The 72,089-nt window shown below is 43.1% G+C and overlaps 1 pseudogene; it reads right to left on the reverse strand.

Annotated features, from left to right (window-relative positions):
- Window positions 1-20,403: 20,403 nt before the first annotated feature.
- Window positions 20,404-50,959, reverse strand: LOC141100928 (pre-rRNA 2'-O-ribose RNA methyltransferase FTSJ3 pseudogene; annotated as a pseudogene).
- Window positions 50,960-72,089: the final 21,130 nt, after the last annotated feature.

A 72,089-nucleotide genomic window follows, 5' to 3' on the forward strand; every position in this document is an offset into this window, starting at 1 on the left:
TATAAACTTCTGCGAATCCCTTGGGGGTTTAAAGTGCTCACCACACATCTATGTAAGTTCCTTGGGGGGTCTAGTTTCCAAAATGGTGCCATTTGTGGGGGTTTCCACTGTATAGGCACATCAGGGGCTTTCCAAACGCGGCATGGCGTCCGATCCCAATTCCAGCCAAAAAAGTCAAATCGCGCTGCTTCCCTTCCGAACTCTGCCATGCGCCCAAATAGTGGTTTACCCCCACATTTTGGGTATCAGCGTACTCAGGACCAATTGCACAATAACTTTTGTGGTCATGTTACCCTTGGGAAAATATAAATTGGGGGTGAAAAGATCATTTTTGTGGAAAAAATGTGATTTTTTAATTTTACGGCTGTGCGTCATAAACTTCTGCGAAGCCCTGGAAGGTTCAAAGTTCTCACCACATATCTAGATAAGTTCTTTGGGGCGTCTAGTTTCCAAAATGGTGTCATTTGTGGGGGGTTCCACTATTTTGGCACATCAAGGGCTTTCCAAACACGACATGGCGTCCGATCTCAATTCCAGCCTTAAAAAGTCAAATGGTGCTGCTTCCCTTCCAAGCTCTGCCACGCACCCAAATAGTGGTTTACCCCCACATATGTTGCATCAGCATACTCAGGACAAATTGCTCAATAACTTTTGGGGTCATGTTACCCTTGTAAAAATAAAAATTAAGGAAGAAAAGATCATTTTTGCAGAAAAAATATGATTTTTTAATTGTACGGCTGTACGTTTTAAACTTCTGTGAAGCCCTTTGGGGTTCAAAGTTCTCACCACACTTCTAAATAAGTTCCTTGGGGGGTCTAGTTTCCAAAATGGTGTCATTTGTGGGGAGTTTCCACTGTTTTGGCACATCAGGGGCTTTCCAAACGCGACATGGCGTCCAATCTCAATTCCAGCCAAAAAAGTCAAATGGCGCTGCTTCCCTTCCGATCTCTGCCATGCGCCCAAATAGACATTTACCCCACATATGGGGTATCAGCGTCCTCAGGACAAATTGCACAATAACTTTTGTGGACCTGTTACCCTTTGGAATATAAATATTGGGGGTGAAAAGATCATTTTTGTGGAAAAAATATGATTTTTTAATTGTACGGCTGTACGTTATAAACTTCTGTGAAGCCCTTGGGGGTTCAAAGTTCTCACCACATATCTAGGTAAGTTCCTTGGGGGGTCTAGTTTCCAAAATGGGGTCACTTGTGGGGGGGTTCCACTGTTTAGGTACATCAGGAGCTCTCCAAACGTGACATGGTATCCGATCTGAATTCCAGCCAATTTTGCATTGAAAAAGTCAAACGGCGCTCCTTCCCTTCTGAGCTCTGCCATGTGCCAAAACACTTGTTACCCCCCACATATCAGGTATCAGCATACTCAGGACAAATTGCATAATAACTTTTGCATCCAATTTCTCCTGTTACCCTTGGTAAAATGAAAAAAAATTAGACCTGAAGTAATTTTTTTGTGAAAAAAAGTTAAATGTTCATTTTTTTAAACATTCAAAAAATTCCTATGATGCACCTGAAGGGTTAATAAACTTCTTGACTGTGGTTTTGAGCACCTTGAGGGGTGCAGTTTTTAGAATGGTATCCCTTTTGGGTATTTTCTATCATATAGACCCCTCAAAACGACTTCAAATGTGATGTGGTCCGCAAAAATAAAATGGTGTTGCGAAAATGAGAACTTGCTGGTCCCGAAGACAACACCGAAGTGCGCATTGGGGTGGGCCCATCCCGGGGGACTCCATCGCCACATGAGGTATTGCACTAAGCACGTCACTCTTCTTTACCTTACAACCCCTATGTGACTTATTATTCATTATTGCACTGAATCCACTGTGATCTTTTTATTTAATAATTGTTGCACAGTTACTATATAGTTTGCATTTGCACTTTATTCATTTTCATCAAGTTTTTTTATATATATTTATATTATTAAGCATTATTTTGCACTTTTATGCGCTGGCACCTTGTGTATGCCTCATGCAAGATACTTAATCTTGCTTATCTTTACATGCCTTAGTACTTACCTAATTTTTTCATTATATTTCCATGTCCCCTGTGTTGTGCCCCTTTTGGCCTTGATTTCCTGCCCCTTTTTTTATTTATTTATACTCACTTGAATAAAATTTGCTATTATTGGACATCATTTTGGTTTTTTCATTGTTTTTTTTTTCTACTGAAATGTATGTTTAGTAAATGCACTCAATACTTGGTTGGGGCTCCTTTTGTATCAATTACTGCATCAATGCGGCGTGGCATGATGGCGATCAGCTTGTGGCACTGCTGAGGTGTTATATAAGCCCAGGTTGCTTTAATAGCAGCCTTCAGCTCGTCTCCATTGTTGGGTCTAGTGTCTCTCATCTTCCTCTTAATGATACCCCATAGATTCTCTATAGAGTTAAGGTCAGGCGAGTTTGCTGGCCAATCAAGCACAGTGATAATGTTGTTTTTAAACCAGCTATTGGTACTTTTGGCAGTGTGGACAGGTGACAAGTCCTGCTGGAGAATGAAATTTAACATTGCCAAAAAACTTGCTGGCAGAGGGAAGCATGAAGTTCTCTAAAATTTCCTAGTAGATGGCAGCGCTGACATTGGTCTTGATAAAACACAGTGGACCTACACCAGCAGATGACATGGCTCCCCAAACCATCACTGATTGTGGAAACTTCACACTAGACCTCAAGCAGTATTTCCACTTTTTAAGTGTATTATTTAGGTGTATTGTTACTAGATACACTTTAGATTATACATAATAATAATAATTTTACCACCGATCAGAGGCAGTGTTTGCCACGCTGTCATGCACACAACAGCGTGGCAAGCACTGGATGTTCGGTCCCCCCATTCAAGTGATTGGGGTCCAAGTCAGGTTTGGGTTCTGGCACCCAAACCAAACTTTTTTTTAACTGTTCGGCTGAACCCGTCAGACCCAAACATCCAGGGGTTCGCACATCACTAATCAAGATTTGTATGGTATCATCATAATTTGATAAGTAAAATTCACTTTTACCATAGAGTGAGCACTAAAATACTGTCTTTTTTCACCGTTTCACCCCACTTGGAATTTATTTTCTGCCTTTTGGTAAATGATATGATGTAAAATCATTCAAAAATACAAATCATTCAGAAAAAAATAAGAATGTCGACAGATTTAAAAAAACAACTCTTAATAAGGAATGGGATAAAACATGCTAGCACCAGTCGACTGATTTTACAGGAGAAATTACCAGCCATCACACTGCCACTGCAGGGAAAGGGTAATGTTACATGGCAGCCATTCAGGTAAACGGTCATTCCTATCTTCATGCCGTTCAGTTTATGACCCGTGGATCTGCAGCAAAGGATTTAAAAATGCTTTTTAAATCATAAATCAGTGAATCCTGAAATCCTCCAGAAACGTGCAGAGGACCCTGATGGAGCTGTGAAAGGCGCTGCAGGGACCATGTTACATTTGAAGTGAATTTGAGGAGCCTGTATGACCGAAAATACCCCAAAGTAACCCACACTTTCAATGTGCTGTAAACATAGGATGAATTCTGCTCTGATGCTTTAGGACCGTTATTCATACAGATAAATTATTGATAAAGGCTTAATAGCCGAAACGTTGATTTTTTTTATCTGTGGATTCTTGATTACTTGTATCAATTTTTTGGTCCGTTTTTCATGAACTATGGATGTATAAATAAACATTTGATCATTGAAATTTTGTGTGCTGAGGTCTTCTATTTTATATTGTCATTTTTACCTCTGAGCACCAGATATTAACAGTGAGCACCCCGATTACCCCTAAAAAAAGTGTGTGTAGGTTACTATGCACAACCCTGCTGACAGGTTCCCTTTAAGACCCATATTTCCTGCCCTTCAGGAAGAGTTTACAACAATTTACTTATCCTAAGAGGCATGATTACAATGATTGATAACACCCCTATATACAGCTGATAACACGAGATCCATGTCACGATCTCCACTCTGTTCCTGTCTGATTTGTTACTTTGTGTAGGGGTTGTGCTGGGTCTGTGCTGCGTCATCTGTTCATCTGTGTTCACTTTCCTTGATTAGTCTTCTACTTAAGCATGCTAGCTCCTTCACTCTGTGTCAATAGTACACTTGTTGTTGTAAGTCTGACCACTCTGTGCTCTACGCCTGACCCAGCCTGACTTTATTCCCTTCCCGGGCTTAGACTATTTGCCTGTGACCTGACTTCTCTTGTGCCTGCTCCCTGTAAACTATATTGTCTTACTGGTTTTCCTGATCCCGGCTCGTGAATTGGATTTTGTCTCTGATTAACTTTGTACTGCTCAATTTCCAGGACCTGACCTCGGATCGTTTGACCTCCCTTTACTTATCCAGTAAGTAGTAATACATTACTATCTGTTATAGTAGTCTTTCTCTCGATTTTTGGGACTTAGTATTACTATAGTGACTCGTGTTACAATCCACCAATAACAATAGAGAATGTCATAGCTGATCCTGCTCCACTTCCCTTGGGATTGATCTTTGCACACACTTATTAGATGCATCAATAGAATCAAAGTCTGTTCATTGCAGCTAATGTACACATGAATTTCCTAAAAAAAAACAATAAGAAGTTAGATCCTAAAATAGTCCAAGGATACAGTGTGAAAATTGCTAGGTTTCTAATTTTTAATTAATAAAGACTGTGACCTGATAAAAGCATTGCCAAAAAAATACATTGAACTTAAAAGTTTGATTTAAACATGAGGTTATTTTATGGTGACACATTCCCTTCAAGTGGTTAAATCTGCATGTTTTCTACCAACTAAATTTTATTTCCACCAATCCTCCTTGGAAAGAAGTTGCAAAAATCCCAAAATGTTTCTTACATTTTTTCACTTTTTCACTATGAATCCCTCATGCATTGCACTCCTGTACTGTACAATATTGCACTCAGCTAATTTTATTTACAAACCCCATCTCTTGTACAATTTATTATTTGGGGGTGGTGCACTGTCATCAATGCACCAAGATAATTAACAATTGACACTGCTCACTTGCTTATTATCTATGAAGAATTTTGGTACTGCATGGATGACAGGATAAACCAGATGATATATTGAGTGTGATGTATTTTTTTAATGAATGGATAGATAATAGTCATAACATCTAGGTCAAGCACATAATCCCATATTCCCTGTAATGTTGATAATGCTGCTTTTGTGAAGCCCAACCGATATCCCACTAGAAAAATGCTGCAGAAACGGAAGGACCAGTAAATTGCTAAGACTACTGTTAAAAGCCTAAGGCTCTATTCACATTTGCAATTCTTAATTCAGATGTTCTGTTCATTCTTTACATCAGAAAACTATAATTAATGGAACTGCCAGATCCCCAGCATTAGCTGATCCACAGATCCAACTGAATCTAATAGTTTTTGTCTGTTTTTTCATCATTCTGTCCAGCAATGTGAAAGACAAATCTATTTTCTCCAGTGTTTTGTCCAGATCTGCTACGGAGGCTCTAACAAAGATATGAATAGAACTTTAATCTCAACACCAGTTGAGTTTTCAGTATCTGACAGCTGTATTAGTAACGGGGCTTACCTGCATCATCTCTTTGCATTGGACAATGGACATGGCAGGCTTTATAAATGGAGATGAGTTTTCTTAACCCCTTAGTGACAGAGCCAGTTTGCAGCTTAATGACCAGGCCAATTTTTACAATTCTGACCACTGTCCCTTTATGAGGTTATAACTCTGGAACACTTTAATGGATCCCGCTGATTCTGAGAATGTTTTTTCATGACATATTGTACTTCATGTTAGTGGTAAAATTTCTTCAATATGTCTTGTGTTTATTTATGAAAAAAATGGAAATATGGCGAAAATTTTGAAAATTTTGCAACTTTAAATTTTTATGCCCTTAAATCAGAGAGATGTGTCACACAAATTTCTTAATAAATAACATTTCCCACATGTCTACTTTACATCAGCACAATTTTGGGAACAAATTTTTTATTTTGTTAGGAAGTTATAAGGGTTAAAACTTGACTAGTGATTTCTCATTTTCACAACAAAATTTACAAAACCATTTTTGTTAGGGACCACATCATATTTAAAGTCATTTTGAGGGGTGTACATGACAGAAAATACCCAAAAATGACACCATACTAAAAACTAGACCCCTCAAGGTGCTCAAAACCACATTCAAGAAGTTTATTAACCCTTTACGTGCTTCACAGGAACTAAAGCAATGTGGAAAGAAAAAATTAACATTTAACTTTTTTTTGCCAAAAATTTACTTCAGAACCAATTTTTTTTTATTTTCACAAGTGTTAAAAGAGAAAATGAACCCCAAAATTTGTTGTGAAATTTCTCCTGAATATGCTGATACCCAAAATGTGGGGATAAACCACTTTTTCAGCATACAGCAGAGCTCGCAAGGGAGGGAGCGCCGTTTGACTTTTTCAACGCAGAATTGGCTGTAATTGAGATCGGATGCCATATTGCGTTCGGAGAGCCCCTAATGTTCCTAAACAGTGGAAACCCCCAACAAGTGACCCCATTTTGGAAACTAGACCCATTAAGGAACTTTTCTAGATGTGTGGTGAGCACTTTGAACCTTCAAGTGCTTCACAGAAGTTTATAACGTAGAACCGTGAAAATAAAAAATCATTTTTTTCCACAAAAATTATATTTTTGCCCTCAAATTTTTATTTTTACAAGGGTAACAGGAGAAATCATACCCTCACAGTTGTTGTGCGATTTGTCCTGAGTATGCTGATACCCCATATGTGGGGGTGAACCACTGTTTGGGCGCTCGGCAGAGCTCAGAAGGGAAGCAGTACCATTTGACTTTTTCAATGCAGAATTGGCTGGAATTGAGATTGGACACCATGTCGCTTTTGGAGAGCACCTGATGTGCCCAAACAGTGAAAAAAAAACACAAGTGACACTATTTTGGAAACTAGACCCCTTTAGGAACTTATCTAGATGTGTGGTGAGCACTTTGAACCCCCAAGTGCTTCACAGAAGTTTATAACGCAGAGCAGTGAAAATAAAATAATCACTTTTTTTTCTCAAAAATGATAATTTAGCCTGCTATGTTTTATTTTCTCAAGGGTAACAGGAGAAATTGGACCACAAACGTTCTTGTGCAAGTTGTCCTGAGTACGCTGATACCCCATTTGTGGGGGGGAACCACTGTTTGAGTGCATGGGAGAGCATGGAAGAGAAGGAGCGCCATTTTGGAATTCAGACTTTGATGGAATGGTCTGCGGGCGTCATGTTGCATTTGCAGAACCCCATTTTGGAAACTAGACCCCCCAAGGAACTTATCTAGATGTGTGGTGAGCACCTTGAACCCCCAAGCGCTTCACAGAAGTTTATAACGCAGAGCCGTGAAAATAAAAGTCTTTTTGTTTTCCACAAAAGTGATTTTTTTAGCCCCCAATTTTTTTTATTTTCCCAAGGGTAACAGGAGAAATTAGACCCCCAAAGTTAGTAAATAGTGGAAACCCCTCAATTCTTGCTCCAACCCTAATCCCAACACACCCCTAACCCTAAGCCCAACCCTAATCCCTAATCCTAATGCTAACCCTAATCCTAACTCGCCCTAACACTAATTCTAACCCTAACACTAATTCTAACCCTAACACTAATTCCAACCCTAACCCTAGCCCTAACCCTAGCCCTAACCCTAATTCCAACCCTAACCCTAATTCCAACCCTAGCTCTAGCCCTAACCCTAACCCTAGCCCTAACGGAAAAATGAAAAAAATATATTTTCTTTATTTCATTATGTTTTCCTAACTGAGGGGGTGATAAACGAGGGGGTTATTTATTATTTTTTTTATTTTGATCACTATGATAGTTTATCATAGTGATCAAAATGGATCTGCCAGCCGACAGATTCGCGGCGGGCGCACTACGCATGTGCCCGCCATTTTCTTCCGGATCCAAGATGGCGGCGGTGGGACAGGGGACCACTGGGAGGGAATCCAGGAGGTAAAGGGGGGGGATCGGGGACCCTATTTCTCTCTCCTCTGATGTGCGAGTAGAAGATATCCATAAGGGTTATCTGCATATGTAAAACCATTATTAAAATAAAAAATAAAATGTAAAAAACATATAAAAAATGAAATATTTGGAAACCGCGAGGCATTGGCGGTCCCCACGTGTATGCGCTCCATGCTGAGCACCCAGCCTGCCTCACTGAGCACTGATCTTGCAAATAAGTGCACCAGCTCCAGCACCCCGTTTCATTAGCGGGCACAAGCTGTCACTAACGCTCATCTACCTTGCAGTGCCTGTGTTACCATTAATTCTGCACTGACAAATCATTTTGACTGTGCCTATTGAATTTAGCCTGCATGCCTGCTGTCACCATTAGTTTTTGCATTGGAAAAATCATTTTGAGCGTGCCTGCTGAATTTAGCCTGCAGTAAGTTGAGCATCCGTCTGCCATCCTAGCATCTACATACTTCTTTTTTTCTGCTTAATTTTATTTTTTCTTATATTTTAACCACTATATTCTTGCATCAGAATTATCAAGTGCAAGTATACCAATTTTGCCGCCTCATCATATCAATCTTGTCACCTAGCAACGGCTGTATGTACAGCAAGGATTTTATATTGTTTTGACATACTCAAGTGAGTAATATAAGTTTAGTCTATTTTTTCTTTAAATATACAAACAGACTTATCTCTACTTAACCCTATATATTTTCTACTCAGCAGCTATTGCATCCAAATGGGATGCAATATACATCTGTGACAGTGTGAACAATCTCGGATACTGCCATACAGCTCTTACCACGCGATCCTTCACACAATATCAAGTGAGTAACGAGTCACCCGACTTTTTATTTCCCAGTATAGCGTGGTGTATTTCCTTATTTATTAGCTCCAGCTTCTTTTAAACTGGCACCTGCACAGAGCCTGTTATCCACCAGCTGCATCTGGGAATATTAGACCTTCTTCCTCTTTTTAAGTGGATTGGCGCCAGTGTGTTAACCATATACCAAATTATGTCTTAAAGGTAATCTGTCAGCAGGTTTTTGCTACCTCATCTAAGAGCATTCTTATGTCGGCAAATATAAGTTGAATTAAACTGTGTATCATTACTGGGTGCAGCCCTTTTCACACAATCGGAGCTTTTAGATTTGGTTGAAGCAGAGCTGAAAAGCTTATTCCTCCTCCCTCACCGGACTCTGTATGTGCAATGTTTATAGACAGTGAACGGCCTATCAAAGAAGGAGGAATGTGGGATTACGGCTCATGGGACCAGCTAGTCACATCAATGAAAAGATGCTGGTTCTAAAACAATCATTGTAAGCAGAGTTTGACAAAACAGGCATCCCTGAAATCGGCATTTATCCCCTACATCAAACGGTCTTCAGATTACATAGCAAAAGCCTGCTGACAGATTCCATTTAATAAATGTTATCTTTCTTTTTTCAATACCTTTCTTTTTATTTTAAGGTGTTATTACTGATGCTACATGTATGGGAACAACATATGGAGGGTTGATCTGCAGGTCCAATGCATGAGCAGCAGTGTCAGTGCCAAGGATACAAGGTTAGTGCAAACAACAAGAAATTAGATTGCAAATATAGGCACCACCAGTGCTGGATTCTATATGTCTGTACAAAGAAAAGTGTGGTGCATCTATAATCTGGACTATGCAATATGTGTGTGAGGTTTCTCTGCGCCTGCACACTGTCTAGAATGCTGTACATCACAGTGGTGGACCATGAGTACAGATACAGACAAAGCATGATGTGGTTTAATGTCATCAGTCTCCAACCCTGTACTCCATTGGTCTAAAGAGTTCACATGTAATAATTATGAAAACCAAAAGAAATTAGCTGTTATATATGATTCTATGCATGCAGCATGTAGACGCATGTTAACACTGGCCACTAAACAGAGAAAACTTAAGATAAAAATAAAAAAACATAAAAGCCATCCCACCACAAGACGGTGAACCTACTCGGTACAGTCCTTATCTCTAGTATTAAAAATCTTACCATGTGTCTAAAGACATAAATGTGACTAAGGGCAGAGAAGAACTGATGTTAACCAAGCACCCTATATTATGTTCATGCTTTATTTCTATTTATGTACTGCAGGGTATTTGCTTATCTTATTTTTATGTAATAATTATGGTTAATCAATATGTAAACAAAAACAAATACAGTTTTGAACAACTTTACTTTAATTATATAATAACAATAATTATCAACTAGGTTATATAATAGTGACATCACATACTGTGTGCTACAAACACAAACAAGTAAATAACCCCAAAACCACAATTGCCAAACGAAAGATTGGCATAGTTTTCTTATGAAGTCAAATTGGAGCCCCTTGCTGCCAAGTGTTCATCCTGGCACAGTTGTGTTGTTGGCATGGATGTTTGTGGAGGCTGGCCAAAAGAATATGGATAAGGGGCAGAGACACTTTCATCAAGGTAATATTGGCCTTGGTGGCCATTAAGTCACGGCTGGGTATAGCCATAATCCATAAGGAGTGGACAAGAGAAGGCATTATGTGGTGTGTGGAGGAGGAGGATACTGTTGCAAACTGGAGCCATAAGGTAGGTATTAGATTCCCATAAAGGTTGGGGAGTGCCAGAGGTAAGCGATAGAGTGAAAATTATGACACTGTTCCATGAAAAAAAAAATAGGGGCAGAGGCTCATTTGGTAGAATTGCCCACTCTACAAATGACACCAATGCACTCTTGAACCGTAGTTGGTTATTTCTGGGATTTTGCACACAAAGGTCCCCAAATTTCAGAGAAATTGGTCCAGAACATCCACAGGCTGAATGTTGCCAAATTTAGCACCCATTGGTTAATCTTTTGAACCACAGCAAACTGAGGGTCTGTGTTTTGGCATCTCTGGGTATTGCCTGTGTAAGGAGAAGACCCTGACCAGGATCCGGAACTGTCGGTGCTGTCACCCAGGTTTCACAGGGGAAAGCTAAGACCCTTGACCGATCTCAGCACCTAGGAGTAGGGGGCTTGGCTAAGATAAAAGGGCAACAGAGTGCAGAAAATCAGTTGGTTGCCATGGGAACGTGCAGTGCACAGGAGGGCAGTGTCAGGGCTTCTGCAAATAAACCAACTGCCAGAGAGGGCCAAAACAAGCAGAGGAAAAAAGCTGCTAACAGACTGCCGACAATGATGTACCTGGTCCCTGCTGACAGTGCTGACTGTGAGTGACAGGACGCCCAGTCAGGAGATCAGCACACACACACACCGATGGGAGAATTGGGACACCCACTGTGAGGGGTTTCCCTTTGTACCTGAGTCGAGATGCTCGTTGTCCTTGTATGCTGACAGGGGGAAAGACTGTGCTCTGTCCGGCTCGTCGTTTCCTGACACACCGATCACCAACCGGACAACGAGGAATTACTGTCACCACCAGGAGCCAAGACCTCATCTATTCCAGGACTACACCGGACCACGAGGAATCACCGCCGCTGCCAGGATCCAGGACGCCATCCTTTCCAGGACCATACTGCACCCCTTACACGCCACTGCTTTGGCGCCAACATCTGCATCCTGAACTAACTGCATTCTGAAGTCGTCTGATAAGTTTGCCAATCTTGAACTTCCTTCCCTATTCTTCACACCTGTTTCCCCTGAGTTACGTACTCTGTGCGCCTTTATACTGTTTTCCCTGTTTTTTCCTTGCGAGGAGTATACCTGTTAAATTAAACCCCAAGTTAACCCTTGCTCTGGGATGATGAGAATGCACTCTATGATACCCGCCCTACAGGCGGAGGTTGCCATGATGGCCCTGGAAGGGGAGGCGAGGGATTCAGTGATGTTATGGCCCCCCAGACAGCGGGATACAGTTGACACGATGTTACGTATACTGTAGGAAACACATGGGGACCCCACAGATGTAGGAGAGCTGCACATGCGACTGTTTATCTGGATTCAAAAAGAGGGGGAGACAGTGACACAGTTCATGAATGTATTGCAGGAAATACACACTGCCATATCCCGGAAATATGGTGTGGGGGTAGGGTCAATTGACGTGATGGTGCGTGATCAGTTAGTGACCGGGTTGAGAAATACACTGCAGAAACAGGTCCTGTGGGAGCACTTGCGTGTGAACCCACACATTACTTTTACAGAAGTTGGAAGTGAGGCGTGTGCATGAGCAAGAACAGGGGGTGACAGTTCCTGTGGTGAAGGTCCGGAGCGGAAAGGTGGCCGTGAATGCAGTGGCTGTGCCCAGATGGGTGTTAAATTTGCGAAGAGAAATCCAAGAGATTAGGGAAGACTTGACAGAAACTAAAAACAAGGTGACCATCGCTGAGCTCATCTGGGAGCAGAGCTTTCTCAGAACCGCAACGGGGCAGAAGAGTGCCTAGACAGAGAAACTTCCTACCTGCTTCTTCTGTGGAGAGCTGGGGCACATGGCCCGAATGTGCCCACAACGGGTGCGGCCTCTCCAGCGCCGACGAAGCCAGAACAGCCAGTAAGAAGAACCAGAAGTCCCACCAATTTAGTTTCAATGTGTCCGTTAATCTGGGCCGAAATAGATGGATGGGCCACACCCTGTCTGGTAGATACCGGCTCCCAAGCAAACACAATGCCCGAGAAGTATTTCAGAAACCATTTCCCTGAAGCAATGATGCCGGAGTGGGGACAGGTGATAAAGTTGTCAGCCGCCAATCAGCTCCCCTTCCCGGTCGCAGGGGTGGCATGGATGCAAATTAAAGTCTGCGGCAAAGACTTAGACTGCAGAGGTGTGGTACTGACTTCGGGTGACACTAAGCGTGGGTATACTGTTACCCTGGGGATAAATGTGCTTAAGGAGTTCGGAAGTTTGCTTATCAATGAGTCCCCAGATCTGTTTCTGAGACAATGAAGCCCTTAAACACCTCAAAGGAAAATATTTCAACAGTTAATTCAGACGGCTCAGGCGCGAGAAGTCTCCTGTGATGGAAAAGTGCTGAGCAGAGTGGTCATTCCAGCTGCAAACAGTCTTGAAATACCTCCAGGGCAGACTGTGCTCTGTCTCTGTCCAGGCCTGCACCCCTCTGGAAGGAGTGGAAGTACAACTGGAACCAGCTGCTATAGAGAACCTACCACCGGGACTCCTAATTGCCCGAACATTGGCTATCGTACAAGATGGGAAGGTGCCCGTGAGATGTGTAAATTTGAGAGGACACAGTAACACTTTTCCCCAGGTGTGAAATAGCACAAATAGTCGGCATGCCAGAGGAGCTGATACTATTACAGCCCGTACAGTTGACGGCAAAAAATGGAGACCCTTGGACTGTAGCAGTAGAAACTCATTCAATGTCGGAACCCCTACGGCAAAGAAAAGGGCAAATAATCTTGGAACAAATGCGGGCTGAACTAACAGAGCTCACACCTCAGCAGATACAGCAGGTGGAAGAAATACTCGGATGCTATCAAGACATATTTGCTCGTAATGAGGACGATTTTGGCTGTACCACTGCAATCGCTCACAAGATTCCAATGGGCAATGCTGCGCCCATAAGAGAATGCTACCGTTAAATTCCTCCACAGCTGTACAAGGAGGTGAAGGGAATGCTCTCACAAATGTTACAGAATGGTGTCATCCGGGTAAGTCAAAGCCCATGGGCTGCTCCTATAGTCCTAGTATGAAAAAAGTCAGCACTCTGAGATTTTGTGTAGACTATCGCAAGTTAAATGCCTGCACTGTACGGGATTCGTACCCGCTACCTGGGATTGAAGAGTCCTTATCCACCCTGGGACAAGCAAGATACTTCTCTACCCTTTATCTTGTCAGTGATTATTGGCAGGTGCCGATGTCCGTACACGACCGAGCGAAGACGGCCTTCATACTACCTATGGGCCTGTTTGAGTTTAATAGAATGCCGTTCAGGCTGGCCAACACTCCTGGAACTTTTCAGCGACTGATGGAGAGGTGTTTGGGTGACCTGAATTTCGAAGCCACTTTTATCTATCTAGATGATATAATTGTCTATGCCGCCACATTCGAAGAACACTTGCAGCATTTGGAGCAAGTACTGAGCCAACTCCAGAGACATGGACTGAAGATAAAACATCCAAGTGCATTTGTTCTGCACCCAAATCGAATACCTAGGACATGTGGTCTCTGCGGAAGGAGTACATCCGTCCGGTGAAAAAATTGCAGCAGTGCCAGATTGCCCCACCCCGAAGACTTTCAAGGATATCCGGGCTTTTCTGGGAATAACCAGGTACTATTGACAGTTCACGAAAGACTTCACTCACATTGTGAATCCATTATTAGAGCTACTAAGAGGAGTTCCGTCTGCAGCCAAAAACCAGGAAATCCAGAGGGGAGAACGGCAGGAGAAAGCATTTCAAGCCTTGAAAGTGGCTTTAACAGAAGCCCCGGTCCTGGCCTACGCTGACTTCTCTCGGCCCTTCATTCTACATACTGAAGGAAGCTTGCATGGACAAGGAGCTGCGCTGTCGCAGGTTCAGGATGGGAAGGAGCGAGCGATTGCTTATGCGAGTCGTTCTCTTCATGAATCTGAATGGAATCCGGACAACTAGTTCGTTCAAGTTGGAGCTGCTCTCGTTAGTGTGGGCCATGATAGAGAAGTTCACTAATACCTGTTGGGGTCTGAAGTTCTGGTGCGCACCGACAATAACCCACTGGCCCACCTGGAAAACACCAAGTTAGGTGCCCTGGAACAACAGTGAGTGGTAAGAAAGGCAAAAAACTCACACAGATGCATTGTCCAGCTTGAAACATGAGAAGCCTGGTCCTAGCCGAGAACTGGAGGCTGAAGAGGTCCCTGGGTTCCGGAGTCCTGCTAGGATGTTAGCAGCCACGCAGGAACAGATACAAGTGGAGCCCCAGGAAGATGTATTGGGACAGCCTCGGGATGAGTGGGCGCGGATTCAACAGGAAGATGGAGAGCTTGCAAAAATTCGACAGTGGGTGACCCACAAACATCTGCCTAGCAAGAATGAGAGGGAGGCCCTGTCTCCTGGGGCCTACAAATTATTGGACAATGGGAGAGATTACACCTAAAGAATGGACTGTTGTACATCGAGACACTCACGAGGGGAGCGTGGCTGATCGCGGCCGGGTGTCAGCTGTGACCGCTCCCGACACTTTAACTCCTGGCACACTGTGATCAAACATGATCGCAGCATTCCGGTGGCATAGGGAAGCATCGCGCAGGGAGAGGGCTCCCTGTGTTCTTCCCTGAGACCCTCAGAACAACGCGATGTGATTGCGTTTTTCTGAGGGCCTTCTCCCTGCAGGCCCCCAGATCCAAGATGGCCACGGGGTCCTTCTGGGTCCTGCAAGGAGGTGGCTTGTCAGTGCCTGCTGAGAGCAGGCGTCGGCAAGCCTCCTGCACTGCCTGTCAGATCGCTAATCTGACACAGTGCTGTGCAAAGTGTCAGATCAGCGATCTGACATTATATAGTGATGTCCCACCCTGGGACTAAGTACAAAAGTTAAAAAAAATTAACATGTGTAAAAATGTTTAAAAAATTCCTAAATAATGAAAAAATAAATATTGTTCCAAAAAATACATTTCTTTATGTAAATAAAAAAATAAAGTACACATATTTAGTATTGCCGCGTCCGTAATGACTCGCCCTATAAAACTGTCCCACTAGTTAACCACCGAATAAAAAGTGGAATAACACGCCATCAAAAAGACAGATATAAATAAACATGGTACCACTTAAAACGTCATCTTGTCCCGCAAAAAATGAGCTGCCATACAGCGTCATCAGCGAAAATATTAAAAAGTTATAGCTCACAGAATAAAGCGATGCAAAAATAATTATTTTTTATATAAAATTGTTTTGTTTTTATTGTATAAAAGCACCAAAACATAAAACATAAAAATATAAATGAGGTATCGCTTTAATTGTACTGACCCGAATAATAAAACTGCTTTATCAACTTTACCACACGTGGAACAGTATAAGCACCCCACCCTAAAATAAATTCATGAATTGCTGGTTTTTGTACATTCTGCCTCTCAAAAATTGTAATAAAAAGTGATCAAAAAAGTCATGTGCCTGAAAATGGGTATCAATAAAAAGTCAACTCGTCCCGCAAAAATCAAGACCTCACATGACTCTGTGGACCAAAATATGGAAAAATTATAGCTCTCAAAATTTAGTGATGCAAAAACTATTTTTGCAATAAAATGCGTCTTTTAGGGTGACAGCTGCCAAACATAAAAACCCGCTATAAATAGTAAATCATAACCTCCTTATTTAGGGAAAAATAATAAAATAAAAATAATGTATTTCCATTTTCTAATTAAGGTCTGGGTTATGGTTAGGGCTAAAATTAGGGTTAGGGTTGGGGCTAAAGTTAGGGTTAGGGGTGTGTTAGGGTTAGGTTTGTGGTTAGAGCTATGGTTAGGGTTGAGATTAGGGTTAGGAGCATGCTGGGGTTAGGGTTGGAGGTAGAATTGGGGGTTTCCACTGTTTAGACAAATCAAGGGCTCTCCAAATGTGACATGGCGTCCGATCTCAATTCCAGCCAATTTTGCGTTGAAAAAGTCAAACGGCACTCCTTCCCCTCAGAGCTCTGCCATGCGCCAAAACAGTGGTTTACCCCCCCATATGGGGTATCAGCGTACTCAGGACAAATTGCACAATAACGTTTGGGATTCAATTTCTCCTCATACCCTTGGGAAAATAAAAAAAAATTGACCTGAAGTAATTTTTTTGTGAAAAAAGTTAAATGTTCATTTTAAACATTTAGAAAATTCCTGTGAAGCACCTGAAGGGTTAATAAACTTCTTGAATGTGGTTTTGAGCACCTTGAGGGGGTCTAGTGTTTAGAATGGTGTCACATTTGGGCATTTTCTATCGTATAGGCACCTCAAAGTGACTTCAAATGTGATGTGGTCACTAAAAAAATGGTGTAAAAATGAGAAATCACTGGTTAACTTTTAACCCTTATAACTTCCTAACCACTTGGGTTCCAAAATTGTGCTGATGTAAAGTAAACATGTGGGAAATGTTACTTATTAAGTGAATATTCAAAGTTTGAAAATTGCGAAATTTTTGCCAAATTTCTGTTTTTTTCACAAATAAATGCAAGTAATATCAAAGAAATTTTACAACTATTATGAAGTACAATATGTCAAAAAGTAAACACTGAAAGAATCACCAGGATCCATGGAAGCGTTCCAGATTTATTACCTCATAAAGGGACAGTGGTCAGAATTGTAAAAATTGGCCCATCATTAACGTGCAAACCACCCCTGTGGGTTAAAGGCTTAAGGACACCAAGATGTGCAAGTGTATTTCTGCAGAGTGGCACCTTTTAGTTACAGTATGAAGAAATATTGTAATTTATGTTGATGATGTATTCTCCTTTCTTTTAATTTAATGCACTCATCCCTTTTCACTTTTTGGTCCATGTTGTTTCATTATTTTTACTCCAAAATTTGTCCTTTTACATTATATGCTACTTTTAATACGAGCAAAGGCATTGCATGTAGTTTACTTTTTTCAAGGCAGGGCTTCTTAGCTATTGCCCATAAATTTTAGGAAGGACTAAACTGGTTTATGGCGGCATGAATTTTAATTTTTTTATTGTTGTATCTTCCCTTATAGATTCCTGTCCACTAGCCTTTCCTATGCGGCACTGCATCTTGAATTCTTAATTGGCAAATCCACCATCTCAGGCATTGTCCGTTCTACTTGCTTGGAAATATGGTCCCGACTAAATCAATCGATCATGCCTGAGACAAAAATGGAAGACTGACTGCGTATATGCCAACTGTATTGGCGCACCGCATGGAAAGCACATCTGTGTGCATAAGCCTCCAAACTCAGGGACCCAAAATGTTATTATAAACAGTTTTTTTTCTGTAGTGGTATTGGCCTTGGTCGTCATTGCCTACAGGTTTATAATTGTAGATATTGAGGCCCATGGAAGAACTGGAAACTCCAGAGTCTACAATTCTTTCATTATGGGTTTGCGGCTGCGCAATAATGATCTGGACATCCCACCCCCACGTCAGCTACCAGGGTCCAATATGTGATGGTTACAGAGGAGGCCTTCCAACTAACACGCAACCTCATGAGGCCCTGTCCATGTCGAGCCTTGGACTACCAGCGCAGAATATTTAATTACCGCCTATCCTGTGCACGACTTGTAGAGTGTGCCTTTTTGATTCTTTGTGCCAAATGGTGGGTCTTGCAGTCATCAATTCAACTTGGTGAAGGAAATGTGAATGAGGCGATTAAAGCATGAGTGATACTTTACAACTTCACCAGAATCCATGATTGTTCCTCATATGATGGTGATGAAGTTGCATTTGCAAATATTGTCAGGCCTAATACACATGTAATTCATCCACGTTGTCAGCCCTCTGGACTAAAAGTGCGGGATGTGTTTACAATTTATTTTGCTTCACCAGTGAGATCTACTCCATGGCAAGACAATGCAGTTTCTATGTTGCGATTTTTTATTTTTTGATTGTTAAAAATAAAGTAACATTAAAGGGAACCTGTTACCCCCCCCAGGCATTTTTAAATAAAAGAGCCACCTTGTGCAATACTAATGCTGCAGTCTGTCAAGGTGGCTCTTTTATTTAGCGTCCCTTCCACCGCAGAAATAATTGTTTATAAAGTTGGTCAGACATACCAGAATTTTGACCGGGGGGCAGGTCTTTCCCCCTCTGACACCGACGCCTCGCATCCATCACTCACTTCCTCCTTATGTCTTTGCTCCGCCTCCTCTGTGGTCAATTTCAAATGCTGACGCCTGCCCTGTAATATATTTTCTTGGGCATGTGCAGTTAGTGCTGCCCGTTCTCTCACATCACTTCATGGCCTGGCTATCGCGCCTGCGTGGACGCGCTGCCAGAGATCCCACCCCGCAGTCGCTTATGATTCATTCACACTGCGGGGCTGGGAATCTTGGGCATGTGAAGTAGTTCTCTGCGGCTATCATGATGTGAGAGAACGGGCAGCGCTAACTGCTCATGCCCAAGAAAATATATCACAGGGCAGGCGCCAGCATTTGAAATTGAACACAGAGGAGGCGGCGCAAAGACATAAGGAGGAAATGAGTGATGGATGCGAGGCGTCGGTGTCAGATGGGGAAAGACCTGCCCCCCCGGTCAAAATTCTGGTATGTCTCACCAATTTTGTAAACGATTATTTCTGCGGTGGAAGGGACGCTAAATAAAAGAGCCACCTTGACAGAATGCGCATTAATGCTGCACAAGGTGGCTCTTTTACTTAAAAACGCCTGAGGGGGTGACAGGTTCCCTGCAATGTTTGCAGTGTGTGTTGTGTTTGCGTAATAATGTATGAAATAGGTAAAGCAACACATCACCTAGCACTTCATAACATCACCAAAGACTCATATTGAATTAACTTTTTAATTCAAAAAATATAATCTTTTTTCTGAAATAATATATTTTTGCCATATGGCATATTTGCCATATCAAAGTTGGCCTATATTAAATGTAAACAACAAGAAAAACACAAAAAAACCCTTAAATTATGATAGACTGGGGGAGGTGATGGCAGGAGGCCTGCTTGTGTGGTTTACCTTGTTTGTTGGGCAACCTCAATTTCACCATGTGTGATGCCAGATGCAGAGGCAGGATATTGAACCATGGCAGGCTCCTGTCGGGGATTATAGTAGTGGTAAGATGGGTAGGGAGGTTGGTACTCCTGGTTAGAGGTGTGCCCAATTGGTTCTTACCCCCCCCCAATATGGCCATGTCGACCATACCCATGCTGGGACCAGCCTCCAACAGTGGGTCTGATCAATTGGAGAAAAAAGGATTTAGTTCAGCTCACCCCTCATTGATGCTGCAGCAAGGTCCGAGCAAGGACACGTCTCCACTTGAACGTCTTGGAATACTACATAGAAAAAGGAAAGTCCAGCTCAAGGAGTAAAATCCAGAATTTTCTTTATTTCATCAAAATACAAGCATGGCTGCTATAGTCATCATTGCGGTTTTTACCCTGACATGGGATAGCCGCACAGAAAGTGCCCAGGAGGTTCTGTGCACGTTTCGAGTGGATGCGCTGCCAGAGATCCTACCCTGCAGTCGCTCAGAATAACCTGAGTCTAAGAGCGTATACCGCTCGAAACGCGTACAGAACCTCCTGGGCACATTCTGTGTGGCTATCACATGTCAGGGTAAAAACCGCAATGATGACTATAGCAGCCATGCTTGTATTTTAATGAAATAAAGAAAATTCTGGATTTTACTCCTTGAGCTGGACTTTCCTTTTTCTATGAAGTCTGATCAATTGGCCATATTGGACAGGTGCAGTATTTTCCAGAATTTGTAACTGTGTAGGCTGATGTTGGGATGGGGCGGGCTTTGGCTGAGATGTAGGCATCCGGGGAGGATGTGGCTCAGAAACTGAGCCTGCACTTCTGGTAGTCCTGGCATTTGAAGTTGTTTATTGCTAGATAACTGCCACCTTTCCAAAAAAGCAAATACCGGGTTGGGTAATGGGTGGTGTGCAGGCATCAATCAGGATCTGGATTGCCCCTCTGGCGCACAGCCTGACCTCACGGGGAATTGGACGGAGGTACCGTGCCAGACTGCGGGCACAAGCTTCCTCCCCATCATCATTTCCAGTCCTGACCAAATAGTCCAACACCCCACTGTCCACGTGCTTCCTGGTGCCTGTAGTTGGTAGCTCTCTTCTGCGCCGGCCACGGCGTCTGATGGCTGCAGCCTGTGAAGAGGTATCCAGAGGCACGGTTGGGCTGCTACTGTTGCCCTGGTCCTCCTCTGGATTTGCGTCCTGTGGAGCAGATGCCGGTGGTGGTGCTGGTGATGGTGGTTGGGTGCAGCTTGAAGGAGTAGAAGATGGACCAGCCACTTCTTTACCTTCCCCTACTGGATCAATAGTGACCTCGGAGTCAGATGCTGTCTCCCTCCCCGGAAGGTTTGACTCAGTGCTGTTTTTTAAAATAAAAAGAAAAAACCTATTAAGATTTAACCCTAAAAGCATGTATAAAATGTGGTGTCATGCATGCATTTACGGTCTAAGATCCAGAACTGGAGCAAGAAAATTGAGCCAGTCAAAGTAAATGTATTTTGTTTTTGTTTGTGCTGCTTCCCCACTCCTGGCCCGCTGCTGTCTCTCCCACCTGTACTGGTCCCTACACCGGCACCACCGTCTTGTGACATCAGACACTGCAACGTAACACAAAACAAGTTTTAACATTCAAACAATGTGTTTGTATTGCAAAACGTATTTTACATTGTAATGTGGCCTGCTACTTGGCAAGTGATAAGTGTAAAGTAGGCCACATATTATACAAAAAAATTCACATATGATGATTTTCTTTTAGTTTGGTAACACATGTGTTCCTTTTATTAAAAATACTTTTTAATGCTTGCACTTACTAATTTGCTGCTGGGCCTCAAAAGGTCTTTCCTCATAGTTGGGGAACATCTACCTGCAGATTTTCCTCCATGCTGCCTCCTTACGTGCCCAACCTGCATAGTGTGCGTCCCGTTGATCCCATAGTTTTGACCGCTCTTGCACCAGCACTATGAGCATCTCCACATTAATGTGTGTGGCCATGATGATACACTCCGTGCAGGTGTGTTCCTGGATTTTCCTAGAGGTTGCCAGGGAAATTTGCATACCAAAACTTCCTGACAATGCCTGATTCAATTTCCTGTCACCTGGAGAATGCTTGCATATTTCTCACAAGTCACACGCATGGTCCGTGTGTTATCTGTTTTTTTCTCGCACCCATAGACTTGCATTGGCAAGTCTCGGCCGATATGTGATGCAGGATATCAGGACTCTTCAGACCTACAGATGACCACCCATTCCTGCAAATACTTGTGGGGACAAATGACACAGCAAGAAACGACCTGGAAACTATCTGCAGTGTGTAACGCTGGTGTGTTTGTACTTTGCTTCCCCGGCGTTACTCTGCATGTCTGCATTAACCTTTTGCTCCTCTCCTCCTAACTAGCAGAGATACTGTTGCCTGTTACCGTTATGGATGCTGCTCAGGTCCCTGCCCCGCTGCGTAGACGTACATGCGTGCGTGGCTCCGCTGCTTTGCAAGACCACCCGCTGGTGCGGTCCCTGGCTGCTGCTGTGGAAAGCTATCCGTGGGTTAATAGGTCCTCTACATTGTGTATGGCTTACCACGTTTGTTCAGGCTTGCAGCTCTCGCCAGGTGTCTTCTGCAATGCTGATTTGTTTGGCCTTGCTTAGGGTGCGCGCGGCCACACCTCCCCTGCTTTTATGAGGAATGGGTGTGTGCTACAATTGCTGCTCCAGCCTATCACTGTGAGGCAGCTGCTATATAAAGTTCCCTCCCCCTTTGGGGCATCGCCAGAGCTTTGCATTGAGTTCCTGAACCTAGCGATGTGAGTATGTGTGTTCAGCTCCTGCTCTGATTGCGATCAGTTCTGGGGGAGCTGTTGTTCTTTGTCCCCGTGTGAGCTGTGTTTTGCCACCTGCCAGGAGGCAGAATATCCTGGCCCTCATTCCTGTCCGCCTTCCCAGGAGGCAGAATATCATGGCCCTCGTCCCTGTCCGCCTTCCCAGGAGGCAGAATATCCTGGCCCATGTCCGCCCTCCCAGGAGGCAGAATATCCTGGTCCCTGTGTTTGTGTGGAGTCTTGCCTTGCACCTGTGTCTTGTTTCCTGAATCCTGGATTTGTTCCTGCACCTGACCCTGTCTGAACTGTGTCCTGTGTGGGATGTTCCTGAGGTCCCTCCGTGTCTTGAACCCTGTGCCCAATGACTGTGACTCTTTGCTACCTGACTTGCTGTGATTTGACCTGGGTTCATCTTGGAAGTAGGAGTCCGGGGTGGTGTCTGCTGAGTTTCTGCCACTCTGTGCTCAGCTGGGGATTCAGTGCAATTCCCTGCCGGTTCCAGTCCAACCCGGCAGGGTTTGCACCGGACCGCTGGGGTTCCTTTCTAGGTCGCTGCCAGATGACCAGAGCCTGACCACGGCCTGATGTCCGGTGTCTGACGACCCCTTCCAGATGTGCTGTGCCTGATGTCCTCTGCCAGATGTTCGGATCCTATGCTTCCCTGCTCGATGTCCGGAGCCTGCCGATCGCTGCCAGTGGTCCAGAGCCTGATGACTGCAGCCTGATGTCCGGAGATGATGTCTGCCGCCTGATGTCTGGATCCTGTCGATCGCTGCCAGATGTCCGGAGTCCGATGCCAGTGTGCTGATGCTCTCTCTGAGATCCGAGTTCTGATGCCCTGCCTGTGTCCTGATGTCCAGTCCATGTTCCTGGTGTCCTGATGTCCGTGTTCCTGGTGTCCTGATGTCCGTGTTCCTGGTGTCCTGATGTCCTGCCTGTGTCCCGATGTTCCGCCAATTCCCTGAGGTCCACCCAGTGATGACGTCCTTCTGGGATCGGTGTTTGATGTTCTCCTGCTGAGCCTGGGCTACGCCTGAGGCCTGAGAGAGAGGCTGTCCTAGTATGCCCGTACCAGAGGATCCTGGACTGCATCAACCCGTGATGACTCCTGCCATCGTCTGACGTCTGTCCTGGGTATGTGTCTGATGTTCTCCTGCTGAGCCAGTGCTATGCCTGAGGCCTGAGAAAGAGGCCGTCCTGATATGCCTGTGCCAGATGACCCTGGACTGCATCAACCCGTGATGACCCCTGCCATCGTCTGAAGTCAGTCTGAGGTTGGTGTCTGATGTTCTCCTGCTGAGCCTTTGCTATGCCTGAGGCCTGAGGAAGAGGCCACCCTTCATCTGTTATCCTGAGACGTGTACCCTTCCCTGATGTGCGGAACCGGGAGCCTTGCATAACTATTTCGTTTCTGTACCATGTCTTGTTCAAGTAAACTTTGTCTATACCTGAAGTTGTGCGGTGTCGTTCTGCCTCCTCGTCCACATGCTCAGCTGCCACAGACCCCGGTCACTACTCTTCCCTAGTCTGGGTATGCCAGGGTCCCCCCTGTGGTCCAGTGGGTCCACATTCCGTTCCCACCTGGGATGCTCGCCCCACGTCGACGTGGAGGTGCCGGCTCGGCCGCGAACGCGGTCGCTAGTCATGACGCAGTGACTTTGAAAACTTAGGTAAGAAAGTGAAAGAACTCGGAGCGCAGGTGGTCTTCTCTTCCATCCTCCCAGTGGATGGCCATGGAACAAGGAGGTGGAATAAGATTCTGTAGGTGAACAACTGGCTACGTCGATGGTGCCGTCAGCAAGGATTTGGATTTCTGGATAATGGAGTGAATTACCTATACGATGGACTACTTGCTAGAGATGGGGTGCACCTTACAAAGACTGGAAAACATGCATTTGGGAGCCGCCTTGCTACACTCATCAGGAGAAGTTTAAACTAGAACAATGTGGGAAAGGAAGCAAAAGGCCAGAAAAAGCCATACACCTGACAAATGCTATTGAGAACTCTGCTATTAGAAGTGGGAGGAAAGAACAAAGACAGAATAATCTAAATAATAAAAATATTGGAGAAAGAGAGACCAATCACAAACTAAAATGTTTCTATACTAATGCACAGAGCATGGGCAACAAACAAGGAGAATTGGAACTATTAATGCAGGAAAAGAAATATGATGTCATTGGAATCACTGAAACTTGGTGGGACAATACACATGATTGGAATACAAGGCTAGAAGGATACAACTTATTTGCAAGAAACAGACTTGATAAACGAGGAGGAGGTGTCGCATTGTATGTTAGAAACGCGTATATTTGCACAGAGATTGAAGCTTCAGAGACTGGGAGTTCTGTGGAAAGTGTTTGGGTAAGAATACAAGGACAGAACAATGGAAAGGACACCATTGTAGGCATTTACTACAGGCCACCTGTGCAAGTTGAAGATATGGATGAACTCTTTATGCATCAAATGGCCAAGTTCTCCAAAAAATATGACCTAGTTGTCATGGGAGATTTCAACTATCCAGACATTTGTTGGGAATCTCTCTCAGGCAAAACTAACAGGTCAAGGAAATTCTTATCCTCTCTTGCTGACAACTTTATCTTCCAAAAGGTAGGGGAGAAAACAAGCAGAACTGCTACCTTGGAGCCAATCCTTATAAACAGGGAGGAAATGGTTGAGGAGGTAAAAGTGGCTGAGACCCTAGGAGGTAGCGACCATGCTATTTTAGAATTTTGGAGAACTAGAGGAGGAAGACCTGTGAAGACTCAGACGTCAAGGTTAGATTTCAGAAAGACATATTTTAAGGGACTCGGAAAGAGAATTGGAGGGATCCAATGACTGGATATCCTTAAGGACTAAAATGTCCAGGGATGATGGGAAATCTTGAAAAATGAAATTCTCAAAGCACAATTGATAACAATTCCGAAAAGAGGGAAGAATAGCAAGCAGTTAAGGAAACCAGGATGGATGTACACAGAACTTAAGCACATGCTAAAAAGGAAGAAAGAAATGTTTATAAAATGGAAAGAGGGAGGCATATCTAAAGAAGAATATAATGCTGTTTGCAGAACCTGAAGCTGAAAATGAATTGAGGCTTGCAAGAAACATCAAAAACAATAAAGGATTTTGGGGATATGTCAAAAGTAAAAGAAAAGTCAAAGATGTTATAGGATTTTTACAGGATGAAAATGATGAAATGGTAAGACAGGATGTTGAGAAGGCCAAACTTTTAAATTACTATTTTACATCTGTTTTCTCTCAGAAAGGAAATGTAACATCAACTATTCTTTACTGTCCTATTAAGGGAATAGAAGAGTCCAGGATATCTATAAACAGAAAGATAGTGAGGAAACACTTAGCTATCCTAAATGAATTCAAGTCTCCAGGTCCAGATGAATTACACCCCAGAGTACTGAAGGAGATAGCAGAAGAAATCTTTGAACCCCTCTCATTAATCTTTGAAAATTCTTGGAGAACAGGAGAAGTCCCAGATGACTGGAGAAGAGCAAATGTTGTTCCTATCTTCAAAAAGGGGAAGAAGGTGGACCCAGACAACTATAGGCCAGTGAGTATGACTTCTATACCAGGAAAGATCTTTGAACAAATTATTAAACAACATGTATGTAAGTACCTAGATAAGAATGAAGTGATTAAACAGTCAGCATGGGTTTGCAACTATTAAGTCATGTCAGACTAACTTAATTTCCTTCTATGACAGAATCACTGATTGGGTGGATCAGGGATATGCTGTAGATATAGTATATCTTGACTTCAGCAAAGCATTTGACAAAGTATATCACAAAATCCTTATTGAAAAAATGACTAAGTATGGAATGAACAAGGCAACTGTTAGGTGGATTCATAACTGGCTTAGTGATCGGACCCAAAGAGTGGTCGTAAATGGCTGCATATCCAGTTGGAAGAATGTCTCAAGTGGGGTACCACAGGGTTCTGTCCTGGGCCCTGTATTGTTCAACATCTTTATCAATGATTTAGATGAAGGAATTGAGGGTAAACTGATTAAATTTGCTGATTGACACAAAGCTAGGAGGGATAGCTAATACCAGAGAAGAGAGAGAGGATTGAAAAAGATATAAATAAACTGGAGAAGTGGGCAGCAACTAACAGAATGGTTTTTAATAGGGAAAAATGCAAAGTACTACATCTGGGCAATAAATATGAAAAAAGCATATACAGAATGGGAGGAATAGGGCTAAGCAACAGCACATGTGAAAAAGACATGGGTATACTAAGATCAAAGACTGAATATGAGTCAACAGTGTGATGCAGCAGCAAAAAAGGCAAATGCAATTCTTGGATGTATTAACAGAAGCATACAGTCTAGATCACGTGAAGTCATTATTGCCCTCTACTCCTCTTTGGTCAGACCTCATCTGGAATACTGTGTCCAGTTTTGGGCACCACATTTTAAAAAAGACATCAACAAACGGGAGCAAGTTCAGAAAAGAGTAACCAGAATGGTGACCAGTCTGCAAACTCTGTCTCATGAGGAAAGGTTGCAGGATTTGGGAATGTTTAGCCTGCAAAAGAGAAGACTGAGAGGAGAATTAATAGCTGTCTACAAATATCTAAAGGGCTGTCACATTGTAGAAGGATCCACTTTATTCTCATTTGCACAAGGAAAGACAAGAAGCAATGGGATGAAACTGAATGGGAAGAGACACAGATTAGATATTAGAAAAAACTTTTTGACAGAGTGATCAATGAGTGGAACAGGCTGCCACGAGAAGAGGTGAGTTCTCTTTCAATAGAAGTCTTCAAACAGAGGCTGGACAGACATCTGTCTGGGATGATTTAGCGAATCCTGCTTTGAGCAGGGGGTTGCACCAGATGGCCCAGGAGGTCCCTTCCAATTCTACAATTCTATGATTCTATGAAATCGCAGCATGCTGCGATTTCACTCACACGGATAATACTTCAGTGAAAAAAACGGTGATGGGAGATGCCCCATAGATTAACAGCAGTCTGAGTGCTATGAGATTTTATTTCACACATAGCACTCGTCCGTATTCCTCTCTAGTGTGACTCCAGCCTTAAATATATAAAATTTAATAGCTGTTACTCTTGCTCTGTAAACAGCACTCCTGAAGCTATATGCTACCTCTAATGGGTGTCCAGTCAACCTGTATCAATGATTGGTGGTCTCAGCTAGTTGTTCTTTTTTTTGTTGTTGTTGAGTTGGCAGTGACTGTACTGAGGTGTGTGTATATATATAAATATATATATATTCCATACCTTGGAATAAGAGGTGCACATACCACACAGTCACTGTGAGTTCTCCAAAAACTGGCCTAGAAGTGGAAGTGGCCGTGTCCATCCCTCATCATTCAATTGCGTAATTGTCCTGATGAGTTGAGGCAGTGGAGTTGCTTTCACTTGACAAACTGATAGCAGCAGTAGGATCTGTGTGACCCCCAGGCTGTTATCTGTAACATTCTTCATCCCAAAGTGATCAAAAAATTGCACATATCTCAAAATAGTACCAACAAATACGACAGCTTGTTACACAAACAAAACATTACAAAGTTCTATAAATTTAAAAAATATTATTGCCCTTGGAGCATGATGCAAAGTTTTTTTTGTTAAATGGTGATTTTTTTTTGTGTGTGCAAAAGTAGTCAAATGTAGAAAATTATAAAATTGGATATCACTGTAATTGTGTTGACCTGTACAATAAAATTATATCATTACATATCCTATATGATATGGACAATAAGAAAAAAGTGAAAACAACACAAGTTACTGTTTTTTCTAATCTAGCCTCAAACAAAATGAAATAAAAAGACACTGAGAAATCTTGTATAAATACAAAAAATGGTATCATTGAAATCAAAAGCTTGTCCTGCTAAAAAAAAGTCCTCATAAAACTTTGCTTATGGAAAAATAAAAAAGTTATGAGAATGTGGTAAACCCCCGAAAATGGTTTTTTTTATAATTTATCATTTTTTGCGCAAAATAAGTAAAAGAAAAAAGCCAGATAAATGTGGTATTGTAATTAAAGTTTAGATTTTTAGAATAAAGTTAATATGTAAATTATACTGATTACTGAACAATCATTAAGTAAAACAATTTTTTCCTAGAATTGCAGTTTATTTTTGTGCCATTCACCTCCAAATCCATCAGAAAATCATACAACTGAAAACAACAGCAAAAAAAGCCTTCACACAGCTCAGTTGATAGAAGATTGTAAAACGCATGGGTCTCTGAATATGGCTGCACAAACCAAATACATTTTGTATCAAAATAATTGTGCTTACCAGCAAAATAAAGTTCATTGCATTTGTGCAACATATGACTACTAGGCATGGGCGAACTTGAACGGTAAAGTTCGAGGTCCGTACCTAACATCTATCATTCGTGAACGGACCTCAAACTGTTCAGGTTCTGCTGATGTTTGACAGAGCGAGAAACACTGGCTAACTAACTTACCGATAAGAGCGCTGCGGTTCCCATGCGACAACATGTAAGCCAGTAACTTTGACGGGCGTTAAAAAAGTTACCGCTGGTCACAGGCGATGGCTGATGAGAGTACTACTCTCATCATTCTACACCCGTTTTCGCTGATAACAGCGAGAGCAGGTGTAAAATGATGAGTGTTCATCAGCTGGCCCATGTGCAATAAATAAATAAAATAAAAAAAATGGCGTGAGGTCCCATCTATTTTTGCTGGCATTACAAAGCTGACATCAACACCACAGATATTATTTCACTTGCCACAGCACCAGGGCAAGTGAAAAGAGCCAACCTAAGTGCTAGAATATCTATTATCCATGACCCCTTTCCAGTCTGATAATACCAGCCCCAAGCTGTCTGCTTTGGGTTGGCTGGTTTTCAAAAATGGGGGGTACCCATGATGTTTTTTTTTAATTATTTGGTTAAGTAATTTAAAAACAATGGAGTGGGAACACTTCTATTTTTGATCACCAGCCAAGATGATGCTGACAACTGAGGGCTGCAGCCCACAGCTGTCGGTTTTGCCTGCGCTGGTTAGCAAAAATAAAGTGGTTGCCGCACCATTTTTTATTTTATTTATTTATTGCACAGCCACCGACTGATAAATGGTAAGCCTGCGCTCATTGCTACCAGTGAGACTGGGCATATGTTGATGAGAGTAGGACTCTCATCAGCTGAAGCCTATGACCGACACTAACCTTTTTACCGCCAGACACAGTTGATAGCTCACATGCTGTCATCTTTATGACAGCATGGGAATAGCAGTGGTCTGACTGGTGGTAATGAACTTACCACTGATCAGTGCCAGTGTTTCTCGTTCTGTCAAACAGATTACAGAGAAGGAAACACTGGATGTTCGGGCCACCCATTCATTTGAATAGGGTGTGCAATTGAGTTCAGGTAAATTTAAAATAACAAAGTAACAGAGCTGCTATTTTTTCTCAATTTCTTACCATAAAGAATTAATAAAATTCTGGTAACAAATTATATGTACTCCAATATGCGGCTGCTCGCAAACAAATATTATTCATTAAAGAAAAAACCTTAGCCTTCACACAACTATGTCAGTGAATAAAAAAAGAAATGAAAAAATTGCTATGGCCTTATGGGTTTATCTTGTATATTACTGGTTAATTCTTGAATGTTTTCTGATAAAAATAACTTCTCAAAGAAATACATTTAAATACAATTAATATCATTAATTGACACTGATAATTAATTGATAACAATGAAAAATAGAAATAGTTAGTTTTAATCAAGTCTATATAGTCGCAATGTTGATCCAAAAGGATTATTTTCTATATTTTGTTTCTGAACCCAATTGTGGTAATCTAAAATAATTCCTACATTAACAAATGATTTTCAGTAATATAGTACAAATAATTTGCACTTTCAAGAAAGTAATATACACTTGCAAATCTTTCCTTTCCCCTGTCTTTATTAGTTTGCTTTTCTATTGGTAACCTATGTTTTCTATCTTATTTTACTTATATAAATAGTCAAGTTGTAATTTTACCAGAAGGGGCCCTCAGGATTGTCTTTTCTGGCACTGGTAGTTACACTCTTGAGAACTGAAGAAAATGCCAGAACAGTAACAATTGAAAGAAGCCAAGAATCAAACAGAATTGTATTGAGATCAAAGTACAGAGACAAAGTTAGCAAAGGAAAATTCTGAAAGTAGAGTCAGAACATTACACATTAGATATCAATTTCATTAATATTTTATATAATATGTATGTGTATTTATGTGTGTAGACAAAATTACTATTAATAAATAATAGTAATAGATAAGATTACTGTACTCGCTTTTATTATGTATACCCCTTTTCACATGTAAAGTGCCATGGAATAAATAGTGCTATGATAATAAATAATAATTATTATTATAGTATTATTATTTATTAAGATATAACACCATTTATATCATGGCGCTTTACATGTGAAAAGGGGCATACATAACAAAAATTAGTACAATAATCTTAAACAATAAAAGTCACGACTGGTACTGGAGGAGAGAGGTCCCTGCCTGTGAGGGCTCACACTCTACAAGGGATGGGTGAGAATACAATAGGTGAGGGTAGAGCTGGTCGTGCAGCGGTTTGGTGGATCGTGGTTACTGAAAGTCGTAGATTTGTCAGAAAAGGTAGGTCTTCAGGTTCCTTTTTAAGGTTGGCGAGTGTCTGATATGCTGGGGTGGAGAGTTCCAGAGTAGGGGGGACGCGCAGAAGAAATCTTGTATGTGATCGTGGGAAGAGGAGACGAGGGAAGTAGAGAAGAAGATCTTGTGAGGATCAGAGGTTGTGTGCAGCAGGCAAGTACTGGTAGACTAGGTCTCAAATGTATGAAGGAGACAGGTTGTGGATGGCTTTGTATTCCATTGTTAGGGTTTTGAACTGGAGTCTCTGGGTAATGGGTATTAGGAATCTGTGTCCTGCCATACATATGCAGAGATCCAGATCCTCACATTTGTCTCCAGAGGCTAAGATCTTTCAGCCAGCTTCTGAGCATGCTCCTGGAATGAGCCCCCATTGGAGTTCAGGAGTCAGGTGCTCAGGTCCTGCTCCTGATTCCATTGGTTCAGCTGAGGGCTCTGGAGATTTCCGGAAGGTCCCGGTCACTATAAAAGGTGCGCATGGCTGCTATGCCATGCGCTAGTATTTTCTTACTGCTGCTGTATGTGTGGTGACGGATGCTTGGACTGGTGACTGACTTATTATGAAACCCCTTCCCTCTGATAATACGATTGTGTGAGTGATTGGGCAGCCGCCAGTAGCAGCACTAGCGCCAGCACGCTCCAGCGTTACCTTCGCAGCAGCCAGCGTCCTGCATCGTGCCAGCAATATTGCGGTGTCTCCTCTGTGGCTCTGTTCACACCGCGCTGCGGTTGCAGTTCTCCCGCGTCTGCAGTTGCGACGCCTCCTGTCTTATCTAACGGTAGGTCTAGAGGGAGTAGTCCTGCTGCCTAAGGCTACTTCTGTGACTCTCAATACCCTGACTGTTTTGCTGTTAGTCTGTGTCCTTGAACAGACTCCGCATATTAGTTTATTCTTTTTCCTGCAGCTCTGTGAGCATAACAGAGCTCGCTTCAGTGCACTTAGGGTGCAGTTAACCCCGTGCACATTACCGCCACAGTGCTCTGCCTCTCTAGCAGCGGTTATATCACCTGCCACACAGTGGACCCCGAGTGGCCTTCATTTATTTTTTATTTGTGCCTTCCGCCACTCATAACATAATACTAGCGCCAGGGTCTGGCTAGAGATGGCAGATCAGCAGCAGCTGTTACAGCTTGTGCGTCAGCTCGAGGCTCGTCTTGCTACCCTGGAGAGGTCTCTCGCAGCTGCGCAGGCTACAGATGCTGCCGTCCAGGCACTCACAGATGCGGTAGGACATATGTCCATGTCCGTCCTTGCACCGACAGTCACCCGCCTCCCGTTGCCTGATAAATATGCTGGGGATGGCGCCTCCTGTAGGGGTTTTATCAGCCAGTGCTTGATACACCTGGAGCTGCTGGCTGCGCAATTCCCTACGGAGCGGGCTAAGGTGGCTTTTGTTATCTCCCTACTGTCGGGCAAGGCGCTGGAATGGGCTACGCCTCTGTGGGAGCGTGGTAAACCCGAGATTCGGTCCGCGGCTAACTTGCTAACTGCCATCAGGCAAGTTTTTCTCGGTCCTCGGGTCACGCATGATACGTCCCTGCAGTTACTTGCCCTTACTCAGGGGTCACTCTCGGTTAGCTAGTATGCTGTCCGTTTTCAGACACTGGCATCCGAGTTGGAATGGTCCAACAAGGCCCTAATCCCCATTTTCTGGCGAGGTCTAGCAGAGCATGTGAAGGATGCTCTCTCTACTAGAGAGATTCCCACTAGCTTGGAAGAGCTAATCTCAGTCTCCTCACGTATCGATCTCCGTTTTTCGGAGCACGGTATGGAGCGGGCTCACTCCAAGCGCAAATCCGTTTCGGCTTCCAAATTTTTTGTACCCCTTGAGCTAGACGAGCCAGAGGTTCTACCTCCTGAGCCCATGGAGGTGTCTCGCACCAACTTTAATACAGACTCTGACCAGGAATCCATCTGCGGTTGTCACCATGTCTGTGCGATTTCTCCGGAAGCCGGCTCCCCGCAAAGGTTGGAGTCTGAACCGGCTATCGAGACCTTTGTCCCTACTCATCTCAGGGCTCAGGTGCTCGCCTGGGCGCATGCGCCTAACACGCACCACCATCGGGGCTATATGCAGGTCTCAAAACTGTTGGCTGATGTGTATTGGTGGCCCCATAGAGCTCGGGACATAAAAAAAATTTATTCTGGCTTGCACCTTATGTGCTCAGCCTAACCCTCCTAGACAGAGGGTGGCGACATCTGCCGACATGCGGCAGCGCGCCTCTGTCACTCCCGCTCCTACTATCTCCCAAGTGTCCCTCTTGAAACCTGGTGACTTTGGTTCCTCTGATGCCCTTCAGGTGTCTCGGGTTACTGTAACCCCTACCTGGACACCAAGCTCGCCCTCGGACGAGTTTGAGCCCTATGCCACCGTAGGGCACAGGGTATTTGCCCGGAGGGCTCAGGGAGGAGGGGGGCCTTAGGAGGGGGGGTAATGTAAGGAATCTGTGCCCTGCCATACATATGCAGAGACCCAGATCCTCACTTTTGTCTCCAGAGGCTAAGTCCTTTCAGCCAGCTTCTGAGCATGCTCCTGAAATGAGCCCCCATTGGAGATCAGGAGTCAGGTGCTCAGGTCCTGCTCCTGATTCCATTGGTTCAGCTCAGGGCTCTGGAGATTTCCGGAAGGTCCCGGTCACTATAAAAGGTGCGCATGGCTGCTATGCCATGCTCTAGTATTTTCTTACTGCTGCTGTATGTGTGGTGACGGATGCTTGGACTGGTGATTGACTTATTATGAAACCCCTTCCCTCTTATAATATGATTGTGTGAGTGATTGGGCAGCTGCCAGTAGCAGCGCTAGTGCGCTCCAGCGTTACCTTCGCAACAGCCAGCGTCCTGCATCGCGCCAGCAATATTGCGGTGTCTCCTCTGTGGCTTTGTTCACACTGCGCTGCGGTTGCAGTTCTCCCGCGTCTGCAGTTGCGACGCTTCCTATCTTATCTAACGGTAGGTCTAGCGGGAGTAGTCCTGCTGCCTAAGGCTACTTCTGTGACTCTCAATACCGTGACTGTTTCGCTGTTAGTCTGTGTCCTTGAACAGACTCAGCGTATTAGTTTATACTTTATCCTGCAGCTCTGTGAGCATAACAGAGCTCGCTTCAGTGCACTTAGGGTGCAGTTAACCCCGTGCACATTACCGCCACAGTGCTCTGCCTCTCTAGCAGCGGTTATATCACCTGCCGCACGGTGGACCCCGATTGGCGAAGGCACTTCATTTATTTTTTATTTCGTGCCTTCCACCACTCGTAACAATGGGAAGCCAGTGAAGGGTTTGACAGAGGGGAGTGTATAGTACAAGTTATTTTTAATGGTTTCAACAGTCCAATTAATTATTTTCATAAATATTGATATGGTTATATATATATATATATATATATATATATATATATATATATCCTTCTGCTAACCTTTCCTGAAGGTCAGATCATTGTTGAAGCTTGTTCAAACTGTCCTAAGAGGGCAAATAACTGATTTTTATTACCTTAACACTTATGTTCTATACAAAGGAATGTAAATGACCTGGTCATTTGCATTCATCTTCTAACAAAAGGACCTTTGACATCCAAGGATGTGAGTTAGTTTATAGAGCTTTCCCAGGAGATGTTTGCCCTAATTGGAGGCAGTTTCAGCCTCCAGTACACATACTTTGCTGACATCAAAGAAGTTGATACACATAAAAGAGCACACAGACATACTGGGAGGGGGGGACACAGAGAGACATACTGAAATGAGAGAGAGATGGACACACAGATGGATGGACTTTTCTACCTGAATAATGTAATGTATAAATAATACTTGTTTCTGATTCATATGTTTTTATTGTTTATACTGTTTATTATTTAATCTTATCATTTATTAAGTAAATTCAACAAGTTTTATTCAACTCTTGTATGAGCATTTTCGTATTCATTACAATCCTTGGAATCCCTTACAAAACAGGGAGAGGTCGAGGAATAGTGAGGGGATAAGTGGATTAGTCGGGCAGATGAGTTTAGAGTTTAATTTATTAAACCAAGTAAAATATTCAGTGTAATTTTTTCATGTAAAATATTCAGTTATATTTAATTACCGTATATACTCAAGTATAAGCTGAGATTTTCAGCCCATCTTTTTGGGCTGAAAGTCCCCCTCTCGGCTTATACGCGAGTAATATACCTGGGGTCGGCAGGGGAGGTGGAGGGGGAGCAGGGGCATCAGATCATGTTGACCCCCCAGCATGGTCTCTGCAGCCCCCCTGCTTCTTCCACGGTCTCAGACACCTTCGTTCAGTGGTCACGTGGTACCGCTCATTAAAGTAATGAATATGCGCATATTCATGACTTTAATGAGCGGTACCACATGACCACTGAAGGAAGGAAGAGTTGCTGGAGAACAAGGGAGAAACGGGGCTGCAGACACCACACCAGGAAAGGGTAAGTATAAGCGATATTCACCTGTCCCTGGTCCACCGCTGCTGCTGCTCTGTCCTCTGCTTCCTCTGGCTGTGATGTTCAGGTCACAGGGCGCGGTGACATAGTTAGTACATGCCACGCCCTCTGCCTGAACAGTCACTGACAGAGGGACCCGGAAGACAGAGCGGTGCACAGCAATGGACCGGGGACATGTGAATATCACCAGTGCTGGGGTCCTGAGCCAGCGGTGACACCGGCACCTGTCCCCCATAGCGCGCCAGTGTTCCCGCCTGCTCGAGACACCGGCACCTTGCCCCCAGCGACAAGAGGTGAGTATGGCATTTTTTTTATTTGCAGCAGCAGGAGTATCTTATGGGGGCATAATGTATAGTAACATAGTTTTGAAGGCTGAAAGAAGACCTTATGTCCATCTAGTTCAGCCTATTTTTAGTGCAGCTGTTCTGCATTGTTGATCCTGGGGAAGGCAAAAAACCCAGAGTAGAAGCCAATTTTCTCCATAGGGAAAAAATTCCTTCCCCTAAGCTGGGTCAACCATCTACCTATAATATTATGTTATTCGAACCTTCTATACTGTTACTCACAAGAAAAGCATCCATTCCTTTCTTAAATTCATTCAGTGAGTTGGCCTTCACCACTTCCTCAGGAAGAGAATTCCAGAGCCTCACTGCTCTTACCGTGACGAACCCTCTTCTATGCTGGTGCAGAAATTGTCTTTCCTCCAAACAAAGAGAATGCCCCCTTGTTCTTGTCACAGTCCTTGGTACAAACAGTTCATTGGAGAGATCTCTGTATTGCCCTCTGATATACTTGTACATATATATTAGGTCTCCCCTGTCTTCTCTTTTCTAGAGTAAATAGACCTAATTTTGATAACCTTTCTGGGTATTGTAGTGAGCCAACTCCATTTATCATTTTAGTAGCCCGCCTTTGAACCTTTTCAAGTTCAGTAATGTCTTTCTTGAGCACCGGCGTCCAAAATTGCACACAATACTCCAAGTGTGGTCTGACGAGTGATTTGTACAGAGGGAGAATTATGTTTTCATCTTGTGTCCCCAGACCACTTCTAATGCATCCCATGACCCTATTTGCTTTGGTGGCAGCTGCCTGACACTGGGCACTCCAATTTAGCTTCTTATTGACTAAGATGCCTAAGTCTTTTTCCATGTCTGATTTCCCCAGCAGTTTCCCATTTAGTAAGTAATTGTAACATCTGTTTCTCCTTCCCATGTGCATAACCTTACACTTATCTGTGTTAAACCTCATTTGCCATTCTTCAGCCCAATTCTCCAATTTCCTCACATCTGTCTGTAGTTGCAAACTTTCCTCCTTTGTGTTAACTACCTTACATAGTTTTGTGTCATCTGCAAATACTGATATTTTACTGTGTAAGCCATCCACTAGATCATTAATAAATATATTAAATAGTAGAGCGCCCTTATGGGGCATAATGTATGGAGCATTTTATGGGGGCATAATCTATGGAGCATCATATGGGGCATATTATTCTATGGAGCATCTTATGGGGCCATCATAAACTGTATGGAGCATTATATGGGGCTCCTGATTCAATATTGATATTCAAAAACATTTAACCCTCTGATGTCTTATTTAATTTTACTTTTATTAGTATCTATTTTTATTTTTGAAATTTGCCAGTAGCTGTGACTTTTTCCACCCTAGGCTTATACGCAAGTCAATACATTTTCCCTGTTTTTTGTGGCAAATATTAGGGGGTCAGCTTATACTCGGGTTGGCTTACACACGAGTATATACGGTATCTAGTTTGAATTATTTTGCAGTTATTATTATTTATATTATTTCTTCTCAGTAGTAGTCTCTCAATTTAGTAGTAAGATTCCATCCAGTCTGAATAAAATCAGTCTACATGAAAGTGCTCCAACTATTGTGAAAAAATGTTTATTATGCTAATAGTTCTCTCCAGAACATTAAGCAAATATAAAGATAGTAGGAAATGTTTTAAGACATAATAAAATACAATATACTCACCTGTCCTACGCCTCACTGTTATTGGTGTTTTGTGTTCATCTCTGCTAATTTTCAGTTCTTCCTTCAATCCTTCTTGCACTGCTATTATGAATTTAACACACATTCACTCACAAGTAATGGATAAAGGGAAGACCTATTACAATGAGATGTTGCACCCACACCCAACTTGTCTCTACACCATAGCTCACAACTCAAAAACACCACCTCGGACCTGGATCCCTAAAAGGCCATCAAGGGGTTTCTGATACCTCCTGAGGAACCAGAAGAGAGGCTGCAACACACTGCCAATAAGAGAAGAGGAAAGTATGCAGAGAAATACAGAAAGCAGGATGAGAAAATTAAAACACATTCACATAGGATAAAGTAAGTTAAGGAGAGCCAGAAGTAAATAATAAAGTAAAACATCCCATAAATCTAAAGAAGTGAAAGCAAGAGGTACTGGGAAGGAAAGCAAACAGGTTCACTGCAGGAATTCAGCTCAGAATGTGATAGGGTTGAACCAACATGGCAAAATGGAAAACACCCAGAGAGGGGCAAACGAAAAGGGGGAACAAGGACAATTGGAACCATGATCACTTAGATAGTCTGAGAGTAAAAGGCAATATGTCAGTTGACAGGGCACCTGACCACGCAGCAACAGGTCAGAGGATCAAATCCAGAAACCTAGCCATGAAAACTGGCTCCAGATGGAAACACCAGAATAAACAAAGCTCATCCCAGAAGACCAGGGAGCTGTTGTGGCAGTGGAGATGGCTCATGGTCAGGGGAGGACTAGGACAAATTACTACTTTGTATTTTATTATTTTAACCCATATTTGGTCCTGGATTTGTGCAAATGAAATGTCAAAATGTTCAGATTTGCGTTGAATTGAATTATCTCTACTAGTATACTTTGCAGAAACTTCTTGATTTTATGTTTTCTTTCAACGTACAATTAGTTTAATAATGATAGTACGTGAAGGTATACCTGATAAGGAAATTAATTGAAAACCATACTAATTCACTGAAAGAGCTAATAACCCCACTAAATGTCCAAATCCCTCAAGATGCCATGTACAGTATGTGGCACAATTGACAACTGTAGGGTACACTGAGGAGAGTTGCAAAAGTTTTTAAAAAACATTTTACCTGCCACTATAGACAGAAAGAGGGACAGTTATTCTGGAGCCCTGATTCCTTATATCAGTCAGTTTATAGAAACACTGGTAACAATACTGTAAGGGTATGTTTCCACATTCAGTATTGGCAGCGCTTTGAAAGCAGCAGATGCCCGCTCCATCCAAAATGCTGCCGGGTTTTGTATGTGAGGTCATTCCGCATGTGTTCATTGAACCATGTGGAGTCACCGCATCCTATACATAGGACTGTGCAATTTATCTTGATGAGACTGAGGATCTCCGCAACATAAATAGACATGATGCAGTCTATAAAGACGCACCACATGTGCGTATATGCAGGTCTGCCACCTACGTCTTTGAAAGCATAGTGGAGATGGGAATTCATAAAATCCCATCCGCTATGCTGTAACATCTGGCCGCTACGGATTGGACGCTGCGACTGTACGCAGCATCCAGTCTGCAGCAAATACTGAACGTGGAAACCTACCCTTACTGTTCAAATAATCAGCTGAAGAAATAAATTAATAAAATAAATTTAGATGGCTAGGAAGGTACATAGATGATATTTGTCACAATTTTTCAATCCTTTACACAGCATAGATCTATTTTGTATTACATTTTTTTTTTTGAAGTGCAAGTTGAAATGGCAATCATACGGTCTATATGAAAGACAAAGTGTGAAAATCCTTTTTGAGGGTAAGGAAAAAAAAATTGAAAAGGAGCAAAGTATATACAGGATCTCACAAAATTATAATATAATCAAAAAGTTAATTTATTTCAGTTCTTCAATACAAAAAGTGAAACTCATTTATTATATAGAGTCAGTAGAAACAGAGTGATCTATTTCAAGTGCTTATTTCTGTTAATATTGATGATTATGACTTACTGCCAATGAAAACCCAAAGTCATTATCTCAGTAAATTAGAATACTTTATAATACCAGCTTGAAAAATTATTTCAAAATCTGAAATATTGGCCTACTGAAATGTATGTTCAGTAAATGCATACAATACTTGATTGGTGCTCCTTTTGCATCAATTACTGCATCAGTGTGGTGTGGCATGGCATGGAGGTGATCAGCCTGTGGCACTGCTGAGGTGTTATGGAAGTCTATGCTACTTTGATAGCAGTCTATAGCTTGTGTGCATTGTTGGGTATGGTGTCTCTCATCTTCCTCTTAACAATATCCCATAGATCCTCTATGGGGTTAAGGTCAGGAGAGTTTGCTGGCCAATCAAGCACAGTGATACTGTTGTTTTTAAACCAGTTATTGGTACTTTTGGCAGTGTGGACAGGTGCAAAGTCCTACTGGAGAATTAAATATCCATCTCCAAAAAGATTGTCAGCAGAGGAAAGTATGAAGTGCTCTAAAATTTCCTGGTAAATGGCTCTGCTGACTTTTGTCTTGATAAAACAAAGTTTACCTACACCAGCATATGACATGGTTCCCCAAACCATCACTGATTGTGGAAACTTCACACTAGACCTCAAGCAGCTTGGATTGTGTGCCTCTCCACTCTTCTTCCAGACTTTCATAGAATCATAGACCTTCATTTCCAAATGAAATGCAAACTTTACTTTCATCTGAAAGCAACACATTGGACCATTGAGCAACAGTCCAGTCATTTTTCTCCTTGGCCCAGGTAAGACGCTTCTGGCGTTGCTATTGGCCATGAGTGGCTTGACAGAAGAAATGCGACACTTGTAGCCCATGTCCTGGATATGTCAGTGTGTGGTGGCTCTTGAAGCAATGACTCCAGCAGCAGTCCACTCCTTGTGAATCTCCCCCAAATTTTTGAATGGCCTTTCCTTGACAAGCCTTTCAAAGCTGCGGTTATACCGGATGCTTGTGCACCGTTTTCTACCACACTTTTTTCCTTTCACTCAACTTTCCATTAATATGCTTGGATACAACACTCTGTGAACAGCTAGCTTCTTTAGCAATGACCTTGTGTGGCTTACCCACTTTGTGGAGTGTGTCAATAACTGCCTTCTGGACATCTGTCAAATCAGTCCCCATGATTGTGCAGCCTACTGAAACAGACTAAGGGATCTTTTTAAACACTTTGGAAGCCTTTGCAGGTGTGTTTTTGTTAATTATTCTAATTTACTGAGATAATGACTTTTGGGTTTTCATTGGCTGTAAGCCATAGTCATAAACATTAACAGAAATAAACACATGAAATAGATCACTTTGTTTGTAATGACTCTATATATATGAGTTTCATTTTTTGTTTATATATAGTTTAGATAAATAAATCGATGAAAAGCTGTCTATTTATCTGCCATGTACAGTAAAATCATAGCCTGACATGTTAGAATAGAATAGATAGAATAGATAAATACACATAGAATGGATAGATATAAATATTTCAGTGACATATATAATTAAAACAGTTTGTGTGCAGCTTGCTGTACATACATTTAATTAATAAATGACTAGCTTGGCCCGTGCAAAATTTTCTCACATTGGTCGTCGGGGGCGCAGGCAATTTCAGCAAAAGCAAGCTGGTCAAATGTAAATGTATTTCATGAGATAATGAACACAGACAGGTATTTATATATGTAATAGAAAAGAAAATCCAGCCAGCTCACCTGAAGCAGCTTGTGGAGTGTGAGAGCATGGGAACACGTAGTTCAGCGTGTATTCAATCAAGAGAAAAGAAGAAAAAAGAAAGAAAAAAAAGAAAAAAATCCCAGCTTCCAAAAGATCCATATTTTATTTATAAAAGTAGCAAAAAATCATGACAGAGTTCACATGAATGTTCCAAGAGCAACGCGTTTCGAACACTAGTCCTACTTTTTTTTTTCAAAAGCTGATGGTCAGACTGACTTAGAAGTGTTTTATACACAGCTTTAACCAATAACAGCAATATACACACGTGTTGCAAGAGATTAATTACAATTAACAAACCATGGTGAGATAAAATTGTGATCACACAAACAGCACACAATATAATATCAAAAGTAGAAAAAGCAGAAAAAAGAGGATTAATTTCACATATAAGTTGTACATTAATAATGATACATTATTTCTCTACGTGCCTTTAAATCGGCTGGAGCGCATGTTTCCAGACCCAACATCCAATATGCTTCATGTGTTAGTAGCAACTTTCTGATGTTTCCTCATCTTGGTTCTGTGGCAATTCGTTCTATACCAATAACTTTCAACGAAGCAACATTTCTCTGATGATAAAAACTAAAGTGCTTAGAAGCAGAGGACAAATTACGATTAGAACTACCCACAGAAATAATATCAGTTATGTGTTCTGAAATTCTGATTTTCAAATGTCGGGTGGTGCATCCTACATAGTAAAGATTACAAATAGTACAACTGATTAAATAAACTACATTCTTGGAACTGCAATTGATATATTGTAATATTTTATATTGTTTAGAATTATCACAGCTATAAAAACTATGGGCAACCGCAGAATGTGCACAGGCTCTACAACTCAAAGTACCACACTTATAGAAACCAAGATAATTCAACCAGGTTTTTTGTATCCTGTTTGAACTAAAAAGACTTAGATAGAGCAAATTACTGGTGGCAATTGCTTTTTTTGCCAAAATATGACAACCAGATGAAAGAATAGAAGATAAAATATCATCTTCATATAATATTGGAAGATGTTTCTTAATGATAGATTTTATGGATTGAAATTGAGAGCTATATTGTATAGATAATACCTTTTGCTCCACATTATTATTAAAGCGATTATTTTTGGAAATGAAAAAAATCGCATCTTTTTTTCTGTTAAACAATATCAACGGCTCTTTTTAGAGACCACTCCGGATAACCTCTCTTTTTCAGTTTATTACAACATTATTACATTTCATTTTTCAGTTATGAGAGATTATTACAATTTCTAGAAATTCTTGCTAATTTCCCAACAGGAATGGACTTGGTCGTGTGGTGAGGATGACTACTACTTGCATGCAAGATGCTAATATTCGACATGGGTTTAGAATAAGTAGAAGTTGAAATGAATGAGCCAACATGGCCACGCAACATCAGATCCAAAAAAAGACATTGAAAAAGAGTCAAATTTATGGGTGAATCGCAAATTAAATTCATTAGCATTTAAATAACCTACAAACTCTGGTATGGCAGACATATCCCCCATCCAAATTAGGAGTGTATCGTTTATATATCTGCCATACCACAATATAGAAGTTAAAAATGGACTGGTTGAGGAGTAAAGACATTTTTCCTCCCAATATGACATTACTAAGTTTGCCACAGAAGGAGAATGCTTACCACCCATCGATACTCCTCTGCATTGGAGATAGAAATTCTGATCAAAAGAAAAATAATTGGTTTAGTAAAAAATATAATACTTGCAAAGCATATTGAGAAAGATCAGCTGTATAGTTACTATATCTTTGCAGATGGTACTTCACAGCTGTAATAGACAAATTCTGAGGTATAGAAGTATACAATGCTGTTACATCACAACTTATTCAACAGAAATCATCACGCCATTTTCTATCAGAAAATTGATCAAGGACATCCTTAGTGTCTCTCAAAAAGCCTGGTGTACGTGTGCATAATGGTTGGAAAATAGAATCAAGCCATTGGCTGAGATGTTCTGTAACAGAACCTATACCAGATATGATAGGGCGCATTGGTGGCGGTGAAATATTCTTATGGACCTTCAGCAAGGCATGCATAATAGGTGTTATAGGATGATCAACTTTAAGATAATCAGATTGAGATATGGTTATAACACCAAGAGAAAAACACTCATCAATTAATTTAAATGTTTTTTTCTGAAATTGAACAGTGGGGTCATTTTTTAATTTTGTATATGTAGTGTTATCCTCCAACAAAAGATTAATTTGATTGCAATACTCAGAAGAATTCATCACCACCACCAAGCCTCCCTTATCTGCCATTTTTACAGTTAAATTTGGTATATTTTTAATTTCATTTAATGTTTTAAATTGACAGGGAGTCAAATTAACATTTTTGTTCTATGTTTGTCCAAGTTTTTTAACTCTCTCAATAACCATCTGAAAGCGATCCACACAGTCAACTCTGGAATTAACTGGATAAAATTCAGGATTTTTTTGTATGAAACCTGGTTGACTGTTGAACATCCTTAACAAAAATTGTATCTTCATAATTCAATTTCTGTAAATTTTTCAGAGCCATCTGTTCTGCAAAAGACAATTTACAATATTCATTATTAAAGACATCAGGTGTTTCCACACTTGCATCTTCCAATAATGAAAAAAAGTGTCTTTAGACTGTAAGGTTCCATATAAATTTATTAATGTCCAGAATGGTATTGAACAAATTGAAATGTCTGTCCAGTGCAAAATTTAGTCTTAGAGAAAGAACATGTAATTGATCTTCGGTCAATGTGCAACTAGAAAGGTTTAAAACATTAGAAAAACAGTCCACTTCTATATTTTCTTGCGATGGCGAGTTGCCATTCCTACGGTTGATGCTGTGTTTGCGGCCCGCGCGCTTGGGACTTTTTTGAAAAAATTGCTGCTTTTTTGGATGTCTATAGTATGAGCTGTCATCCATAGTAATATCATTAGGAATATCATGTGAACTACTATCAAGCGACTCGAGAAAGCGGCATTGTGCCAGCGAAATGCGTGTCAGGGTGGACATCTGGCCCTGGGATCACCGCTCTGTTGCCCCTATTACTCTGGTAAGCCTCATTCCTGATGTTTAGGGTGGAATTTTTCACCATGCCGCTTGCGGTATTGTTCATAATCATGGGTCCCTTGGCCTTGGCTTTTTACATTTAATGGTGGTGTGCATGCAGGGGTGTTTTTCCCTTTCCTGCTTGTACTGTCTTGGTGCACTATTGTTACTATGTTACTGTGTGATTTTACATATGTGTGTTTTTCTATTGAATAAAATTGACATACCATTTTAAAAATTAATACCACTTAGTACATGATGCCCATATTCTTAGGGTTAGGAGGAATAGTTAGTGCTGACTATTGGGTTGCCATACTGTTAGATCCATGGTACAAAAGTAAATTTTGCCAGGTGCTTCCGCCTGAAAAGGGATGCTCGCATGATGGAGTATCAAAATATGCTAGTAGACTATCTTTAGAGTGGATTTCCCCAAGACAGCTGTGAGGCACGCAGTGTGCATTGCAGTTCTAGACTTCCAACCCCAGGAACATCAAGGCGTCACCGCAAAAACATTAGTAGCAGCAGCAGCAGTGTAAGTGGCATAAATATATTCTGTGAGTTGCTTCACACATTTTTTAAACCAGCCTGTGCACCAGCAGAACAGAGCAAGACTGACACGTTGTGAGTATCTGGCGAGGATGGTGCAGGAGTATCTCAAGCTCAATATCAATGTCATCAAGGGGAATTTGGACTGTTTTGCATTTTGGTCTTCAAAAATGGATGCGTAGCCTTAGCTCTTCTGTCAATACTTGGAGGTTTGTTATTCCTTGCAGCCAGAGTTCTCTAAGAATGTGTATTCAATGCTGCTGGTGGTGCCCTGATGGATAAGGGTATCCGGGTGTTCCCTGATAGTGCAGACCGCCTAACTTTCATCAAAATGAACAAGTCATGGTTCTCCAATAACTTTTGCACTTCAGACGTAAAACTAGGCAGACTAGGCGATGGTGTCATTTCTAGTGTCATGCATTGATCTCACATAATTTTAGTCTGTGCCAACTTTGTCATGACTTCTGTGCATGTTGTTGCTATTGCTGCTGATGTTATAAGCAATTTTTTGAAATGTGGAGACTCCAAGTTGTGTCTTCATCTGGTGGGTTGCTTGTTGTGGAAGGGGTATCAGAAGCCCATTATACTGTTTCTGCGCTGTGGAAATTGATGTCACTTTATTATTGTGTGACAATAATTTTTGGAAATGTGAAGATTCCAAGTTGGGTTTCCATTTGTTGCGTTGCCTGCAGTGGAAGGTGTGTCAGTGACCTATTATACTATTTCTGCTCTGTGGAAATTGATGTCACTTTAGTGGTGTGTGACAATAATTTTTGAAAATTTGGAGCCTCAAAGTTAGGTCTCCATCTGGTGGGTTGTCTGTTGTGGAAGGGATGTCAGAGACCCATTGTACTGTTTCTGCCCTGTGAAAATTTATGTCACTTTAGTGGTGCTTGACAATAAATTTTTGAAATGTAGAGATTCCAAGTTAGGTTTTTATTTGGTGGTTTGCCTCTTGTGGAAGGAGTGTTAGAGGCAAAATATACTGTTTCTACTATGTGAAAATTGATGTCACTTTATTGGTGTGTGACAATAATTTTTGGAAATGTGGCGACTACAATTTGGGTATGTATTTGGCTAGTTGCCTCTGTGGAAATTAATGTAACTTTAGTGGTGTGTGACTGCAGTTGTGGTCACGTAAAAGAATGCTTCCTCCTACACATGGCAAAGCTAAGAGATTGAACTCCACCATGTCCAATATTTTGGCCATGGAAATGCTGCCTTTATGCGTGGTGGTTACAGATGGTTTCTGAAAGTTGATGGCCATCGCAGTAACCCTAGAATCAGTTTCCAAGTCGCAATTACTTCTCTAAGAAAGCTGTGTCTGCGCTACGCCAGCATGTCGCCAACAACATCAGCCGTTCCCTGAAAAAAATCTGTCTGCCAGGGTGCGTTTCACCACTGAAACCTGGATGAGCAAAATGTGGGGAAAGGCGGTCAAGGGGCTGCTCTACAAGTGTTTGAATCCCCTAGGTTTGTGGGACAAACCTCTGTATCTATGTATCTAACAGTTCCTCCACTGCTTCTGCCTCCTCCACCTCCTTTTGAGCCTCCACCTGTGCCCTCAACCTCTCCCTTAGTCAGACACGAGTTCCAACAGTGCAGATAGAATCTCCCCCACATCTGTACTGCACAACCATGGCTCATCGAAATCAGGCAGTTTTTAAATTAATATGCCTTGGAGATCACAGTCTCACAACTCAAGAGATGTGGAAAGGTATTCAGGCTGTGTTAGAGCAATAGCTGTCTCCTCTAAAGCTGGAGCCAGGGAAGGCAGTGTATGTGTATGATAGCCGAGCAAACCTGATGGCATCCCTACGCCATGGCAACCTCACACACGTGCCTTGCATGGCTCACATTCGCAACCTGGTGGTACAGCAATTTCTCTGCCACTTGCATCGCTGCAGAGGTCTTTCGGCCTACCGGTTAACCGTTCTATTAGCGATGTTCCGACAAGGTGGAATTCCACTCTGCACATGTTGCAGTGGCTGTGGCAGTAGCGACAAGTCCTGGTGCAGTATGTCATTTTGCATAGCCTTGGTCAAAACAGTGGTGCAAATCATGCTTGCGGAGTGGGCACATGTGAAGGACATCTGCACCCTTCTGCACAGTTTTGAAATGGCTGCTATGATGGTTAGCACTGACAATGCCATCATCAGCATCCCTATTTAGGTCATCTACATGCTGAAGCACACTTTGCATACTTTGTTGAAGAGGTGATGGTATTTGAAAGAAAAGGGGAGACACAAAAGCGAAAATATGGTCTTATCTCACAAAACAGATAAAGGAATCACCAAGAAAGTCGCTCATCTGGTGATACTGAATAAAGGCTTGCAAAGATTTTGGCTGCTGCAGGTCCACAGGACGGTCATGGATATATGAAGCAATATACTTGGTAGGAAATATGGATTAAATCCGCGCTGCCGTAATAATAAGGTTCCAGATGATAATAACATTTACAGTGGTTTATTTAGTACGTTTCAAAGCTCCAAAGTTGTATGTGGTAATTCCTGAAGAAGAGGCCATTGGAGCCTTGAAACACACTGAATAAACCACTTTAAAATTTTATTATCATCTGGAACCTTATTATTATGGCAGCGCGGATTTAATCCACATTTCCTACCGAGGAGGTGATGCTCCCAGAGGAAGAGTTGGAAGTCGAGGAAGATGCGGAAGGAATAACAATATCTTAAATTTCTGGACTGTTGTCTCACAGGTGGGGGCCATGGGAGGGTGTCTTACAGAGATCAAGGGGGTTCTTGGTACCAGACAAACTGCTAGTGAAGATGCAGGAGCCAAGGAACAAATTAAGTAGGATGTGGAGATGAACGCGCAAAAGTCAGGAGAGGATAATGATACACTCTTTGTTGTCCGTGGTTGGTGAGATTGGTCGGAGGGAGCATCCTTAAGTGTTACCCCGCCACCAACACAGCAAAGACTTAAACCTCATGGAAGTGCCCGACCCATGAGCGCCTTCTTGCTGCACTATCTTCAACACAATGCCTGTATTCTTAAGGTTAGTAATAGTGCTGACTACTGGGTTGCCACTCTGCTAGATCCACGGTACAAGAGTAAATTTAGCCAGATCCTTTCCCCCTGGAAAGGGATGCATGCATGCTGAAGTTTCAAAATATGCTTGCAGACAATCTTAAAAGTGATTTTCCCCAAGACAGCAGTGAAGCACAAAGTGTGCATCCCATTTGCAGTCTGTGCCATCTTTGTGGTGTCTTCTGTGCCTGCTGTTGATACTGCTGCTGATGTTGCAAACAATTTTTTGAAATGTGGAGACTCAAAGTTGGGTCTCCATCTGATGGGTTGCCTGTAGTAGACGGTATGTAGCAGGCCTAATATACTGTTTGTATCCTGTGAAACTTGATGCTACTTTAGTTTTGTGTGACAAATATTCTTTTGAAATGTGGAGATTCAAAGTTAGGTATCCATCTGGTGGGTTGCCTGTAGTAGAAGGTATGTCACAGGCCTATTATACTGTTTCTACTCTGTGGAAATTGATACCACTTTAGTGCTGTGTGACAATTATTTTTTGTAATGTGGAGACTCCAAGTTGGATTCCATCTCATGAGTTGCCTTGCCTGTGGTGGAAGGTGTGTCAGAGGCCAATTATACAGTTACTACTCTGTGGAAATTGATGCCACTTGAGTGTTGTGTGACAATTCTTTATTGAAATGTGGAGACTCAAAGTTGGGTTTCTATCTGGTGGGTTGCCTGTAGTGGAAGGTATGTCAGAGTCCTACTGTGTGTAAATTGGTCCCGTTTTAGTGGTGTTTGATAATAATTATTTGAAATGTGGAGACTACAAGTTGAGTCTTCATCTGTTGGGTTGCCTTTTTAAGTAGGACTCCCAGACAGGCATGACTGCAATCACTATCAGCCAACTACCTGTTTTACTTTCCTTACATTTTTGTACCAATAATACTGTATGAAACTGATGTTTGTGCCATCTTAGTGAGGCTGGAAAAAAAAGGTGTTGCATGAGGTATCTGGGCTCTCAGATAAGAAAGAAGGTTTACACCACTCCCTTAGGCACCATCTTTTAACTGAAACTTCAATTCAAAGCTCTAAATCCTTGTTCATGGCACATGGCTGACTTCTGCTTTGCCCTTAGGGTCAATTGATCAATCACCTACCTGTGTTACAATCCTTACATTTTTCTACCAATAGTAGTCTATAAAACTGATGTTTGTGTCACCTGATTGTGGTGGGGAAACTAAAAAATTGAGCTGTTGCATAATGTATCTGGGCTCCCAGCAAAGAAGGCTTACACCACTCCCTTAGCCTTCATGCCTTAATTGAAACTTCAATTCAAAGCTGCAAATGCTGTCCCAGACCCTGGTACCTCATGCATTGACTATGGCTCACTGCTTCTGTGCTATTATAATGGTTCTACTGTGGATCAATTGATCAAGTCAACAACCTGTGTTACTTTCCTTACATTTTTCTACCACTAGTACTGTATGACACTGATGTTTGTGCCATCTGAGTGTGGCTGTAAAATAAAATTGGAGGTGTTGCATGAGGTATCAGTTCTTCCTGGTAAGAAGACTTACACCAGTCTCTTATACACCGGGTCCTCATTAAAACTTTAATTCCAAGCTGTAAATGCTGGGCCACACCCTAATACCTATCTCATTGATGGCTCATAGCTGACTGCTGCTCTGTCATTTGCAATTTTCTACTGAGAGTCAATTGATGCCAGTTTTCATGCTACTCACGGTAGCAGAGAGCCCAGAGAAATTCTGACTCTGGGGGGCGCTATAATCTTATTTCTCAGCGTTGTTAAAAAGCGGCACTGTTGCTTAAGTAACCTTAACTACCACCGTTAAAAGGTGTATAATGTGGTCGATAAGGGGTTAAGGTGTGCATAAGTTTCGTTTTGTCTCCCATTGAATGTAATGGGGTTCGGGTACGTTCAGCAAATCGTTCAATTGAACTGAACCCAATCGAACCTTGAAAGGTTCGCTCATCTCTAATTTTTACCACAAAAATTTAGTTTTAGCAGAGATTTTACATTTTCTCAGGAGGAAATAGGTAAAAATGGCACCATAATTTGTCACAATATCTGATGATTGTGGTGATTTCCCATGTGTGGCTATACATTACTGGATAGCCACATGGCAAGAATTGAGAGGGAAATTTTTTGTAGAATAGATTGCGGACTCCATATACAGAACCCCTAAGTTACAAAAGGACAGAATTCCCCCTCAATTGATCCCATTTTGGAAATTACACCCCTCTGGGACTCTATCTACAGATATAGTAACAATTTTGACTCCATGAGTGTTTTCCAGAATCAAGCAGCAGTAGATGTTGCTATGTAAAAATTGCAAATCTGCCATTTTAGTGCCCATATATTGTAGTGCCCAAACATTATGCCTAGCTTTTGCTTCACGAGGCACACACCTGTAAATTAATTGGTCTCTCATTGCTACAGAAATGCAATACATGGTAAACAGGTCCTTCCTCATATCCTTCTGCCTTTGGCTTCTTATTCGATACTAGCTGAGATACTGTTTGCACAGTGCTTTCCACATTCTTGAATGCATATTTGGGATCAAAGAATCGACTGTCAATCTTATCAGGAGCCAAGTATCCTTGACACACAGCAAAGATCTCAGCACTCTCACTACGAGACGCTTGAGGTTTAGTTGAGCTAACTTTCTTGAAAAAGTTCTTCAGGATCCAAAGTAAGGACCGATAATCAGCAGAGTGAAAAACCTTTGTAATGAACCAGCCGCCTCTTGAAAGACTGTCACATGCAAGCCGCAGTGCCATCAAAGACAAGTGAACTTGTGAAAATGCATCGTGAACTCAGTTAGCACCGACATTAGGCGCTCCATCATTCAGAACAACATCTGCCTTCCACGTTTGAAGCTGCTTCTTCAAAGCCTGTCTGCAGGACTCGCTGGTTATATCGTCCTGTAATGTGACAACATTAGGGATTGGTTTAATTTGCACAAGATCAACCCCTATAATGAGGCTGGAGACTGGCATAAACTTTGAGGCAACCTGAAGCCACCCTCCAGGGGCAGCGCACAGGTCAATGAGTGCTCGAGCCTTCTGCAGGAACTGAAACTTTCTATTAAGCTGAATGAGCTTAAATGCTGAATGGGAGCGGTACCCTGTTTCCTTAGCCAGATGATAAAATTTATCCTTTCGGCTCTTTCCTATTTTTCCTTTTTTGCCCATTGTGGAAAATTTATTTTAATAGGAAAGCTCTGTCTCTCCTCACTTCTTTCATGTGGAGACACTCGCAGGCCACCAGCGCAGCTTCCGGCGCCTGAAGATGACGTCACGCCGCTTGCAGCACAGAATCATATGTGGATGCTAAATGTGGTTTGAGGGGGGCATTTGGATTTTGGAGTGCAGAATTTGCTAGATTTCTATAGCTCTCATAATACAGCAATCCAAAACCAATTATTTTTTCTATAAAATAGTTTACAGTGTAAGAGCGGCAAGGCCTAAAAAAAGATACAAATATGGTATCGCTGTAATCGTACTGACCCAAAGAAGAAAGCTGCTTTACCACTTTTACCACATGGTGAATGTTTTCTTAAAAAAAGGAAAATATTCCTGAATTGCTGGTTTTTGCTTACTTTGCCTTCAAAAAATTGGAATAGACAGTGATCAAAAACTTTGCGTGCCCAAAAGAGGTACCAATAAAAACATCAAATCATCCCGCTAAAAACAAGTCCTCACATGCGTTTTTTAGTGTGTTGTAGAAAGCAGTCAAACATAAAAAGATATAAATATGGCATAATTGTAATCGCATTGACACAAAGAAAAAAGCCATCTAATCACTTATACCACATCATGAAAGGGATAAAAAAACCTTTGATTTGTTCATTCTGCCTCCCAAAAATTGATCAGTCTCACATTTATCCTGTTCTCTACGTTGAGCGCTTACACCAGTGTATACATGAAAATCTCTGAAATACATGACTCAAACAGAACCCCGAGTGGAAGATTCCCAGTAATGAGACAGAAAGAGATACTGTGGATGCTGTCTGCCCTATGATACAGTACCTTGGGGAGCATACAGTTTTAATAAAATACTTATCTTTTTGCACACTTTTGTGTGATTAGTGTTAGATTGAAATTTAATATCATTTTGGGGCATTTTGTACTCATTGTTCATTGTAGGTTTGATTAGTATTGAGAGTTGCCTGGTTATTTGTGCTATTGGTAATGTGGTGATCAATTTTAGGTATGATACTTCTTGTCAAAAATGTCACAAAGTTGCATACAAATTTTGCCTGACTAGTTGTGCAAACTTTTTAGAAAGGGGACTGAGTTCGAGCAGGAAGGAGCATGGCCAAAAGCACTAGACAAGTTCATCATAATTTATCCTACAAATATGAGGTAAATTTTATCAAAATAATGTACATCAACTCATGGAGCAAGGCAGTTGAAAGGTAGTTTATTACAGAGTCGCATGCTTCTCAATAAATGTGTTGCATCCTTCTCAGAGGCAGACATATCATTGATACGACATGTGCAGCTGCGTAGGTGCCTGAGAAGAGGTAAAGTGACCCGTTTCTACCATCAAAGCAGCAAGTAGCTTTTGTCATAGACAGAACTATTTAACTGCAAAGAGCCCATATATTGTTTTTGCACAGGGACCCTTCTCTGTATGTATCTGCCACTGATCTTCCTATTCCATTAAGACTTGTGTACAAAACATCATTCTTAATGAATTGGGACCTTAGTCTTCATTTTTGAGCTGGTTTGATCCATATTTTAGTTTCCAGGTGAGAAGAATTTTTACATCTTAGTTCTTATTTTATAATGTTATGCTTACAGTTTGGAAGTTTTAATTTCACGTTGAATAAGCAGCCTTTTTCTGCACTATTAGTGAAGTAGATTGAAAGACTTCAGTTATGACACATGTTAAACTTTCAGCCCTATCTTAATGGATAGCTGTTTTAAGAGCCTATTTCCCCTTCACCTATGGCAATAGATGTATATGCATACACAGATTGATCCATCATCTAGTTCATGCTTTCAACAAAGAAGCTGTTGATCAATATTTCAGGTTTCTACATCCTGACAAGAATTGCCATGAAAGAAAAAGCTCTTTAATGATTTCTGTCTATGTAGTAGTGATACAATATGCAATAAGCATGCAATTTGAGAGTCATTTTGAAGGACATGCTTGAAGGCTTTTGATATTATCAGATATGTGAAGTGAATACTAACTACCTGCCACAGAACTAATGCTACAAATATAATACATAAATGCAGTTATAGAAAATTATTTGCATTCAACACATTACTGGAAGAGATATTTATTTTTATTTACTTTGTCCTAATAAGTCTATAAAGAGAAATTTGATTTTTTTAATTTCAAACATAGAACTATTTTTCGTTGTGTACTTATCCCATGAGATGAACCCTTACATGCCTTACTTGAAGATTTAATAGGGCATGTCACATAGATACATAGTTATACAGGTTGAAAAAAGAAATATTGTTAAGTCTATCAAGTTCAACCTCCCTCCCCAAGTTAAAGGGAGTTCGACACCCCCCAGCCTATCAGTGCACCAAACTCTTAGTCACACCAAGGGTGCATGAAATCTTCCTCATTTGCTTATGAATTAAAAGTTAGTTTCTCATGCACTGATCTAGAAACAGGTACAGTGCTAGTATGGTCATTATAGGGGCTAAGTCCCCTACAACACTGTATAACCAATTTAAAATGCATTTTGGGGGTAAGGGGGTAACGGATATGCTTTAAACATTCTATAATGCTAGATTATTTATTTCCCATAATGCCATTTATTATGAGAAAAGCATCTATTCCTTTTTTAAATGCTATTATTATATCTGCCATTCTGTTATTGCATATGCCTACCTCTTGCAGGGCATTCTGCATTCTGTTTACCCTAACTGTAAAGAACCCTTTTCTATTTAGCTGCCAGAATCTCCTTTCTTTTGCAATCTTCCTGGTATTTTGTGGATGTCAGTCGTGTGCCAGTCTTTTGTATTAACCACACATGCATTTATTCATATAAATGATGTTGCCTCTGAGACAAAGTGAAAATCTAAGTTTAAACTCCAAGAGGCTCTGTATACTAATACAACCCCTGGCAAAAATTACGGAATCACCAGCCTTGGAGGATGTTCATTCAGTTGTTTAATTTTGTAGAATAAAAGCAGATCACAGACAAGGCACAAATCTAAAGTCAATTCAAATAGCAACTTTCTGGCTTTAACCCCTTCACGACCCATGACGCCTACGTAGGCGTCATGAAAAGTCGTGCCCAAACGACCTTTGACACCTACATAGGCGTCATGCTATAAATAACCCCCCTGCGGGTCGGGTGACCGGGGTCACTGAAAGGTCACCTGACCCGCACACAAAGGACCCTTCAGAGTTAACACCTGAGGGTGTGGCTTAGCCCCCACGTGCCTACGATCGCTCTGATTGGCTGTTAAAAGTGAAACTGCCAATCAGAGCGATTGTAATATTTCACCAATGAAAATTGGTGAAATATTACAATCCAGCCATTGCCGATGCTAAAATAGCATCGGACATGGCTGGACACCGAGACCCGACCCCCCCCACACCGACTGTCGGCACCGATCGGCTGCCGCCACCGTCTGACGGCACCGATCGGCAGCCGCCGTCATAATCTGCCCCCCGCCTTCCCTCCGCCCCCCCAGCCCTCCGATCACCCCCTCTCACCCTCCTTTGTGCCTCCGACCTCCCGCTATCCGTCCCGGTGTCCCGCCGTCCAGCGTCACGGGCGCCGCTATCTTGGAAGATGGCGGGCGCATGCGCAGTGCACCGAATCGAATCTGCAAAGCTGCAGATTCATTCATTTATTTTGATCACTATGATAAACTTTCATAGTGATCAAAATAAAAAAGTAAATCACCGCCCCCCTTATCACCCCCATAGGTAGGGACAAATAATAAAATAAAAAAAATATTTATTTTTTATTTTTCCATTAGGGCTAGGGTGAGGGCTAGGGCTAGGGTTAGGGCTAGGGTTAGGGCTAGGGTTAGGGCTAGGGTTAGTGCTAGGGCTAGGGTTAGGGCTAGGGTTAGGGCTAGGGTTAGGGCTAGGGTTAGGGCTAGGGCTAGGGTTGGAATTAGGGTTAGGATTAGAAATAGGGTTAGGGTTGGACTAAGGGTTAGGGTTGGACTTAGGATTAGGGTTGGACTTAGGATTAGGGTTGGAATTAGGGTTAGGGTTGGAATTAGGGTTAGGGTTGGAATTGGGATTAGGGTTGGGTTGGGGTTGGGATTACGGTTAGGCTTGTGGTTAGGGTTAGAGTTGGGATTTCGTTAGGGGTGTGTTGGGATTAGTGTTGTGGTTAGGGTTATGATTAGGGTTGGGATTAGGGTTAGGGGTGTGTTGGGGTTAGGGTTGGAGATAGAATTGAGGGGTTTCCACTGTTTAGGCACATCACGGGGTCTCCAAACGCGACATGGAGCCACCATTTATTCCAGCCAATTTTGCGTTCAAAAAGTCAAACGGTGCTCCCTCCATTTCGAGCCCCGACATGTGCCCAAACAGTGGTGTACCCCCACTTATGGGGTATCAGGGTACTCAGGAAAAATTGCACAACAACTTTGGGGGTCTAATTTCTCCTGTTACCCTTGGGAAAATAAAAAAATGGGGGCTAAAATAATTATTTTTGTGGAAAAAAAAGAATTTTTATTTTCACGGTTCTGCGTTAAAAACTTCTGTGAAGCACTTGGGGGTTCAACGTGCTCACCACACATCTAGATAAGTTCCTTGGGGGGTCTAGTTTCCAAAATGGGGTCACTTGTGGGGGGTTTCCACTGTTTAGGTACATCAGGGGCTCTGAAAACGTAACATGACGCCCACAGACCATTCCATCAAGTCGGCATTTCAAAACGTCACTACTTCCATTCCGAGCCCCAAAGTGTCCCCGAACAGTGGTCCCCCCACATATGGGGTACCAGCCTACTCAGGACAAACTGGACAACAACTTTTGGGGTCCAATTTATCCTGTTACCCTTGTGAAAATAAAAAATAGTGGGCTAAAAATCATTTTTTGAGGAAAAAAAAATATTTTTTTATTTTCACAGCTCTGCGTTATAAACTTCTGTGAAGCACTTGGGGGTTCAAAGTGCACACCTCACATCTAGATTAGTTCCTTGGGTGATCTAGTTTCCAAAATGGGGTCACTTGTGGGGGGTTTGCACTGTTTAGGTATATCAGGGGCTCTGCAAACGTAACACGACGCCCACAGACCATTCCATCAAGTCTTCATTTCAAAGCGTCACTCCTTCCCTTCCGAGCCCCAAAGTGTGCCCAAACAGTGGTCCCCCCCACTTATGGGGTACCAGCATACTCAGGACACACTGGACAACAACTTTTGGGGTACAATTTATCCTGTTACCCTTGTGTAAATAAAAAATAGCAGGCTAAAAATTTATTTTTTGAGGAAAAATTTTTTTTTTATTTTAACGGCTCTGCGTTATAAACTTCTGTGTAGCACCTGGGGGTTCAAAGTGCTCACAATGCATCTAGATAAGTTCCTAAGGGGGTCTAGTTTCCAAAATGGGGTCATTTTTGGGGGAGCTCCAAAGTTTATGCACACAGGGGCTCTGCAAACACGACATGGTGTCCGCTAACGATTGGAGCTAATTTTCCATTCAAAAAGTCAAATGACTCTCCTTCCCTTCTGAGCCATGCCGTGCGCTCAAACAGTGGTTTCCCCCCACATATGGGGTACCAGTGTACTCAGGACAAACTGGACAACAACTTTTGGGGTCCAATTTATCCTGTTACCCTTGGGAAAATAAAAAATAGCGGGCTAAAAAATCATTTTTGAGGAAAAAAAATATTTTTTTATTTTCATGGCTCTGCATTTATAAACTTCTGTGAAGCACTTGGGGATTCAGAGTGCTCACTGCACATCTAGAAAAGTTCCTTCGGGGGTCTAGTTTCCAAAATGGGGTCACTTGTGGGGGTTTCTACTGTTTAGACACACAGGGGCTCTGCAAACGCAACATGACGCCAGCAGAACATTCCATCAAAGTCTGCATTCCGAAATGGCGCTCCTTCCCTTCTGAGCTCTCCCGTGCTCCCAAACAGTGGTTCCCCCCACATATGGGGTATCAGTGTACTCAGGACAAATTGCACAACAACTTTTGTGGTTCAATTTCTCCTGTTAGCCTTGTGAAAATAAAAAATAGTGGGCTAAAAAAATCATTTTTGAGCAAAAAAAATTATTTTTTATTTTCACTGCTCTGCGTTATAATCTTCTGTGAAGCACTTGGGGGTTCAAAGTGCTCACCACACATCTAGAAAAGTTCCTTCGGGGGTCTAGTTTCCAAAATGGGGTCACTTGTGGGGGAGCTCCAATGTTTAGGCACACAGGGGCTCTCCAAATGCGACATGGTGTCCGCTAACGATTGGAGCTAATTTTCCAATCAAAAAGTCACATGGCGCTCCTTCCCTTCCGGGCCCTGCCGTGCGCCCAAACAGTGGTTTATGACCACATATGAGATATTGATGTACTCAGGAGAAATTGCCCAACAAATTTTAGGATACATTTTATCCTGTTGCCCATGTGAAAATGAAAAAACTGAGGCTAAATAAAATTTTTGTGAAAAGTACTTTTTTTTTTTACGGATCAATTTGTGAAGCACCTGTGGGTTCAAAGTGCTCACTATGCATCTAGATAAGTTCCTTGGAGGGTCTAGTTTCCAAAATGGGGTCACTTGTGGGGGAGCTCCAATGTGTAGGCACACAGGTGCTCTCCAAACGCGACATGGCAACTGCTAAATATTCAAGCATATTTTCCATTCAAAAAGTAAAATGTCGCTCCTTGCCTTCTGAGCCCTGCCGTGCACCCAAACAGTGGTTTATGACCACATAAGATGTATCGGTGTACTCAGGAGAAATTGCCCAACAAATTTTAGGATACATTTTATCCTGTTACCCATGCAAAAATGAAAAAAACTGATGCTAAAAGAAAATTTTGGTTGGAAAAATTAAAATGTCCATTTTTTCATTCCATGTTGCTTTAGTTCCTGTGAAGCACCTGAAGGGTTAATAATCTTCTTGAATGTAGTTTTGAGTAGCTTGAGGGGTGCAGTTTTTAGAATGGTGTCACTTTTGGGTATTTTCTGCCATATAGACCCCTCAAAGTGACTTCAAATGTGAGGTGGTCCCTAAAAAAAAATGGTTTTGTAAATTTTGTTGTAAAAATGAGAAATTGCTGGTCAACTTTTAACCCTTCTAACTTCCTAACGAAAAAAAATGTTGCTTCCAAAATTGTGCTGATGTAAAGTAGGCATGTGGGAAATGTTATTTATTAACTATTTTGTGTCACATAACTCTCTGGTTTAACAGAATAAAAATTCAAACAAAACAAATGAGGAACAAATGAGAGGAAACTGGAGTCAACGTCTGTGACCGAACTGTAAGAAACCGCATAAAGGAAATGGGATTTACATACAGAAAAGTTAAACGAAAGCCATCATTAACACCTAAACAGAAAAAAACAAGGTTACAATGGGCTAAGGAAAAGCAATCATGGCTGTGGATGACTGGATGAAAGTCATATTCAGTGATGAATCGCGAATCTGCATTGGGCAAGGTGATGATGCTGGAACTTTGGTTTGATGCCGTTCCAATGAGATTTATAAAGATGACTGCCTGAAGAGAACATGCAAATTTCCACAGCCATTGATGATATGGGGCTACATGTCAGGTAAAGGCACTGGGGAGATGGCTGTCATTACATCTTCAATAAATGCACAAGTTTATGTTTAGATTTTGGACACTTTTTTTATCCCATCAAATGAAAGGATGTTTGGGGACGATGAAATCCTTTTTCAAGATGATAATGCATCCTGCCTTAGAGCAAAAACTGTGAAAACATTCCTCGAAAAAAGACACATAAGGTCAATGTCATGGCCTGCAAATAGTCCGGATCTCAATCCAATTGAAAATCTTTGGTGGAAGTTGAAGAAAATAGTCCATGACAAGGCTCCAACCTGCAACAGCAATCAGAGAAAGTTGGAGCCAGATTGATGAAGAGTACTGTTTGACACTCATTAACTCAACGCCTCAGAGACTGCAAGCTGTTATATAAGTCAGAGGTGGTGCAACAAAATACTAGTGACGTGTTGGAGTGTTTTTTTGTTGTTTTGTTTTTCATGATTCCATAATTTTTTCCCTCAAACTTGAGTGATTCCATAATTTTTCCCCTATGCTTGGTTTACAAAAGTAACTGTCATGATCCATGCTGGATCAGACTGATAAAAAGCACAGGTAACCTTTTTTTCTTAAGCTGTGCTTAAGTTTGGTTTTTGCCCCCGGTGGCCATTAGGATTATTGAACTGTGGTGTCTTTTGTTCTAAGTTTGCCCCCGGTGGTGGTGAGCGTCATTGCACTCTGGTTTCTTTAGTTAGTGCACATGATTATAATGCAGGTGTGATTGCTCTGGCTCTGCTATAAAAGAGTCACAGGTGTTGCAATCAGTGTTGCTGATAGTGTTCATTTCAACCATCCTTGCTGGAGACCGTTCCTTGCAGCACTGTCTTAGCCCTGGTGTGGAAGGAGTCAGAGGGGATTTCCTTGTAGCTCTGACAGAGCTTGGTGGCAGCTATTCAGGAGGAGAGCTGCATTCTGGTGGTGGACTCTGTTGCCAGGAGCAAGAGCAACAGAGTAAAGCAAAGTGGTGTTTCCCTGTTTGTGTTTTCCCTTAGTGTGTATTAGTACAGCGGTGGGGCCAGTGCCTGCGCCACCCAGCTCCCTAGCAAGGGATAGGTGTAGGGTGTGCTAGGGCGACAGGTTCCTGATCGGCACCCAGTGCGGAACCGGCATAGGGAACGTTAGGAGCATTAGGGACGCTGACTCAGGGGAGTGCAGGAGGTCTCCACGTCCCCTTTCCCTATCGCAGGGCCCATCATTGTAACTGTTTCCCCTTTCCCCGTGTCTTGTTGTTGTAGTACCGGCCGGCTGGCCGTGTCACACAGGACAGTATCACGTGCCGTGTCTTGTAGTTTCAGTTACCGGCCTGCGGGTCGCGTCACACAGGACGGGTCATCGTGACTGTTATGCGGGGCTTAGGTCAAAGGAGGCTTACATACCCGGGGCCCCTGCGGAGTCCCTCAAACTAGGGAAAACCCTGTCTGACCCTCAACCCAGGGTTTTTGCTAATGGTGCAAATGCCTGAGCCTCCAGCCTTTCCTTATCTCCTGCTCAGCCCTAAGCTGAACCCTCCACCCTCCACCCAGTGAGTTGTCAAACCACCAAAGCCCCACACAGTAATGACAGACAGGGAGAACTTAAACCACACCGCGCCGCAAACACACAGGACAATACTGTAATGTGAACAGGGCAAAACAAAGCACAAATATAGGAAGGCGAAAAGGTAACAACGGATCATACGACACCAGATATGAATTTCTCTCTCCAGCACCTCCTCTCCAGACCGGAACCACTTGGCCTAAAACACAAGCTATAATCGGCGACGCCCACAGGCCAGCACGACTATTTAAAGACCGTGGGCGTGACGAAACATCCCACCTGATTTCCAGCTAGATTAACCCCAGGTAACCTGAGTAAAATCAAGCCGGCGCCACTGAGGCTATAGTGGACGGAGATGGAACTACCGCTGCCTGCCGGACGCTGTGGTGTGAATAGCGTCCGACATGACAGTACCCCGTCTTCTATGAGGGACCCCAGGGCCCTCAAGACTCAGAGTACCCGGCTTGTCCTGATGACGGCGGTGAAAGGAACTGACCAGCCGATCCGCATGTATGTCCGAGGCTGGTACCCAAGACCTCTCCTCCTGACCATACCCCCACCAGTGTACCAAATACTGAAGAGAATGGCGCAGTACTCGAGAGTCCACCACCTTGGAGACTTCAAACTCTAAATCGCCATCCACCATGACTGGAGGTGGCATCGGCGTCGTGTCCACAGAGCCTACCACCTTTTTCAATAAAGACCTGTGAAACACGTTGTGTATCCTGTATACCGCAGGAAGTTCCAACCGATAAGCAACCGGGTTATTGAATGTAAGCAATCTTAAAAGGGCCAATAAACCTTGGACCCAATTTCAATGATGGAATTTTGAGTTTTACGTTTTTAGTAGCTTACCACACCCAATCACCCACACACAGGTCCGGACCTGGCACGCGTCTAGTGTCAGCCACACGTTTGTACCTTGCACTCATGCTCAGCAATCGCTGTTTCACACTCCTCCAGACTGATGATAGTTGAACTCCTAACTGGTCCTCCTCTGGGACGCCCCCAGAGCCCCCCTGACGCAAGGTACAAAATTGAGGATGGTGCCCATAAACACAAAAGAACGGAGACTCTCCCGATGATTCTTGGCGGTGATTATTTAATGCGAACTCGGCCAAGGGAAGGAACGTCGACCACTCCTCTTGGTTGTCAGACACAAAACATCGCAAATACTGCTCCAGATTTTGGTTCATGCGCTCAGTTTAACCATTTGACTGCGGATGAAACACCGACGAATGAGACAACTTGATCCCCAATCGTGAGCAAAAAGCTTTCCAAAACTTCGCCACAAACTGGGTACCCCTATCAGACACTATGTCCGACGGAACTCCGTGCAGTCTGACCATCTCCTGCACAAAGACCTGAGCCAACGTCTTCGCGTTGGGCAAGGAAGGCAATGACACAAAATGCGCCATCTTCAAAAATCGATCAACCACCACCAGGATGACCGTGTTCCCGGCCGAGGCAGGCAAGTCCGTGATAAAGTCCATGGAGATTTCTGTCCATGGCCTACTAGGTATCCCCAGAGGCTGTAGAGTGCCAGCAGGACGGGTTCTGGGCGACTTGGCCCTGGCGCACGTGATGCAAGCTGTCACGTACGAAACCACGTCCTGCCGGATTTTTGGCCACCAGAAGCGGCGCGATACCAGTTCCAAGGTGCCCCTAACCCCTGGATGACCGGCCAGGACCGAATCGTGGTGTTCCCCCAACACTTTAAGACGAAGATGAAGGGGTACGAACGACTTATTAGCGGGAAGTCCTGGTGGTACCTCCTCCTGGGCCTCGGCAATCTCCGCCTCTACCTTAGTCGTGAGAGCCGAAACCACTACACCTTCCTGGAGGATGGGTACCGGATCTTCCCGAGGTTCTCCCCCCAGAAAACACCTGGACAAGGCATCCGCCTTGGTGTTTTTAGCCCCAGGACGGTAAGTCACCAGAAAGTTAAAACGTGTAAAAAACAATGCCCAGCGAGCCTGCCTGGGAGACAGACGCTTGGCCGACTCCAGATAGAGCAGGTTTTTATGGTCGGTGATGACTGTGAAATGGTGGGCCGCCCCCTCCAAGAAGTGTCGCCATTCCTCAAAAGCCAATTTGATGGCCAACAACTCCCTGTTGCCAATGTCGTAATTCCGTTCGGCAGGCGACAGCTTCTTGGAGAAGTAGGCGCATGGATGCATATTGCTCAAGGACGAGCCCTGTGACAGTACTGCCCCCACTCCCACCACAGACGCATCGACCTCCACTGTAAAAGGTTTAGATACGTCCGGTTGCACCAGAATGGGGGCTGAAGCAAAACGGTTCTTCAGAAGCTCAAATTCACGCTCCGCATCCTCAGACCAGATAGCGAGATTGGTACCTTTTTTCGTCATGTCCGTGAGCGGTTTGGCTATAGTAGAAAAATTCTTAATAAACTTTCTATAATAGTTGGCAAACCCAAGGAACCGCTGGAGCGCTTTTAGATTATCAGGCCGTTCCCATCGCAGCACCGCTTGCACCTTCGCGGCGTCCATTTTAAACCCTGCGGCGGACACAATATATCCCAAAAAAGGCAACTCCTGAACAAAAAATACGCTTTTTTCAAGCTTAGCATAGAGCTTATTCTCACGGAGCAACTGTAACACCTGCCTGACATGCTCTAAATGAGTGTCCTGGTCGTTCGAATAAATGAGGATATCATCCAGGTACACTATCACAAATTTCCCCAGCACATGAGCGAATACATCATTTATGAAATGTTGGAACACAGCAGGCGCGGTTGTCAACCCAAATGGCATAACTAGGCTTTCAAAATGACCCTCAGGGGTATTAAATGCCGTCTTCCACTCATCCCCCTGACGGACCCTTATGAGGTTATATGCCCCCCTGAGGTCAAGTTTGGAAAACCACTTCGCACCAGCCACCTGGTTGAACAAATCAGGGATCAGAGGCATCGGGTAGGGATCACGGACCGTAATCTGGTTTAACTCCCGGAAATCCAGACACGGGCGTAACCCCCCATCTTTTTTCTTAATGAAGAAAAACCCCGCTGCTACAGGTGAGGATGAAGGCCGGATGTGCCCTTTACTTAAACTCTCCGCGATGTAGTCTTTAAGAGCGTGTCTCTCCGGACCAGAAATACTAAACATCCTCGCCTTTGGCAATTTAGCCCCGGGTTTTAACCTAATCTGACAGTCATAGGCTCGATGTGGAGGTAGTTCTGAGCAACCCCTCTCAGAGAATACGTCCGCAAAATCCAGCAATGCCTCCGGAAGGCTGGACTTCACGGCGGACACACATGTGGCCAAGCAATTTTCCTGGCAGAAACTGCTCCACTGGACTATGTCCTGGGTTCTCCAGTCAATCACCGGGTTGTGCTTGGACAACCATGGGAAACCCAGGACCATTTGTGCTGGGAGATTATTGAGTACCCTACATGTAACCCACTCAGAATGTAGGACCCCAATGTGGAGTTTAACCTCAGCTACAAACTCAGTAATCTCCCCCTGTGGGAGGGGAGCGACATTAATGGTAACCACGCGAATAGGATGAGGGAGTTTTTCGATCTTGAAACCTGCCATGCGTGCAAACTCCTCATCCATGAGATTGGTGGTGGAACCGCAATCCACAAACACTGATATTGGTAGCTCTCTGCCCGCAATAATAACCCTGGCAGGGAGCATACATTGAGATACCATCATGGAGGATATGCATACGCTCAGTTGGGCCTCCTCCATACCCTCTGAGCTTACCAGTTTTCCGCCGGTGCGACTTTCTTAGGTAGCACAGGACAAGCATTTACATAATGATCTCTTTTACCACAGTAAAAACATGCTCCATGCTTCCTGAACCCAGGAACGCGACGCTGCACATGTGATACCCCAGCGATTTGCATAGGTTCCGTGGGCTCACCTGCAGCAACCACACTGGCACCCCTGCTTTCCCCCAGGGGCAGCGTCTCCTGCGCCCCTTGACGCAAACGGCGATCAATAAGAATAACCAAACTCATGGCAGACTCTAACGATGCAGGAGTCTCATACATCAGGAGGGCCGAATAAACTGACTCCGTAGCGCTGGGTCGTTCCACTGTGTGTCTACTGCCCAACGGCGAAATTCTGAACAATAGTCTTCCGACATACGTTCCCCCTGACGGAGGGCACGGATTTTAGATTCCGCCAAAGCCAATCTGTCGGGATCATCATAAATGAGCCCGAGTGCTGAAAAAACATTCTCAACCGAATGAAACGTAGCAGAGTCGGCTGGTAAGGAAAACGCCCATGCTTGAGGGTCCCCACTCAGTAATGATAACACCAGACCCACCCGCTGTGCCTCATTACCTGAGGAGACCGGGCGCATGCGAAAGTATAACTTACAGGCCTCCCGAAAGATAACAAATTTGCTGCGTTCCCCAGAAAATCGTTCAGGCAGCGGAATCTTAGGCTCTGCACCTGCACCAGCAGAAGCCACTTGCACATTAGCTACAAGCAGGCCCTGCTGCTGAACTGCCCCCTTCAACTCGGTGACCTGTAAGGACTTATGGAAGTCATGGAATCCATGGAAAAATGTTAGGCCGATTATAATGTTATGCGGGGCTTAGGTCAAAGGAGGCTGACTTACCCGGGGCCCCTGCGGAGTCCCTCAAACTAGGGAAAACCCTGTCTAACCCTCAACCCAGGGTTTTTGCTAATGGTGCAAATGCCTGAGCCTCCAGCCTTTCCTTATCTCCTGCTCAGCCCTAAGCTGAACCCTCCACCCTCCACCCAGTGAGTTGTCAAACCACCAAAGCCCCACACAGTAATGACAGACAGGGAGAACTTAAACCACACCGCGCCGCAAACACACAGGACAATACTGTAATGTGAACAGGGCAAAACAAAGCACAAATATAGGAAGGCGAAAAGGTAACAACGGATCATACGACACCAGATATGAATTTCTCTCTCCAGCACCTCCTCTCCAGACCGGAACCACTTGGCCTAAAACACAAGCTATAATCGGCGACGCCCACAGGCCAGCACGACTATTTAAAGACCGTGGGCATGACCAAACATCCCACCTGATTTCCAGCTAGATTAACCCCAGGTAACCTGAGTAAAATCAAGCCGGCGCCACTGAGGCTATAGTGGACGGAGATGGAACTACCGCTGCCTGCCGGACGCTGTGGTGTGAATAGCGTCCGACATGACAGTGACATTATCACCAACCAATAACTTTTTTACTGCTGAGCCATGGACCCAGTTCAGCCCTTTGCCCAAATGCTGCAGATCCTTACCTAATGAGATTAGGGGGCTGCGTGGAGGGTTGGTGCGGCAGCTGTGGCTGTTGGTGGGCTCTGGGGGCTTGGTTCAGGAGCAGGCTCAGCCAGAACCCAAGATATCCCTCCCTGACAGATTTTCTGGAGGGAGAGATCAATTCTTGGTGTTTCAACAAGCCTGCAAATTATATTTCAGGCTGCGCCCTCGTTCATCAGGGAGTGAAGAGCAAAGGGTGGGAATCATTATGTCCCTTCTTAAAGGGGATCCCCGATCCTGGGCCTTCTCCCTACCGGACGATTCTCCATCATTCGTGTCCGTGGATGAGTTTTTTGCTGCTTTGGCGCTTGTGTATGGGGATCCTGATGGCGTCGCCCTGGCGGAATCCCGACTCCGTAGGTGTAAACAGGGAGCCCGGGTTGCTGAGGAGTACTGCTCAGAGTTTAGGAGGTGGGCCACTAACACTCAGTGGAATGACCCTGAACTTAGGAGTCAATTTGTGCAGGGTTTGTCTCCAAAGTTGCAGGATACTCTGGTGCAGTATGCCGCCCCCAGGTCGCTGGAGGCCACCATGTCCCTTGCCATCCAGGTGGATAGATGCCTTAGGGAAAGACATATACAAAAAGTGCCTCTTGATGTCCTCGCTAGGGAGGAGGACCCACCAGTGTGGACGGAGGAACCCAGACAGCCCAATGTTGTTAATACAAAAAAGGGGGTGTCTGCGGCTCGTCGTGGCGGGGGGTATGCTTTTCCTGTGGGAAGCCAGGCCATTTTATGAGAGCCTGCCCAGTTCATGCCAAGTCTCCAGACAAACCTATGCAAGTAGGAGGAGCTAGTTTGTATTCGGAGCTGCCTACGGTTCGGGGAGTGGTGTCGGCATGTTTGTACTGTGGGCAGACTGGTCATGTCCTGAAGGCTTGCCCATTGCATGCCAAATTATCTGTGCCATTTGAGAAGCCGCATTCCCCTGGTCGCTTGGAGGGAGGCGACCAGGGAGTATACATTTCCTCCATTTTGCCCTCCCAAGGTACCATGTCAGCAGAGGTCTTGGCTGGCGGGGTACCAGAGGTGATACCGGTGCTCGTGGACAGCGGAGCAGAAGTCAGTCTGGTGGATGTTCACTTTGTCCAGACTCATGGTCTGAGGTGTAGGACGCTAGCCCAACCTATTAGCGTCCAGGCCATAAACTCTGTTCCACTGAGCCAGGGGAGCTTGACCCAAGTTGTAGAGAATATCCATCTGCATATAGGACATCATGAGGAGTCCTTGTCATGCTACATCTTGGATGGAATGCCAGTACCTATTGTTTTAGGCCTCCCTTGGCTGAAAAGACACAACCCGGTAATAGATTGGCGGGCGAGGGAAGTGGTCAGCTGGGGGCAGTCGTGCGAGGGCTGCTGCCTAGGAACTACTGTCTCTGCCGTCTCTCCTCAATGGACCCCTTCCTCTCCGGTGAGAGCAGCAGATGTGCTGCAGGAGAGTAGGGGCAAGTCTCAACCCTCGCCATTGGCCAACCCTGGGAGGTGCAGACCTCGTGGTGGAAGGGGTTGGAGGGTGGTGTACCCCTTGGTGAAGTGCGGGGGTGTGAGTGTGGTGACACAAGGGGATGCCTCTGTTGTCAATCCCAGAAAGAGTTCTCCAAATATTGACAAAAGAATGAGTGGCAATGAACGTTCAGGTCTGGACCTGTGTGTGAAAGAGCATGTATGGGTGGCCACCAAAAAACATCCAGTGGAAGTGTGTTGTGGAGTGTTACCAGCTCATACCAAACATACACATACACAACTCGTTCCCCAGGTCAGTGCTTCGGAGATGTGTGGTGCCTCCAGAACATACATTGCCAATTCCAGCGGGCTCGTTTCTCATCAACCTGGGGTGCAGGCAGTTGCTGGAGTGGACTCTAGGTCTGGGCATCCCCGCTGTAGGTGGCTCCCTGATGAGGAGCGGTCTTGAGGGTCCAGAGGCCCCTCATTAAGTGGAGGGTACTGTCATGATCCATGCTGGATCAGGATTGATAAAAAGCACAGGTAACCTTTTTTTTGTCTTAAGCTGTGCTAAAGTTTGGTTTTTGCCCCCAGTGGCCATTAGGATTATTGCACTGTGGTGTCTTTTGTTCTAAGTTTGCCCCCGTGGTGGTGAGCGTCATTGCACTTTGGTTTCATTAGTTAGTGCACATGATTATAATGCAGGTGTGATTGCTCTGGCTCTGCTATAAAAGAGTCAGAAGTGTTGCAATCAGTGTTGGTGATAGTGTTCATTTCAACCATCCTTGGTGGAGGAAGGAGCTGGAGAGCATTCCTTACAGCACTGTCTTAGCCCTGGTGTGAAAGGAGTCATTGGGGATTTCCTTGTAGCTCTGACAGAGCTTGGTGGCAGCTATTCAGGAGGAGAGCTGCATTCTGGTGGTGGACTCTGTTGCCAGGAGCAAGAGCAACAGAGTAAAGCTAAGTGGCGTTTCCCTGTTTGTGTTTTTCCTTAGTGTGTATTAGTACAGCGGTGGGGCCAGTGCCTGCACCACCCAGCTCCCTAGCAAGGGATAGGTGTAGGGTGTGCTAGGGCGACATGTTCCTGATCGGCGCCCGGTGCGGAACTGGCATAGGGAACGTTAGGAGCGTTAGGAATGCTGACTCAGGGGAGTGCAGGAGGTCTCCACGTCCCCTTTCCCTATCACAGGGCCCACCGTTGTAACTGTTTCCCCTTTCCCCGTGTCTTGTTGTTGTAGTACCGGCCGGCTGGCCGTGTCACACAGGACAGTATCACGTGCCGCGTCTTGTAGTTATAGTTACCGGCCTGCGGGTCGCATCACACAGGACGGGTCATCGTGACAGTAACCATTACTGACTAACATTTTTTGTTCTTGATTTCTTTAGTGTTTCTTAAAACCAGAAAGTTGTCATTTGAACTGACTTTAGTTTTGTGCCATGTCTGTGATCTGCTTTTTTACTACAAAATTTTCTACTGAATGAACATCCTCCAAGGCCGGAGATTCCAGAATTTTTGCCAGGGGTTGTAGCTGTTGACAGAACGATGGTTGAGCTGATAGTTGAACTGGCAACTATTTCTTCCGACTTCGCTCAGTGCTCCTTTATTCTTAATGAGAAATGTGCTTTGTTCTTTGTTAATTTGATGTTCGTTAATTCTTTGCGCATTATTTTTATTCTGTTTTGTCTCTTAATGGCTGCAGTGTGAATCTGCACTAACTCATTGCACTTCTACTAACAGTAATATTGGGCCATGATTTTGGATTTGCATTAGTTTTTTGGGATTTTGGTACATTTAGTGGAAAGACCACTAATATTTGGGCTGTGTAACTTGTGTACTTAGCTTTCTCAAGCTTGTGTAAAACGGGGTTAGTTCCAGGACTTGCTCAGTCCCTCATTTATTTTGAGGCCTGCTGGCACATAGCAAGGTAAGTCACTAGCGTTAGGGATCATTCTGTATGGGAAAATTTGGGTGAGATGGCTTTAGCCCTACTTTAATAAAAATGGTGTAAACGAAGTACTTATTTACTTACTGCATGGTATCTATTCATTGATTTTATTGTAAGTTTTGTCTGCTAATGGTAGCAGAATGAATGTGAACACACATTGCACTTTACAAATACTTATGCTATGAATTAATTTGTGCTTTGCTAATTGAAGCATAGGTAGCATTTTCACAGGCTGTCCAAAAATAATAGCTTTATTAGGGAGCTAATACAGGTGTTCTGTTTTGAAACTGAAAAAGTAATTGCTTCTCAAATATAAGTAAAAATATAACTCTTTTTGGGATTCGCAAGAGGTGTGTTATACGCAAAATGAATAGACATTTTCACAGGCTTTTTATCAAGCTGTCCAAAATGATATATATTTTTAAAAAAAGCAGGAAGAGAGCACTTTTTTCACCAGCAGTATAATCTTTTACTATAAAACATGATGAGCAGGATGTCATGAGATACTTTGCCATGTAAAAGTTTGAGCAACCCTGGTCAAAATATCTGTTATTGTGAACAGGTAAGCAAGTTGAAGACTAAATGATTTCTGAAAGGCCTAAATTTAAAGATGACACAATTCTTTGCATTTTAGGTAAAAAAATATATATATAATATAGTAATTTTTTTTACATTTTTAAAATTGCAAAAAGAAAAATGGGCCAATGCAGAAGTTTGGGTACTCTTTCAGATTTGTGAGCTCAGATAACTTTGGCCAAGGTTTCAGACCTTAACTAGCATGATAGGGTTATGGCTTGTTCACTATTATCATTAGGAAAGTCCAGGTGATGCAGATTTCCCAGCTATAATTATAAAAGCCCAGCCTCCTCTAACCTTGTGCCAAAAAACAGCAGCCATGGGTTCTTCTATGGAGCTGCCTAGCACTCTGGAAATGGAAATGGTGCAGGCCCACAAAGCAGGAGAAGACTATTAGAAGACAGCAAAATGTTTTCAAGTTGCCCTTTCCTCAGTTCAAAATGTAAATAAGAAATGGCAGTTAAGAGGAACAGTGGAGGTCACGATAAGGTCTGGGAGACCAAGCAAAATTTTAGTGAGAGCTGCCCATAGGATTGCTAGAGAGGCAAATCAGAACCCCCTCTTAGCAAAAGACCTTCATAAAGAATTAACAGTTGTGGAGTTGTAGTACATTGTTCTACTGTTCAGAAACACGGGCACAAATATGACCTTCATGGAAGAGTCATCAAAAAAAAATCTCTCTTGCAGCCTCACCATAAAATTCAGCGTTACAAGTCTTATGCATTTTTGAAACCAGTCCAGTGGACCAGTAAGGTTAAAATAAAACTCTTTTGCCACAGTGATCAAAAGTATTTGGGGGGGAAAAAAGGGCACTGGGAACATTTCACGGGTAGAGTTAAGAATGGATTCAAGGAAATTTCAACTAATTCTTGATGCAAAAATAACATCATCTGTAAAAAAGCTGAATATGAAAAGATTATGGCATCTACAAAGGGATACTGATCCTAAACACACATCAAAATCCACAATAGACCACCTCAAAAGGAGAAGGAAGGGAAAAAAAATTGCCCAAAAAGTCCCAGTACAACAATGGTGATTAAAATAATGCTTTATTAGAACCAGGTGATAAAAGGGTAACAGAACAATGATGGAACAATAAAACAACATATAAAAGTATAACAACAGGAATGCACACCCAGGAAGGGTATGGACAATTGTCCTGGAAGGAAAACCAACAAGGCTAGCAACACAGCTTGGCGTTAAAATCATGTTCTACATATCCTCCTGCCCCGTGTCATAAAACAAAAAGGGCTAACTGTGTTCATATCTTCCAAGAAATCAACTGAAAGGAGTGGGTTATAAAATTATGCAGCATTATATAAACAGGTGTCATTGATGAAATGGAAATCTTTCTACTTCTGTGTACAATATTAAACCCTTCCCGACCAGTGACACAGCGTATGCATCATGAAAGTTGGTGCCAATCCGACCAATGACGCATATGCTGTGTCATGACTTGAAAGCTCCCCCCTGTGGGTCGGGTGACCGGGGTCAATGAAAGGTCACCTGACCTGCAGGTACAGGTGGCTTTTACTTCACCCCAAGGGGGGTGTCTTCACTCCCACGTGGCTACGATCGCTCTGATTGTCTGTTAAAAGTGAAACTGCCAATCAGAGCAATAGTAATATTTCATCAATTAAATTTGATGAAATATTACAATCCAGGCATGGCCGATGCTGCAGTAGCATCGGACATGGCTGGAGACACTGATCCGACCCCCCCACTGGCTAACAGGGGCAATCTGCCCCCCTGCCACTGAATGATAGCGGCGATCTGCCGCCGCTGTCATGATCTGCTCCCCCGCCTTCCCTCTGCTCCCCCAAGCTTCCGATCCCCCCTCACCCCCCGGTACCTAGTATGTCCCTCTGGCCATCCCAGTGTCCCGCCTTCCCGGATCATGGGTGCCACCATCTTGGAAAATGGCGGGCACATGCGCAGTGTGCCCGCTCGAGTCTGCTGGCTGCAGATTCATTCATTCATTTTGATCACTGTGATAAACTTTCACAGTGATCACAAAAAAAATCGCTCCTTTATAACCCCCATAGGTAGGCACAACTAATAAAATAAAGAAATTATTTTTATTTTTCCATTAGGGTTAGAATTAGGGTTGGAATTAGGGTTAGGGTTGAAATTAGGGTTAGGGGTGGAATTAGGGTTAGGGGTGGAATTAGGGTTAGGTGTTGTGAATTATCTTACTTCTGAGTTGGGGCTCCCTCTGGTGGTTACTATGGGTAGTAGAGCTAGTTGGATTGACAGAGGTCTGCCACCTGACGATGATGATTGGAAATCTGGGGTTACTGATTGGGAGTATTTAAGTGAGCAGGCTTCCCTCAATTGTTGCTGATGCTTTGTTCTTCCTGTGCAACTTGAGGTCTGCTGTCTCCTGCCTGATCCTGCATTTTTCAGCTAAGTTGTTCATTTGCTAATCCTTTGCTTCTGATCTGGTTTTGCCTCTTTCTGCTTTGCTGTGCGGGTTCTGTGTGCTCCCTGCTGGGGCTGTGCTGGACCCCGCTCCATAAGTTATAGCTTGTGTCGGTTTCTTCAGTCCCCTATTATATTAGTCTCTTTTGCTTTGCTGCAAGTTTACACCAGAATACTGATATAGTGGGGGAGAGGTCGTGAGACCTCAGTGTGTTTTGTACATCAGACGTGTTGGATTTTTTAGGGTTTTTTCATGATTACAAACAGTGTCTTTCCTTTCCTATCCTATCTAGACAGTTTGGGCCCCATCATTTGCTCAGTCTATTTTCTGCCTGTGTTTGTCCCACATCTGGTCTCACCGACAATATATGTTTGGGGGCTATCTATTTCTTTGGGGTTCTACTCTGAGGCAGTTTAGATTTCACCTTTCTTGCTTT

The sequence above is a fragment of the Dendrobates tinctorius genome, unplaced genomic scaffold, assembly GCF_039654945.1.
Source record: "Dendrobates tinctorius isolate UK_male_01 unplaced genomic scaffold, ASM3965494v1 ptg000111l, whole genome shotgun sequence".
In the NCBI taxonomy this organism is placed as follows: domain Eukaryota; kingdom Metazoa; phylum Chordata; class Amphibia; order Anura; family Dendrobatidae; genus Dendrobates; species Dendrobates tinctorius.